General features: G+C 34.5%; 2 protein-coding genes and 2 long non-coding RNA genes across 17 annotated transcripts; 1 reads left to right on the plus strand and 3 right to left on the minus strand.

Moving 5' to 3' along the window:
* Positions 1-18,081: 18,081 nt before the first annotated feature.
* Positions 18,082-23,233, minus strand: LOC110915026. 13 transcript variants are annotated; one of them, XM_035985041.1, is made up of 11 exons: positions 23,060-23,232; positions 21,101-21,189; positions 20,841-21,021; positions 20,093-20,738; positions 19,877-20,005; positions 19,504-19,740; positions 19,199-19,422; positions 19,009-19,101; positions 18,820-18,927; positions 18,455-18,730; positions 18,084-18,365 (listed from the first exon to the last, which is right to left on the minus strand). In XM_035985041.1, the coding sequence occupies exons 7-11, from the start codon at positions 19,376-19,378 to the stop codon at positions 18,309-18,311; spliced, it is 714 nt and encodes a 237-aa protein (XP_035840934.1). In that variant the 5' UTR covers positions 19,379-19,422; positions 19,504-19,740; positions 19,877-20,005; positions 20,093-20,738; positions 20,841-21,021; positions 21,101-21,189; positions 23,060-23,232; the 3' UTR covers positions 18,084-18,308. The 13 variants fall into 13 exon arrangements, with proteins under 13 accessions (XP_035840930.1, XP_035840934.1, XP_035840939.1 ...); XM_035985046.1 differs by having other exon boundaries at positions 20,093-20,250; positions 20,782-21,021; XM_035985047.1 differs by having other exon boundaries at positions 19,877-20,001; positions 20,093-20,291; positions 20,782-21,021.
* A 3,817-nt stretch (positions 23,234-27,050) lies between these two features.
* Positions 27,051-30,354, minus strand: LOC110915027. Of its 2 annotated transcripts, XR_002578703.2 has the most exons (4): positions 28,267-30,353; positions 27,805-28,139; positions 27,612-27,717; positions 27,051-27,478 (listed from the first exon to the last, which is right to left on the minus strand). It is a non-coding gene; the product is annotated as an uncharacterized LOC110915027 (long non-coding RNA). The 2 variants fall into 2 exon arrangements; XR_002578701.2 differs by having other exon boundaries at positions 27,805-30,354.
* A 267-nt stretch (positions 30,355-30,621) lies between these two features.
* LOC118488027 lies at positions 30,622-31,139 on the minus strand. Its single transcript, XR_004883295.1, has 3 exons — positions 31,006-31,139; positions 30,740-30,849; positions 30,622-30,638 (listed from the first exon to the last, which is right to left on the minus strand). It is a non-coding gene; the product is annotated as an uncharacterized LOC118488027 (long non-coding RNA).
* A 430-nt stretch (positions 31,140-31,569) lies between these two features.
* LOC110920265 (ATP-dependent DNA helicase PIF1-like) lies at positions 31,570-32,166 on the plus strand. The gene has a single exon (XM_022164486.2). The coding sequence runs from the start codon at positions 31,570-31,572 to the stop codon at positions 32,164-32,166; it is 597 nt and encodes a 198-aa protein (XP_022020178.2).
* Positions 32,167-72,089: the final 39,923 nt, after the last annotated feature.

Genomic DNA, 72,089 nt, shown 5'->3' on the forward strand with positions numbered 1-72,089 from the left:
TCGTCGGCCACAACATTGTTATTCATAAGAAAAATATTATGCCATGAAATGTGCCTATTTTTAATGATATAAAAACTTGAGACCCAACATTGTCACTATCTCTCAGCAAATTTAAATTGGGCTACACGGTTGTCCAAATCGCTCAAACTTCGCCCGACGCTCGCTCAGAATATTTACTGCTCGATGCTCGCTTAATTTGAGGCTCAATTTTAAATGAGTCGCTCCGCTCGGTTCGGTTTGCAAACGAGCCAAGCACGAGCAAACGTCCGCTCGGTTCGACTCGACTCGTGAACAACCCTACTTTGGAGGCATTTGGAAGGAAGTCCGAGGAGTGCATTTTGTGGGAAGAGTTTGAAGGCAAAAGTGTGCCCGTTGTATCATCACTGAGTGCGGGCGTACCATACGACCGAGCGTAGGAAGTTATGCGTCTACTCCACCGTTTACAATGAACGGGCAAAGTTTGGTCTTGAAGTTGGGTGTACCATACGCCCAAAGTGGACGTTCCATACGTTGACAACTAGGAAACTCCGAATTTTGTGGATTTTGCCATACTCAAAGATTTACATTTGGGTTTCAAAAATTAAGGGGTTGTTTGGCAACTTCTGAATGGTTAAGTTCTGAACCAGTAAGAGGTCTGAACCATTAAGAGCCAGTATAATGTTTAACCCCTTAGAGGCAAATGTCTGACCAATTCAAATTAGAGGTCTTAAACATTCAGACTCTGTATAATACTTAATCATTCAGAGGCAAATGTCTGAACCGTTCAGACATCTGCTCACGAAACAAACAGTCTGAACCATTAAGTGCTGAACCAGTAAGAGGTCTAAACTATTAAGAGCTTCATTAAGAGGTAAACAAACAGCCCCTAACTCCCCTTAGGCGATTTATGGGCAAGAGAGGCGATTTTGAGGTTCTCGAATCATCTCAATTACATCAAGGCTAAATCACTCGTGGTCCTTCTCGAGTGTAGTGTTTGTGATAGCTATTGTTCAACCGATATTTACCTAATTTCCGATATGGATTGAACTTAATATTTTGGTTAGTGTGGTTTATGTGTTTACTTATTTCAAATATGGTTTGAACTTAATCTTTTGGTTAGTTTGGTTTATATGTTTACTTATTTGGCAAAAAAAAAAGTTTTGATTTTATTAGTCAGTTGATTTCCATCAGATTTTGGTTTTGTTCATTAATTAAAACTAGGTTTAAAGAAGTTCACCGCATTGCAGCGAATTTCTTTTGTTATTTAGTCTGTGTTTACGTGTGTTTTGAAATCACTACGAGTGTGTTGCGAATAGAACTGCTCACAAGAATAAAAAGAAAATGTAGAAAAAAACACTAAAAGATAACCGAAAGAAAATCGACCAAAAAAGTTGTATGGTAACGTTGTTGTTTGTATGAAACCCGTGGTCAGAGATGAGCAAATTGTTCTGGGTACCGGTACCAAATTTGCCGAACCGAAAGATCTTAAGTACCAATTCGGTACCGACTTTTGGCGATCATGGTATCGGTTCACTACCGTTTTTTACCTTCATATACCGGTACCATAATCGGTATTTTCAGTATCAGTACCGATTCTGTATCGGTTGGCACCGAGCTTATCCCTCCCCCTGAAACTAAAAAAGAAAAAATTAAAAGTTGAAGAAAATCAACAAAGAAAGTTGTATGATACCATTGTTCGTACGGTAACCGTGATCAGGGATCAGCAAATGGTACCGGGTAGCCACACTGAATTTCCCGAACCAAAAGATTTCCAATATCAATTCGGCACCAACTTTTGGCGTTTTCTGTATTAGTGCCGGTTTTACCTTCATATACTATATACTGATACCGAACAGGACCGTACCGGTATTTTCGATACCAGTACTGGTTCGATACGGGTTGACACCAAGCTTATCCCAACCCCTGATATTAAAAAAAGGATTAAAATTAAAAGGTAAAGAAAATAACTATTATTATAATATTAAAATATTAAAAGTATTAAAAAACTATATGTTATTATAATATTAAAATCACTATTCAGTTCAATTCGTTTAGTAATATATATCGTAATAATAATCTAACTTATAATAAAAGACTCCAAATAATGACACATGTCATTCTCTCCTTCAACCTTATAAATTTTATTTATATTTATTTAATAAATTTATTTTAATATTAATATTAATTAATAACCAAGATATAGATATCACTTATTTTATCCTTATCTTTATCTAAAATTAACAAATAACTTCAATTTTGCAATTTTGACCCTTTGTTTTTTTAACTTTTAACCCAAAGTTTTTCATCTTTTGCAATTTAATCCCAACTCTTTTTTATTTTCAATTTTGGTCCACCATACTTTTCATCTTTCCCAAGTTTTTCGTTTTGATTTTATGAATTAATACACTGCAACGTGCGTGTGGGGTTCAACATTTTTTCGTATATTTTTTCCCGTTTAACTGGCCCGTCGCGTCACATCTATTTTTCTGCGTTTGACAAATTCGTCCAACACACGGGTCCTGGATGAACTTAGATATTATTTTCTATGTTTTACGTTTCGGTTTAATTTCTCAGCAATGAGCGTGCGTGATTCAAAGATTTTACGTCTGTTTTTCGCTCAGAGTTATTTTTTCCTGTTTCTTTTTGTTTTGTTTTTACGAGCTTTCCGGTGTTGGTGGTCGCTGACAATGGTATAGTATTGCTATTACTTAACACATTTTATGACAAACACTGCAACGCAGGGGCTTAATACTAGTAAAAGTATTAAAAAACTATATGTTATTATAATATTAAAATTACTCTTTGTTTCAATTTGTTTATTAATATATAGTAATATACAGTAATAATAATTGGGATTATTATTCTGTGTTTAATAGATCACTGGTAATTATTTAAGTTGAACACCTAGTTGTGACATTATTCGGTGTGGATCGTTAATCATCATAATCTGGTAATCGGCTTTGAAATTAGTTGTCAAATAAAATAATTCAACAAACTATGTCTATTTGGTTTCCAACTAGTATTTAAACCCCGCGTTGCGGGGTGCGGGGTTGTAAAATCGTGCTAAATATTGAAAGCGACGACAAACTGGGAACAACGTAAAACAAAAACGTGAATTTATACTGTCACATGACGTAAAACGTAAGAAGGACAAACGTAAACTTAGACAAACTCGAATTTATATGGAGGAAGCTTATCTCAATAACCAAGAAAAAATAAAAAATTGAAGGGCCAAAAGTGAAACATACAAACTTGAGCGACTGAAAATGTAAACCATTTTAGTATATCAAGCGACTGAAAATGTAAACCACCTTAGTATAAGACAAACTCGCACGCTGCATAGGGACGTTTAAACCGAACGGAAAGTAGACGTAAAAATATTAATTGCATACATCGTGCGGCATGTTAACGTGCAAAAATAACTAAATTGATGATTTATAAAGAAAATATTATATATATATGTAAGGTGTACACTTGTCAAGCATAACGCAATTAAAAAAAACATGTATACGTGTCATTAATAAAAGACATTATTACAAAATGGTTTGATCAAGCAACAACTATTTTTGCTGATTTTCACCTTCTTTTTTTCTGTCTGTCTATTTTTCACTCCCTCTCTCTACACTCTCCGGCTCCTTCCCACATTCACCACCGTCGCACGCCTATAACCACCATCTCAACAATCTGCAAATCTGGCACCATTCCTAGCGACCTCGTTTAAAATCATCTCCCAGACTTAATCTCCCTCTCTGTTTCTCTATCTCAGGTTTCACACCATCGCACCCACCACCACACCACTGCCAAATACTATTGCCACCACTACCGATTGGAGATCTGAGACCCTATCCCCCACCACATTCTTCTCTCTATACGTTTGTTTTGCGAAGAAATGTTGCAGATGATGGTTGGTTCACAGATGCGTTTCACCATCGACGGGTACTACCACTTTAAACTCACCCACCTTCATCATCAATTTGGAAGTAACAACCTTCTTCTTTGTTGAGAACGGGCTTAAACCCACCACAACCCACGAAAAACATGAATCGGAATTCACTGATTTGATGAATCAAATGAACCAACACCTAATTTTGATTTATATATACTGTACACTTTTACCGTTCGGGCTTTGGTGGAAAATGAAAACGTCGATTAATAGGACGGTGCAACGTGAATAGGTACACCTCACGCGCCGACGTACTCACCGGATTCCTTCGTTCTTTCTTCGGCTCTCAGTTACCGAAGATGTACGATATGTGTCAGTTGTTAAGTGTCCCAAAAGGAAAGTAAGCAACTCTTGGGGTCAAAACTAAAAAGAGAAAACTAAACTGGCGCAAATGTACGTTATAAATTGATATATATAATAATTTGTAAACGAAGGTCAAACAATCAATATTGCAAACTTGAAACCCGCATGTGATCCTTTTTTCTCAATTTTACTTTAAAGCCTAGTTATATTAGACCACGTGTAGTGGTAAATCAAAATAATGCCTCCATCATGGGGCATTATTCGACACGTGTCATCCCAGTCAGCATGAGGCATTATAGCATAAAGTGGTGTAGTGGGGCATTAGTCCAATAACCCCCATGCAATCATTTCACAATTATTTTTTTTTAACTTTAAATACTTCATTAAATTAAAAAAAATACAATACTAGAAATAAAAAAAATATCCGATTAAATTAAAAAAAAAACAAAAAAACACTAGTTTTCGTCTTCGCTTTCTTCACCTTCGCCAACTTCGTCTTCATCGTCCTCTGTTTCTTCCTCTCCCTCAGGTGGTACATACCGAACCAACCATGCGTGGTGTACCAAATCAACCATTAACTGGGAATGGTACGGTTCGTAACGCAACTCTCGCGCATTATTCACTCTTTCTTCCATTGACGCCTGTGGATGCTCCTCTTCAACGGCTTCTGGCACATAATTCTGGCATATCGCCTTTCCTTCGTCTTCCAAAATCATGTTGTGCATGATTATACAAGCGTACATAGCATCTCTCATTTTTTGCTTGCTCCATGCACGACAAGGATTTCTCAAATATTGCCAACGTTGTTTAAGAACCCCAAAGCATCTCTCAATGTCTTTTCGTGAAGACTCTTGAACCTTTTTAAAGTATGCTCTTTTTTCATTAATAGGATCACTATACGTCTTCACGAAAATCGAATACCTAGGATAAATTACGTCTCTCAAATAATATCCATGAGGGTAGTAGTTTCCATTTGCGTAAAACGACGCTTTTGGAGCTTTGCCAGAAATCCACTCCTCTAACAACGGAGATTGTTCAAAAACATTGATATCATTGCATGACCCGACAACGCCAAAGTAAGCCGACCAAACCCAAAGGTCCTGTGAAGCAACCTCCTGAAGAATAATAGTGGGTCCTTTTTGGTCACCACGTGTGTGTTGGCCTCGCCATGCAGTCGGGCAGTTATCCCAACGCCAATGCATGCAATCTATGCTCCCAATCATACCAGGCAAACCATGCTCAGCATTATGTATCTCGTAGATCTTTTGAAGGTCGTCCCATGTGGGCGTTCTAAGATAACGCGCACCGTACATATCAATTATACCTTTATAAAAAAATATAGACAAACATAAGCTTCAAAAAAAAATTGTAAACATACTCGTCGTTTTTTTTTAAAAGTAAAGTATAGGAATTGTACCGCGACAAAAATGCTCCAAGCTGTCTCGTGTTGTTTTCTCCGCCATTTTTAGATACTCGTCGTTGATGTCGGAAATGTTACCATAAGCAAGGATTCGTAACGCCGACGTACACTTTTGGATACCGGTAAATCCAAGTGCCCCTCTCGCATCCGCTTTTGTTTAAAATAATCGTAGTTGGCTTCCAAGTTGTCGACTATGCGTAGAAACAACCGCTTACTCATTCGGAAACGACGCCTAAAAAATTCGTTCGAAAATGTCGGCGCCTCATCAAATAATCTTTCATCAAACGATCGTGTGGCGCGCGTCGATCTCGTTCAATATAACCTCTTTTATTTTTTTCTGCTTGGGGGCGACGACAATGCTTGACATATCTCACCGCTAGTTGACAAGCACTCGTAACCGCCTCTTGCTCAAGCTCCTCATCGGTGGAACCATCGCTATCCGCAAAATACTCGTTGTAGTAAAAATTTACCATGGATGAAGAACTAGGAGAATCCATCAAGTTTTTTATAAAATGGTTGTGTTTTTTAGAGAGTTTTTGAGAGTTTTGGTTGAAAATGAATGAGTTTTGGTTGTGTTTATATATATATATATATATATATATATATATATATATATATATATATATATATAGGTAAAAGGTTTAAAAAATAAAAAATAAAAAACAACTAGCCGTTACAACTAGCCGTTGATGAGTTATGATTGGTTGGTCGAGCGTTTTTTTTTTTTTTTGAATTTTTTTTAAAAAACGCCCCACTACGGGCGGTCTTAATGCCGAAATCAACATTCTGAACTAATTCTTTGTGGTTCGAAACTTTACTTACCCTTACTATTTAGACTATGGGGTATGGGGCGTGGGTTGGAGAGAGACGCCCAAGTCACCACTCCGGGTGGGTTTGGGTTTGGGCGTGGCCCCTTGGGCGGGAGTTTAAGGCCGGGCGTGGGGCGGGGCTAACACATGACATGGCGGAACCTCATTGGCCAAGAGCACTAGCCATTTGAAATTGGTTTTTTTTCCACGACACCCAACCCACGCCCCACCATACCTCTTTGAAATTGGCTTTTGGTCTTGGGTGTCCCATAGTCCACGTATCGCATCATGCCCCCAACCCACGCCCCACCCTACCCCACGGTCTTAAAGGTGATTGGGACATTGATTTAAATCTTAGTTTTGATTGACCATTCGACATCACTCATTTATTAAAGTAAATTATAAGAATAAGGATAAGAGATAGAATGTAAATGCTTTAAGACAAGGGATTAAAATGTAATTAGTGTTTAAGAGACTAATTTACTCTTATTTTAGAATTATATCTTATACATTAAACTAAAAAAAAGTGTTTAACTTTTGAGTATCTTAAAATGTTCTTCACTCATACATTATAATATAATTAATATAGATTGATGGTCATGATTTTACTGATGGCTTTGTTACGTTAGCTTAATATATCTTTGTTATTTTTTCAGTAGAAAATATTTTCTTTTTAATTTCTTTAATCAAATTCATCCAAGGTTATCATTAGTCAGAGATGGGAAAGTATTTAAGCAGGCTAATTTCAACCGGCGATCTCAAAAACAGGCTATAATGAATCTCCTAGGAATTGCTACTCATACTATTTTTCTACCTTTTACATGAGGTTTTAAATATAGAGTACGTCTAAGGTTTTAAGTTAAGCAACTTAGAGCATTCACATCCAATCCATTAAATTCTGTGTGTAAAATTTTTATAATATAAAGAGTATAAAAAGTGGTTGTGAGTGGAGAAGAGAGAAAATGTTACTGTTCATCTCTATATTTGGAGGGACACTGTTCACCCCCTATAATTTTTTAATATATTTTGAAAGTGGTTGTGAGTATAGGAGAGATAAAAGGTAATGATAAATGTATAAAAATATTATTTAATTGAAAAGGAAAGAGAAAATATAGTGTTTTTTAGTATAATTTAGGGTGAAAATATGGTGAAATGGATGTGAATGCTCTAAGAGCTTGAGATAGTTTTTTTCTTTCTCTTTTTAAAGGTAAATTTGGATTACTCATCATGCCACCAGCGGAATTACCTGATGATATTCATCTCCACTAGACTATGAAGTCTATACACCAATTTTAAAGTAAACCCAGAAAAAAAAACCCCTTGTGGAATCAAACCCAAGACTTCATGAGCGAGTTTATTTATTAATCAATGTAAAAAAAAAAAAAAAAAAAAAAAAAAAAAAACATAATACTTTTAAGAGTAAACTACCATTTTGGCCCCTGTGGTTTGGGCACTTTTGCCATTTTAGTTCAAATCTCAAACTTTTTACATCTGGGTCCCTGTGGTTTGCATTTTGTTGCCATTTTAGTCCAAAATTTAAAAACCCTATTTTTTTTTACTGTTGCAACCTCCTATTTTGTCTTTTAGTTCAGGGGCATTTTGGTCATTTTGCTTTTCATTTAACATTTTCTTAATTCAAAAATTAATATATATATTAATATACACACATACATAGCAGTTCATCTTCATCATCATCATCAACAACTTCAGCTCTCTCTCTCTCTCTCTCTCTCTCTCTCTCTCTTCTCTGAATTACCACCACCACCACCACCACCGCATCATCCCCACCACCACCATCCCACTGCCGCCAACACCACCATCTCTCTCTAAAACCTGCACACACACACTCACTCTTTCTCTCTCCAAACACCCATCTCTCTCTTCTCTCTCTTTGTAAAAAGATTTGTAAAAAGAAACGAGGCTCAGATCTGTAAAAAGAAACGAGGCTCCAACAACAAATCAAAACAAAAACCGATTTGTAAAAAGAAACGAGGCTCAGATCTGTTTTACAATGGGAACAAGGAGGAATAACCGCCATGGCTGCAAACAGAGGTTGCAAGCGCACTTGCCCTCCTCCGATTCTGCCACGCCAAGCTGCGGAAAATCTCAAATGTTGACCCAATTTTGACTCGGATTAGGTGAAATCATCACAGCCTCGTGGTGAATAAAAGGACTGGGTTCAAGTTTTGATCATCCTGTTTGTTACAAAATCACCCTCAACCACCTAAAACATTAACAAAATCACAGATCATCATCCATCATCTTGATCCCTTAAAACTAACAAAATCACAGATCATCATCCATCACAAAATCACAGATCATCATCCGTCTCCCCTCCACCATAGTACACCCTCCACCACCGTCTCCCCTCCACCACCGTACACCCTCCACCACCGTACACCCACCACCACCGTCTCCCCACCACCACTGTACACCCTGACAACCACCGCTTGCTCTTGCTCCAACCCATATTTAAACTGTCATTTTGTTCCGATTCCTCTTGCTCCAGCCCATATTTAACACCTCCATCAAAATCAAACCCCTAATAAATCTGCATCAAACGCGAATCGGAGATAGAAGAGAGAGAGAGTTGTATGTTTAGGTGTAAATATGGGGAATCGTAGTCGGGGTGGTGGTGGTGCACGGTGGTGGTAGTTCAGATTGGAGGCGGCGATTTTGGATTACAGAGATCTGGGTTTGATTACAGAGATAGAAGAGAGAGAGAGAGAGAGAGAGAGAGAGATGTATGTCTGTTTGTGTGTGAATATATATATATAAATTTGAGTTATAATAAATCTAAATGACCAAAATACCCCTGAGAATAAAGAAAAAATAGGGGGTTTAAGTTAAGGAATCTAGTCAAATTTGAAATTTGGACTAAAATGGAAACAAAATGCAAACCACAGGGATCCAGATGTAAAAAGTTTGAGATTTGGACTAAAATGGCAAAAGTGCCCAAACCACAGATCAAAATGGCAGTTTACTCTATTTTTAATATACAAATAACACACAACTTAAAGTTTTTTAACATATTAAAATTTGGGTTTTATTATTTTATATTATATTTATTCAATTTGCATTCAGTGTAAACGTGCCAACAGCGAATCAGCTTACCTTGGCTCAGGGTCCGCTTATTTACAAATCAAGCCAAGCCAAGTCAAGCCGGCTTGTTTACAAACGCGTTGATTTTGAGCGAGCTGATGCGAACTTTTTACACAACCCTACTTCGACATGACACATCGGTAAATTGAATATTAACTTACAAATTTGTATAAAGTCAGGCTCAAAAGCAATTACTTATTCTAAATTGCTCTGATAAGCATTAATAATTAAGTGCATGCAAAAGTCAAATACTAATGCTACAATAAAGTTAATAAAGAGCGACAAGAAACGCATAAAGTTAATAAAGAGCATTTGTCTAAGTAGATCAAGTAACGTACACGTACAGAACATAGCTTAATACATGTGTGAAATGATAATTCTGCATTTTGTCTTTATAACACTAGGGAAAGTTACAGTTCCATCAGCACTAACAAGAACCTTTGTTTACTGGTTACTGTATATATTTATCACTTTAAGCATTGTGTTCCCTCTTCTTTAATTTATGATAGCTTCATCTTCCTAACCTTTTTCCCATATTTAACGCTCTTAATTGAATTCAACTTCTGAATGAGTAAGTGCTGAACTAGTAAGAAATCTAAACCATTAAGTGTTGAACCAGTAAGAGGTCTGAACCATTAAGAGTCAGTATAATGCTTAACCATTTAAAGACAAATGTCTGACCAATTCAGATTCAGACTCAGTATAATGCTTAACCATTCAGAGGCAAATGTCTGAGTCATTCAGACATCTGCTCGCGAAACAAACAGTCTGTATCATTAACTGTTGAACCAGTAAAATGTTTGAACCATTAAGAGGTGAAACAAACAACCCCTTACCGTGAAAGATGTAGCTAGATTTACCGTTCAAAAAAAAATATGTTTTGTTTGATTGAGCAAGTGATTAAATTATATGCAAGATAATTTAATGATTATGAATTCTCGTAATGTCGTCTCATATCTATAGTATTAGTTTGTATCCCTTTAAACTAAAATTTTTGAACTTTCTTTACTACTACTACTACAATTCTAAAGAGCCTCATTTTGAGATGGGTACAAACTACAAAGTGGTATAACTTTTAAGTGGTCACTGATACAAAAACACAACTCACTAACCTTTACAACACTATTTACCACAAAAAGAATCATGCCAAGACTTTGTTGGTTTAACACCAAAATATCTGCCATGAGGAAGGTAACTAAAGGTGGTGGGTGTATTCAGAAAATATGGAAAGTCGAGTAAGTAGAGGCCAAAAGGAAAGCCACTTCTGGATATTGGTTGGTCTATCTTACATGATCATTCATGTATAAACGTAAAAATGTGCTTGCTTTCTCCTTTGAAATAGCTACTTTCTCTGTTTCTCCAGAAAAAGTTGTCCAAAGAAAGTTATATGATGCATATCCAAAGACACAAGCTTGTCGGGAGGTTTCGTGGTCTTTTTTGTTTTGATCGAAGCAAACACAACTCGAGCTAGTAATTATATTGTGCACATATTTTATTTGATTAATGCAGTCGATCACTTCCATAATTATAAACGAATTTAGGTTAATTGATAGGATAATACTTAGAGCATGTGTAGTGGAAGATACAAATAATGTCCCCACCCTTGGGCGTTTTGCGTCATCTGACAGTCCAGTCAGCAATGGGACATTATGGGACGTTTTTTTTTCTAAAATGGGTGTAGATGGGATGTGTGCATTATGGGGCATTATGTTAAAAACAGATGTAATAGAATTAAATAAAAAAAAACCATCAAAAAAATCATATTGGCCAAACAAAAACCATCAGAAAAGTCATTGGCCAAGAAGAATGAACAAAGGTGTGGAAAAAAGAACGCCAAAACAAATTTTTTTGAAAAAAAAAACGCCCAGGGGCAGTTCCAAGGAATGGAGGGGCGGTTTTTTTGGAAAAAACGCCCAACCCCCTCCCCCCCCCCCCCCCCGCCACCCAGTACGGGTGGTCTTAGTTAATGGCGAACCTACTTGAAGAGGTGTGTATGTTTGGGTGGGTGGAAGAGTTAAGTGTATTTTGTATGCAAAAATCTCAATCACCTTTCTTGAAAGTTGGGTTTAGCCCCCCCCCCCCCCCCCAAATAAAATAAAGCATGGGTCCTAAAACAGATTTGTGAACTTAGGTTTGTCCAAGATTTATTCAGAAAATATCGTAGTTATTTCCACATACCTAAGTTCATAAATCTTGGATCGGTACAACTAGATCTTTATCTCCTTTTGCAAGTTTCACTTTCTAGCAAAGGGCGCTACTAATTGTGGGTTTTGAACATTCATCATCATCAGTAAATCCCACTAATAGCAAAGCTAAGGTAGAGTCAGGGGCGGACCTAGAGTGATAGAAGGGGTAACCTCCGTTGCCCCTTGACGCTCCGGTGATTCTTCGACGGTAGTGTAATTTTGGAAAAATTTGACGTTTTTTCTATTTCGTTACCTCTTTTTTTATTGAAACGTTACCCCTATGTGGATTTTCTAGATCTGCCACTGGGTAGGGTCTGGGGAGGGTAAGATGTAGACAGTCTTACCTCTACCTCGTAGGAATAGAGAGACTTCCAGTGAGAACCCCGGCTGAATGGCAGTTTTGCATCAAACCTTGAATATAAGGCACATAACACTCGGCAATTAAGATAAAGGTCAATTAATGCTAAGCATTTCAATGTTTTCTCCTATTTTTTCTATTGGGCATCGTGGGCCGTAGGAAATGCTTTAAGATGGTCTCCTTTCTCATAAATTTAGCTTTCATGTTTTGATCATCAATAACTAATTGATCATCAGGAAAAGGAAGCAATTGCAAAATCATAAGATAAATGGAAATTGTTGATTTACAAGAATACTTATACATTAAATTAAAATTCAAAAATTTAACTAAACTAAATATTGGTTGTAATCAGTGGTGGAGCTTGACTAAAAGTTCTAGAGAGGGGGGGGGTCATGGGACCTAAACATTCGGAAATTTTATACTTCTAACCGAAACATTCGGGGGAGGGGGGTGCACCCCCAGGTTTCCACTAAGCTCCGTCCCTGGTTGTAATGACTTTTCTAGATTGTGTTTTTTTTAATTTTATTATTAAGGGGTTTTCAGTAATTACCTTTATAATATTTTTTATAAATATTTATATACTATTATTTTGTAACAAAAGTATGCATTTGTAGTTGTGCATTGTGTTTAAATTGTTGTATCTTAATCAAAATAGTTGTACATTGTACTTAAATTGTTGTTCATTATCTAATTTATTTATATATTATTATTTTGTAACATTTTTTTAAATTGTGCTTAAGTTGTTGTATCTTAATCAAATAATGGTTTCATTATCTAACCAAATTCAATCTGTTTTGTATGCATGTATGGTTGTAAATTGTGCTTAAGTGGTTGTACCCTAATCAAATAATGGTTTCATTATCTTACCAAATTCAATCGGTTTGATCCATTCAAAGTTGTGTTGTTTTATTTGTAAATTTACACTCCATAAATTAGCAACAATTTTGTGCATAAGGTGTTATAATTTATATTTGGGGGGTTTTCAAAAAAAAAGTTGATTTTTTAAACTTTAACCCAAAAGCTTTTTATGTTTTGTAATTTTAACACATATAAATTGTTTTTTTTTTCATTTTTAACTCAAAAGTTTTATTATTTTCAATTTAACCTCACAATATTTTTACCTTCAACTTTGGTCCCTCTACTTTTCATCTTTCGCAAATTTTCTTTTACTTTCGTTCTAAATTTTGCGAATTAATACGGCGCGACGTGCGTGTGTTGTTTAACGTTTTTTTGTTTCGTTCAAAATTATGCGAGTTAACACGACACAACATGCATGTGTGGTTCAATGTTTTACATTTATTTTTTTCGTTTGACAAGTTTGTCGCAACGCGCGGGTCCTGGATCGACTCAGTGTTGGTAGTCGCTGACGGTGGTGTGACATTAGTGCTATTTGGCATAGTTCTACGCCCCCGCCGCAACGCGGGGGGGGAGTATAAATCTAGTTATACTTAATTAAAATCTTGGGTTTACCAGGATGGATTATTTTTTTACTTAACCAAACCATAATATGGAATTTTTTTATATTAATTATACATTTCATAAAGAGCCTTAGATTTAACTCCAAAATTTATACCCTGTCAAGAATAATAGAAAAGATTTACTAATAATACAAGTTTTTTAAGTTATATTTACTCGAAAAGTTAAAATTTAAAAAAAAATACTAAATTACAAAATTATCCTAAGTTTTCTCATATTTTAATATATTCAGCCTTCTTCACTTTCCACGAAGGTTTTCCCCGTAGATCAATCTTTTTTAGCAGTTTTCCTCACACAATTAGGTGGTTTTGTTTTATTATTATTTTGTTTTTTAAGGGAAAATTCATTAGAAACCAGCAAGAGGTTGGGAAGAAACAAAGTCTACGAAAAAGAAAACAACAGTAGCACCAACCCAAAACATAATCCACACCAAACAGAAAAATCACAAAGAAACCTACAACCCTTCCAAATAGATTACTGAAAGCATGTACAAGGAGCACATCTCAACCTAGGCCAGGAGAGCAACCACCGGCTGGACCTGGTGCACACCTAGGAGAACAAGTTCATGGTAATGTTTTCCAGTATTACTGAAATGCTCCTCTTTAAAGTATTGTGGATTAATTCATTCCCTTCCAAATGAACTAGATGGTAGAGTAAGCAATTGCAAATCCCAAATTTTTCTTCTCTTTATATTTCGAGACAGCTTCCACAACAACCAATAATGATGCCATAGTATCAGCCCTCGAAAAATCAAAGCCACTCCACCATGAAATTTGTCTCCAAACCTCCACCGAGTAGATGCATCTAACAAAAAGAGGCTCCACTTGTTCTAAATGAAGTTTGCTTGCATAAATAACAGACTATATAAAGAAAATTAATGCTATGTATATAACATTTAAAATGTAAAGAAAATTAGTGCTATCTTACTAAATATTTATGTTAAATCTAGTGGGGTTGTAACTTAACAACAAAAATCAAAGGCATATTATTAGTTTTTTGGAAACTGTAAAGTTGAAAATATGTTAACTGCAATCACTTTCATTTACCACTAATCTTGATGAATGTTATTTTTGTTTACCTTTTTACCAGTCTAGCTTCTTTTATACTCCAATAGCAAATTTAAAAAAAATTAAAAAAAAAACACTCAATCACTTATCAAGTGTAAGAAAATCTTATATTATAAACCAAAACAAAATCCACAACAATGGCAAACAGATCATATTACCATTGGGCATATACAAATGAATTTAAATCATGTTTTAACAAATGGAGTATGGTGGGAAAAAAGGAAAGATGAATAAATCAAGGATTGAATGGAAATACTGGAAGAGAAAATGAAGGAACAAACCTGGAAGAACATGGATTTTGCAGGATATGGTAGATGATTCATCCCCATCTGATTTCAGAGATAAGGCAGACGTCTATCTCACATCATAAAAACTGAATCTAGACAACAATATATGCTACAAATTGAAGGAATTAAAGAGAAAACTCTCCAACCAAATCAACATCAAGAAGAAGGTGTATGATATTTTATCTAGTTAGAATGTATGTTTACTATGTATGTTTAATGATGCATTATAATATATTTCAGTTTTTGTATGTTTAATGATGCATTATAATGTATTTCAATTTTTTTTTTGTATCTAAAGAAAAGAAAATATATTTGAATTTATAATAATTGGTAGTTAATACATTCTATTGACAAAACATAGAAAATATTAAACATTAGTACAATGCATGTTGAGTATGTAAAATTTTAAAATGTATATGATTCTTTCAAATGATATAGAAATGTATTATAGATCAAACATAACAAAGAACGATGTTTTGCATGTAAATGGGTCAAAATAAACTCTTGGTTATTTAGGATCAAAAAGTAATATTAATGTTGTAGCAAATTTTAAAAATTAATAGGCTGCAAGACAGAAAGTTACTAACACCTTAGTTTCACAGGTAGTAACAACTAACCCCATAGTGAAAAACCATGTCTCAGTTTATTCATTATTCGGATGCAATTGAATAGCGACCTAAACAAACATGAATATTGAAATGAATTTAGCTTTATAAAAGCCACAACGTGTAATGTAATTCAGCATTACTCTAGTTAATGTACTTTTTCTTGTTATCATCAAATAAAAATAATAAACCCAGGATTCTTAACGACTCCATATGTGTTCCAAAGAGAAAAATCCATTTATACCTTGAAATTTACAATTTCTCAAAACTGTGTGTTAACTGTAGCGGAAAGGAAATCCAAAAAAATAGGTTATTAATAATAGTTAATTGTATAAAAGAGAACTAGGGAAAATACTGTTTATATCATTGGTAAACCAGTTAATAGAATATAGGAACACACGAAAACACCACACAAGCAGTATTATCATTCTATAGGGGTGTGAGTAAGGAACAATGCACCTAATGGAATACATATTTATTTACTAAGACCGTAATATCAAAGATAAAACTTAACATCAATCTTATTTTATTTATATTATCCAGATCACACCTACTTGGTGAATGAAATATGCAAGGTTTGACATTACATTACCCTTCCACGCTTGATGAAAGCAAACTCATTGATATAGGAGTTCAACTAAGAGGAGGCTCATGGATATAACATGATTCGTGTTAGCAAATGACCGACATAATAGTCAAAGATAAACCCTTGGTTATTTAGGAACAAACAATAGTATTAATGTTGTAGCAAAATTTAAAAATTAATGGGCTTGAACAAAGAAAGTGACTAACACCTTAGTTTCGCAGGTAGTAGCCCCATAGTGAAAAGTCGTGTCTTAGATTTGATTCTGCTGATGCAATCGAATAGCGACCTAAATAAACTTGAATATTGAAATGAACTTAGCTTTATGTAATTCAACAATTTTTTTCATAGAGTTACACATGTGTAATACTATTTTTTATTTTAAAAATGTAGATTTATAGCCAAAAAAATGTTTCAAAAAAAATTAGTGTGTTTTTTAAGCTTTTTTTAGAATATTTTAGTTTTCTCATTTAAATAAGTTTTCTCATGATTCATCCCATATGTATATACATATATTCTTTTTTGTTTAAATAAATATTTGACATCTTAAATTAACATGATCATCAAGCTTAGACAGTTAAGTTTTGTTCAATTCTCAAGCCATGGCATATGCTAATGCCTTTATAGAGTCTCTTGCATTTATTTATTTTGAGGCTCCTTTATTGTGTAAATTATTATTCAACACAACCATTCAGGTAAATTTCCTTTTAAAGTTTGTATAAAAATATTCTAAATAGATATTAGTAGGGGTGACCCACATAGCGTCGAAGCCTGAAAATTCGCTCAACCAGACACGAGCTTTGATTTAATAGATGGAATGATCCCCACTCATGCTAAGCATTTCAATGTTTTCTCCTTTTTTTCTATTAGGCATCGTGGACCGTATGCTAAGCATTTCAATGTTTTCTCCTTTTTTTTTCTATTGGGCATCGTGGGCCGTAGGAAATGCTTTAAGAGAGTCTCCTTTCTCATAAATTAGCTTTCATGTTTTGATCATCAAGAGAAAACAAGCAATTGCTAAATCATAAGATAAATTGAAATTGTTGATTTACAGGAATACTCATACATTAAATAAAAATTCAAAAATTTAGCTAAACTAAATATTGGTTGTAATGAGTTTTCTAGATTGTGTTTTTTAATTTTATTACTAAGTGGTTTTCAGTAATTACCTTTATAATATTTTTTATAAATATTATGTTTAATTAAAATCCTGGGTTTACCCTACTTAACTAAACCATATTATGGAATTTCTTATACGAATTATACATTTCACAAAGAGCCTTAGTTTTAACTCCATCAAAATTTATACCCTGTCAAGAACAATAGAAAAGATTTTACTAACCATACAAGTTATTAAGGTATATTTTATTCAAAAAGTTAAAAAAATTAAAAAAAAACTAAATTACAAAATTATCCTAAGTTTTCTCATATATTAATATATTCAGCCATTTCCACTTTCCATGAAGGTTTTTCCCTAGGTCAATCTTTTTTTGCATTTTTACTCACACAATCAGGTGGTTTTGTTTTATTATTATTTTGTTTTTGAAACAAAAATTCTTTAGAAACTAGCAAGAAGCTAAGATGAAACAAAGTCTATGAAAAAGAAAACAACAGCAGCACCAACCCAAAACGTAATCTACACCAAACAAAAATCACCAAGAAACCTACAACCCTTTCCAATATATTACTAAAACCCTTTCCAATATATTACTAAAAGCATGTAGAAGGAGCACATCTCAACCTAGGTCAGGAGAGCAACCACTAGCTGGACCTGGTGCACACTAGGAGAACAAGTTCATGGTAATGTTTTCCACCACTACTGAAATGCTTCTCTTTAAAGTATTCTGGATTAATTCATTCCCTTCCACAAAAATAAAATGCCATTACAAACATTTATCATATTAATTTCATTAATTTAGTTGTTATTTATTTACCATATAATATACAAATAAAAATGAAAACATGTAGAAAAATAATAATGTCATAATTTCAACTAAAAGTTGGATCCAAAACATACTGTAAATCTTAGCAAACAAATGAATGTCTACAAAAGAAGTCAAAACGTTCTTTCGATACAAATCATACTCTAAAAAAACTTAGTTCCAAGCAATTCATTAATCTTGTTATCTCTATTCCTCCAAGGCTTCACATGTTGTCAGCTCTGTCATCAATATCGTCACTTCTTGAAGATCATAATTCCTTGCTAGGTAACGAGTTGCTAGGAGCCGAAGAACCAACGCGAGGGACCTAAAAAATTTAAATGAGAATAAATGCTAATACAAAGATATATATATGTATATGTAAAAGACCACATAGTAGTACATGTATGTAAGTACCTGTATGTTCATATTGCTAAGAACTATAGGCAAGTTTGCATCGGGGATACGTTCTTGGATAATGTTCATCATAACGTTCACAACACTCTGTAGCTCATGAATAGTATGTGAATTAGTCGAAGAATCACCGTTACTTTTTATGGCTGGCATTCTTCCAACTAATCGAACATACCCTCTTTTCTCTGTGCCTTTAACTTTTGAGTATTCATCATTTGTAAAATCATGCGAATCTATGGGTTTGCTTACAGAGTCATTTGCAATAGCTTTTAGTGAAGCCTAAATACATAATAATATAAGTAAGCTTATAAAAAAAGTGAACACGCACATGATATGTAAAAATATTTTAATGCATAACAATACATTACCACAACGTTAGCTGCTTTATCATCAACAAAACTTTCGTCTTTATGAGTGCGAGTTGTTATTATACACATTTCTCCTCGGGTCAGGTATACACCATCATTCTTCGTTGCCTATAATTTATGCTTAATGATTAGTAAAAGAAATGAAAAACTAAATTTTATAATAATATGTCAAAATAACTAGAATAATACCACTTCATGAGCAAGTCTAGCAAACGACTTTGTCCCGGTTACATGAGGCTCCTTCATCTTTGAGCGGCTCAATCTTTTTGCAGCGCATGTAGTCTATAGTAAATGGTAATTTAACACATGATAGGATTTCTTTCATCAAGTTTCAGAATTATATATATTGCATGAAATCAAATTTACATATCATTGTTACCTGAAATTTCAGAGTGAACCAATGAGTAACAAGTTCTTTAAATTGAGTTGGATTCACTCTATCGTCATTATTAGTATGTTGCGTCACAATTTTGTCACTAGTAAGGCTGGGATCATATCCACGTGACTTTAATAAACCTTTCCACGTTCTCCATTTTTCCCCATGTTTTGGAATATCCATTCTTTAACCTGACCTGTTTCATCTGGATGAATAACAAATTTGGACTACAAAAAGATTGCATATATATTAGCGTATACCTCTTAACTTAATGAATGGATGCATATCATGTTTGATAAAAGACATACCTTAACAAGTGAATACATATCCTCTTTATTTTTCATGGGAACTTTTTCTCCAGTCAGAATACTTAATTGATACATGATCAGCCATCCTCACAAGTGTCCCAAGATACCGAACAAGTCCTTTGCCTTCTTCCCCCACTGGTTGTCCAAAGTCGTTAAATGTGACGGCTATTCTTTCAGTAGAATTCATTTTCCATATTTCGGCCTTTTGGGTATGACCTCTAACCTTTTTGGGAGCACCTAAACAAGTTTCGATAAAATAAGACAAATAAAAAAACATTATGTGTATTATCATTTTCATGAAGTCACAATAATAATGCACATACCATTAATTAAATGTTCAAAAAAAAAACTTATATATATTTTGAATCAGAACCTCTGTTGCTTTATCTTTTTCAGGGCCGTGCAATTGTTCTTGATCATTGTGTTCATCTTCAGAATAGTTGTGATCTACCATTTGTATCTCGTCTATTGTATCGTCTATGTCTTTATACGCGTCATCTACCTTCATATCCACTGTGTTACCTTCTTAAAGCATAGAGGACAAAAGGTACTTTTGATTGAATAAAGTTTAAGATTAACAAAATAATACCTTGAAATATTTCCTCGTCCTCGTCGTCATCCTCATCAACAAGAATCATCCTTCTATATGCTCCTGCTTTATTCGGTTTTGTTGCATTTGAAGTAGATGGAACCTTTTGAGAGACATTTGGAGCAAGCACCCAGCGTAGTTTCATGAGATTAGCAGCTCTATTCATGGACATTGGTGGAATATATTGTGAACGTTGTCGCTAAAACATATTTATTTTCGTTAGAAAACAAGTTTAGGGCGGGCGGGGTGGTTAACTAGTGATAAAATCTATCACTCACAAACACCAATCAAATTCCGCCATGTCATCAACCATTTTTTCCATCACTCACAACCTTTTTTAGGCAGGGTGGTCATCACTCACCACCACACCCAACAATTTCCCCCCAACCAACAAATACCCTCACATAAATAAATGTTTCGCCCCCTTTCTCTTTCATGAAACACACGTGTCAACATGCAGAGAGATGCCACATGCAGGTGTCAAACATACAACCCCCATGCAGAACAAATGCAGAATGTTAACAAAACTTCAACGCGTTGTACGTTTAACGCGTTTTGTTATAACGCGTGATGGATGGGTCCGGCGCCGGTGTTGCGTGATCCTTCAACGCGTTATGGAGCTCCATCACGTACCGCCCCGAGTCACCTTATATAAAGTAAAATAAACAAAGTTTGAATAATCAAATTACCTTTTTGGGTACTATAACACTTCTACCAACTTGTTGGATATCTTCCTCACAAACATCACCTGGATCTGGAATATAGTCTACATCCCCCGCATGAGTGTTCTTCACTGTTTTTTCTTCATTTTGTTACTGTCTACCAGACTTCCATAGAGTCCACAATGTTTTTAACTCCAAATTCTCGTAGTCTTTTTTGGTTCTCCTGAATCCTCACTAGTCTAGCTTCCAAATACTCATTTCCTTTTCCTGTCAAAGTCAAAAAGTAACCAATGAGAAGAAGAAAACAAACAATAAATCAAAGAATTTGGATAATTTGCATTAGTACCATGTGCATCATGAGAATTTGATTGATAATCTTGCATTTTACTAATGTCTGTAGAAGTGAACGTAGCTGTTGGCGCCTACACATACTGTCTATTCAAAAACATATAATACAATATGAATATTTACTATATAATATTAGAATAACATGCAAGAAACAAAGAAAAAAAATACAAGTATCCTAAATATAATACAACTTTGAACTGTGTGATATATGTGATCGTGATAGGGTTCTGTGTTGAATCCGATCAAAGATAGTTCTGAGTGAACAGGTTCTGTGTGAATCAATCCAGAAAGAAGAAAAAGAGGAACTAAGGAAGGCTGATCTATGTGATCGATAGAGGAAATCAAAGGCAGAAAAGGATTTTAGGTGAACAGATGATCTGAGTCACGACGAGAATGAGATTTGGAGTTAAGTCGGATCTGTGTGAAGTGATCGAGCCAGTATGAATTGAAATTTGGAGTCACGATGAGAATGAATATCAAGTAAAAAACGAAAAGGTTAAGAAAGGTAGCTGTGACAGCAACTGATGGTCCGAAAGGCTGCAATTGATGGCTTGTAAAATGGTGATCAGCAAGTGGCATACCGGTGTGATTCGAGAGTTGAACTGGGTCTGTTTCGGGGCTGCATCGATGACGAAACAGTACCAATGGCACTGGTATCGGGCTACTAAAACGGGTGAGCAAAAGAACATGAAGAGCAGGAGTTAAGTCGGATCTGTGTGAAGTGATCGCGCAAGTATGAATTTCGAGTCGGAACAAGGAACCTGTGTGGTTTTATCAAGGAGCAAGAAATGGATCAAGGTCAAGAATAAGGGGGTGGGTGTAGGTTAATCTTGACGGGTTTTCGGGTACCGGAAATTGAGCTTCGTCATTGGATACAGGTCAAACGAATCAGCAGAAAAGTTATTTATGTCACATGGATTTATGTTTTCATTTGGTCAAATAGTGGGTCTTGAGTCATGGTTAGTGTCCTGATTTGTAGGAGTGCTGGTTAGTTAGTTTCCTTCATTTACGTAGCTAAATGTGTGTATATATGTTTGGTTTGGCAATGAACAAAAGTGTGCGTTTTGAGCAGTAAAATAAATCTATTTTCATGAGTTTTTATTTGTGTGTGATTGAAGCTTGAAACCCAACATCGAGGAAGAACGCATCAGTAGCTGCTGAGAAAATAAACACCCAACAGCAACATTGGGCCGTCTGGTGGAACTGCCAGAGGAATCCAGAATCTAGTTCAGAGCTGGATGAATCTCAGCAGTGTACCAGCTTAATTTACAACTTCACTCTCTCGGATCACAGCAGCGATAGATGGAGCTGGGGCCTGGAATTGGATGGTGCCTTTTCAGTGAAATCATGCAGAGCACTTTTGTCCAGGTTCGCGGTCCCTTTCTTCCCAATCGACTGGGTCAAGGTGAGTCTTTGGTGAAAAATCCCACAAGTGATCGCCTTTCACAACCAAGGACCTATTGAAGATACCCAGCTTATGCGAAGTAAAGAAAAAAAGTGGTTCAAGGAATAATAAGGGTGACATGTTGGAAGAGTCGGAACGAACAATTTTTTTGGAAACGGGTGGCAATTGATCGAGTATTCGGGGAGATACAAGCTTCAGCATTCCTTAGAAACCACATAGACTAAACTAAAATTACTTAGACCAACCCACTGAGACTAAAATCAAGAATTACAAAACAATGGAAAACAACAAATATATAGGCTGCTTCTGATGGTTACACCTGCAAACTATACGCAACTTTAAATAAGGACTAATTCCATTACAACAATTGAATATTCATGAAGATAAGAACCTGATGTAAACCAAAAGCAAATGTATGAACTTATCTACTCTTAATGATATGAATAGATATGTACAACACTTTTCCAGATCTACATCGCCGATTTCATCAACATCCTTCCTTTGAACATATTTTAATTGAACATAATCATCTATGTTTTACGGTTTACTGACCTAAAATTGAAGGTGGTTGTGGTTGCGATTGAACCAATGGTAACCCTCCGATCACCGGCAGTTGACTCCTTCTAGCGATTGAACAAGTCGTCAAGTTCGATTTTCCCTTTAATCACCAGAATTAGGTTGGGAAACGTGGTTGGATAGCGGTTTGATAATGAGAAAGAGGGAAAATAAAAAAGTTTTAATTGTAATTACCGCTAATTGCCTTTAATAACCTGCCGCCCATTTAAATAGATAAATTTTAAAATTTTAAATTAACTTTTTTACTCCTCTTATATATCCATATATATTAATCTTATTCTAAAATTCAAGTATATCTAGGGTTGTTCATGAGTCGAGCCGAGCCGAGCTAGGGCAAGCTCGGGCTCGGGCTCGGCTTGATTATAAACCGAGCTGGCTATTTGTTGACCACGAATTAGACATGCTCCACGAAAGGGATCTCGAGTGTCCTGGCTTTCGTTGCTGGTTTACATCTTTCCCTTTATTTGGACGCTCGAACGATCGTTTCTATGCAAAGAAAGAGATCCGGAGTCCTTATGATCATCGAGCATAAGTATAGCTAAATCATTTAACGCCTTTCTCGCCCTCCTAAACTGCCACTCACTCATTGGCCATCGCATTCCTCTGTTTCGAATCAGAAGCGCCCGAAACAATCTCTAAATGCTTATTCCATACCCGGACTTTCTCAATCCCGTCACGAACAGCGTTACAGATATCAAGAGCCTTGATATTCCTATCATAAAACTCCATAAGCAGCCTATCTAAAGGCGGTTTTGAAACATTTTCATTGTTCAACAAAACAAGTTTGTAATCTTCTAAACACGCGACAAACGCGTCTGGCAGCTTACACATCCAATCAATGGAGAGAAATTCATCCGCTGAAGAAGCTGATAGCGAATTAAACCGGCTAAAAACTTGATTCTGAAACTCGTCAAGTTCACGATCCTGTAACGATTTCGGCTCATTCTTCACCTCCTCAGAATGCACCTGAGTGTGATCACCCCCAAACCCTAAAACCGTTCGACGAAACGCCTTAAACGATTTACTAGAACTACTAGTAGAAGTCATTTCACTCCTACAACACTAAACCACCACCAACGAAACGAAAGTTGGAAAACTAACTCGCACACCACGGCTGTCCGAATGGACATTCGACCGAATGGACATCCGTCCGGATAACCATCCGATCGGATGGCCATTCGACCGAACAGCCATTCGACCGAATGCCACTTACTTTCACCGCCTTACTCTCCTACTCACCCTATAAATACCCGCTGTACACGCTACTGTTCACTGATGAGACAGCTCCATTCGACCAACTCGCTCCCAGATCATTCTCAAGCACTTTTCTCTCGATTCAAGGCTATTTCGTAAGTATTTCTCCCTAAATCTTGTACTTCCATCATCACTACACACTTCTCCATCATCTTCTCCATCAAAATCAATGGTTCTCATCTTGAAATCACCTGATTTGGGCACCTTGAAGGTGACATCATCTCAGTTGCTTATGCAATCGGTTGTGTGACGTCATCTCATCAAGATTTGTCCAGATCTAAAGGATTTCCACACTATTCAACACAAACCTCAACAAGTTTCAACATTTCCAACTGTTTTCTACTTTTCTTCAACATTCTACACAAAACCGAGGGAATCTAGATTCATTCAGGCTCTCTACTCATTCTCTAGTTGAGAACCGGTTTGAAAACGGGTTTCCACCGGTGAGATGACCGATTAACGGGTTGAACATGAAACCCCATCAAGAACAGTGAGGCTGGTCGAATGGGGTGATTTCCATCCGATCGACTGAACTAGACCATGGTATGTTTCCGTTGTTTGACACGTCATCACGTCGTCTCCGTTAAAACCCGAACTTTGAACTTAGAAAACTTTTGTGAAATTTTCAGAAATAACAGATCACCCACTCGAATAGCCATCCAACCGAATAACCATTCGATCGAATGACCATTCGATCCGAATGACCATTCGATCGAATGACCATTCGACAGGTGACCTATCCCTTAAACTAATCTTTGTTCAAAACGATTTGATAAAACTTCAAACTACCAAACTCTCCATCGAATAGCCATCCGATCGAGTATAATGGACCCATTACAATTTCCATCATCCCGATATATCATGATAAATAAGATACATTATGCCTACCAAGCATGGATCACTAAGAAACTCATGACCATTATAACTAGACTATGTGTTGTGGAATTACCCCCCTGCCACACTAAACACAACGTCAGAGCACGTGTTGTGGAATTACCCCCCTGCCACACTAAACACAACGTCAGAGCACCAATTACGCCCCCACCCTTTAGCTAATCATGTCTTTTTTTTTCTTTTTTTTTTTTATATTTGTTGTGTGTAGTTATTGGGTAGTTATTCCACTACACCTAGTTATTGGATATTTAGTTATTGCTCAAATTCATATGTGGTGATGACATGGCAATAATTTAGTTATTCCAGAACAAAGTCTTATTACGAGCAATACTGTGAATTCCATAGTTGAATTATTCATAGTAAAAATGGTTGATCATAGTTAAAATTAAGCTATCAAAAAAATAAAGTTTGAAGAAAAGTTAAACATTGGTTGTAATAATATAAAAACAATGTAACTATTTTGAAAAGTAGTTTTTATTACAATAAAATTAAAATACTTGGTTATATTAATAACTAAGTACTAAGGGTGCGTTTGGGTTCCAGGTTTCCAATGGAATTTAAGGGAATTGGAATCTGAATTCTATATCTTAAGATGTTTGGTTCATACAATTTGATGGAATTTGAATCTCAATTCCAATCTTTATGTGTTTGGTTAACAATGGAATTGGAATTGGAATTGTATTTTGGCATGAATTCCTTATCCTTCTTATATGTGAATGAATTAAAGTACATTCATTGGAATCTTCGACCATTTCGATCTGCACCTTTTCGACTCGAACGATTTCGACCCGTATGGTTTCGACCCGAACCGAACCGTTTCGACTCATACATCGTTTCGACACGAATTGTTACGAAGCGAACCGTTTGATCCGAACCGTTTCAACATGTACCATGTCAACTCGAACCATTTCGACCCGTACCGTTTCTACCCGAACCTTTTCGACGCAACTCATTTCGACCTTAACTGTTTAGACGCGAACCGTTTCAACTCGAATTGTTTTGACGCGAACCATTTCGACCTATACAGTTTCTACGCGAACCGTTTTGACCCGAACCGTTTCGACCCGTACTGTTTCAACTCGAACCATTATGACTCGAACTGTTTAGATGCGAACCGTTTTGACAAGTAGGTTTCGACCTGTACTGTTTCTACCCATACGTTTTGACCCGAACCGGAGGTTGTGGTTGCCAGGGTGATGGATTTCAGTTCATTTGACAACTAAACGCATCAAAAATGGAATTGAGATTTCAATTCTAACAATTTCCAATTCCAATTGAAATATTTAAATTCCAAATCCAATTCCTTAAAATTCTAATTCCTATACAAATTCCAATTCTAAATCCAAAACATTCTGCGAACCAAACGCCCCCTAAGTATTATACATAGATTTTATATCAAACAAGTAGCGTGGTCAAGTTCTACTCTGCTCCTAAGTTTTTGAGCCTGGTGACGTGGGTTCGTTTAGCGCTCTCCTTTTCCCAATCTCTTTTATTAGAGTTAAAGCATGTTTTTTCTTTAAATTTTGTTTTTTTTATTGTCATCATCATCATACTCAGTATATCCCATCCATAACAAAGCTAAGGTAGGGTCTGAGGCGAGTAAGATTTAGACAACCGTACCTCTACCCCGTAGGAATAGAGAGGCTGCTACTAGTGACACCTCCGGCTGATTTTTTTATTGTATAGTATGTAAATATTAATATGGCAGTTTTGCTTTTTATGTTACTTTGCATGTTTATATATGAAAAAGAACATACAGGAAAGCATCTTTTTTTCATCATATGTGATGATATGAATAGCCAACTTATACTCATGAGAATAAATATGAACTAGCAGGTCTGCCCGCATGATGCAGCGGCATACTTTACATGTATGTGTGCAATATGTAGTCTTACCAGTGAAGTACAATACTAAAAACAACCTGCTATACTGCAGAATTAGCTATTAACATGTAGTCCGTAGAGCGATATGATTATGTACAAAACAAAAGATGCGGGTTGACATATTACTAAGAAATAGATTTAAATGAGACAGCTTGTACGTAGGTTAAGGGTGTAAAAAAACATTGCATCCATTTTTAAATTGTTGGCAGATACGAAGTAAATCCGATATCTTATATGACGGTCCTTTTGTTGGTTATAGTTGAAGAAAACAGTACACTTGCAGCATGTTGTTCTAGGCTTTGTTGTAGCAGCTCTATAATTGTTACTCTGCTTCTTTTAGCCTCTCCAACCATAACATTACGGCCTGTAAAACAGGTGAAAAGGAACCTTCATTTACAGCTATAGGTGTTAATTTCTTTCTTAATTTGCATCAGGTCACCTACATAATCATTTAAAAAAATATATTATTTCAGTATAGAGAGGGATATTTTATAGACCATTAACGGCGAAAGATGAATCAATGGCACATACGACACCAACTCAACTAACCACGGCCCCTGACCCGTTTCACGTTTTGTAGCAAATCGGGTTCATCCCAGCTACCTGTAACAAGAAACCAAAAATCATGTCAAACTTGTACATTTAAGAAACCAACTAACAAACATTCATACATAATCAATAATATCTCACTTATAAATACGTATTCATTAATATCTCACTCATAAAGCGTACTCTATAAAGAGTATCCCTCACGAAGCCTCCAAGGTGAATTCAGCCAACGAAACTGATCTTTTACATCAAACAAAGAAATCGTGCCCATGAACCAGCTAATTCGCGACTAATCCTTTTTTATCTAAAGCCATCTTGAGCCTTATTTCTGGAGACCACTGAATCCGCATTGCTGCGTTTACAGTTGACGCTTTCACTCAGAACTCAGGCGTGCTTGCGCGAGGGTGGCACACCACCTCAAACGGCTGGCTAGCAGGCTCGAGATTCACAGCCTCAACCACCAACTCTACACTCACCTTCACAGAATTCCCAAACCCGCCAGTCGTAACAGTTACAGAATGAAAATAACCAGACAAAAAAAAAACAACTGACTTAAAAAAATGAGTATTTATACATATAATCACCATTATTTTTAATGTTTACCTTCCAAGTTCCAATACGTATCAGACCACTTCCCTGAATTTGCCCTCTATACATTGATCCAAACCCACCCTCCCCTAAAAAACAACCAGGGCTAAAAATACGATGAATAGCTACAAGCTCACTGAATGCAAAAGTCTGAGCTCCAATTTGACCAAATGACAAAATGATGCCTTTTTTAAATTGACCCATTCTGACTTGAACCCGTTTACATTCAAACATTAACAGAGCATGATCATGATCTGACACGTAATCCGACCCGATTCACGTATTTCGTCGGCCATCTAAAATTCAGTGAATAATTCATGAACAAACAAAATGCATTTATGATCAACTAACTTGATCATTGCACATGCACACACTGATAAACAAAACAACAACGAAGTTTCAATTCAAACTGGTAAAAATCACAGAAATGCATCTCGATTGTTGCACATATACCCACAATCACACATTGTTGACCATTTGAACATATTTTTTTAATTTTTACTAATTACTGACCTAAATCACCAGAGTTATATTCTTTTTTCAATCGAAGTGTCAATTGAAGGAGTTGAAGTTGCGATCCTCTGGCCGTGCTTGGTTTCCCTTCGAGTATGGCAATTTGATAATGAGTAAGGGGGAAAACAAAATGTTTTAATCGTGATTGCCTATTCAAACGGGTCAACAAAACTTATCATGGCATATAATACGCTGCTGTTATGTTTATACACTTCAAGGTTCAATAACATAATGAAATCTGTAGCTTCAAAGTTTACTTTAAAAAGTCAAAGTCGTTTCTTTAAGACTTTAACCAACACTTAAAATGTCAAAACTGTTTCTTTTACAAAATATTTGTTATAGCTTATACACCTATTCGAACGGGTTGACAAAACATAACTAGAGATGAGCAAATGATACCGGATACCGGTATAGGTACTTGTACTTGTACCGAATTTACCAAACCATGATATTATTGGTACCGACATTTAGCGTTTTCGGTACCGGTTTTTACCTACAAATACCAGTACTGATACCCAATTTTTGGGATTTTCGGTATCAGTTGAAACCGAGCTCATCCCTAGGCTTATACACCTATTCAAACAGGTTGACAAAGAGGTGGCAAGGCCGTTTATGTTATCATTCTTTCAGCCTATACGCTGCTCTTTGTCTGATACGCAGCTGATACACAGCTGATACACAGCTGTTAGGTACTGTTAGTCTTGGCAGTTAACACCATAAATTGATTAAAAAAAGTCAACTTTTAAAGTCTCAAGTATCACCATGACCATGATAACAAAACCAAAATTAAAATACCAAAAACAGATGTTTTAAAGTGGAACATTAAGCATAATTGAAAATAGAACAATATTTTGCCTTAAACTTTAGTGACCAAAACGAAATCATCAACACCAATTGACTCAGATCTAAAAAGATCATGATGGTCGTTGAAAAGGGGAAAATAGGTCAGAAGCACGCTTCCTCATCGTCGTCAAAAATAGCCAGCTCAGTTGTGTCATGGATGCAACCGGAGTTGCCATATCAAGTAGCAACACACCATCATTTTCGGGCAGGAGACAGGCCAAAAACTCGCTAGAACAGTGTATATAGGCGATCAACTGAATGAAACAAATATACTTTTTTTAAAAGAGAGGGATATTTTATAGACCACCAACTTGGAGGCGAAAACGGCGATAGATGAATCAATGGCACATACAACACCATCAAAGCATATATTACTTAAGATCAGAAGAAACAACACACATTACTGAAAAAGGCAATCAATCTTCCATTAAAATGTAATTGGGATCTACTGGACTAAAACCCTAGGCTAGGGCTAGGGTTTCGTTCTCCTTTCCAATAAATTGATTCATTGTAAACATAAATAAGAAAGATACATAGGCAATTTCGATTGCATAAGATGCTAGTAATGAAATCAGTGTGATGAAAACCTAACCATAGCCGTGTCATCCAGCACTGAACTAATTAGCCGGATTAGCGTTGTGTTTTGCTTCATGTGTGGCTTCTCTGGTGTTGTATAAAATACCTCTAATGGAGCAATATGGTGAAATAGACACAGGGCCGGCTCAGCGTTTTTGGAGACTCAAAGCAAAATGAAATTTTGGGGCCTTTTTCCGAATCCTACTGTAATTTGGTATCAATATGAGATAAAAACTAGAACAACCAAGGAAACTAACATATTGATTTTCCTAGACCTAGTTTTTATATCAAACCCATAATTTCAATATCAGTTAACCGTTCATTTAAGATCAAATGCAAAGATAAATACTTGTAGAGACAAAAGAATATAATAAACCAACCTAAAGGTCTAATCCTGGGAAAATTAAAGCCCATGGACTCAAGCTAATGATCGGAAACGCAATCCACAGCAACACCTAATAAAACAAAATATGCAACAAAAGAAATCTCACTAATAATCTAAACTAATCATCTTCAAATAAGAAGGGGGAAAAGTGCAGTAAAATCGAAGTCGAACCTTAATAGAAATTGAGCGCACTCTCCCTTCCGTTAGCCATTGTTACTTACCAGTTCTTGTATAACAATCGATGGAAACAACTTCTCTTCCCAATCCTATCACATTAATCCCTGGATTGAATGATGGTCATGGGAGTGACTAAACCCTAAATAAATAAAAAAACTGGGCCTAAACTAAAAGAAATTGGGGGCCTCGAAAATTATGAGCCCTAAAGCAATTGCCTGGCTTCAGCCGGGCTTGAATAGACAACAAGTAGAGAAACATACCTAGGTCCTGATGAAACTTGAATAAGAACGAATGGGTGAAACTGGCAGATTGAATAAGGTAAGGGGAGAGAATTAATTGATTTTGGAGGGAGATTTTAAACAAGAATTTTAAGGAAACGTGATTTTGTGGATGGAAAATGTATTTTGGAGGGAGATGTTATTATGAGAGGGAAAAGTGGGAGGGAAAATTAAAAGAGAAGTTTCAAGCTGGAAGTATAAGTATCATTAAAAATTATTAAAAAGTTTAGTAGCATATGTAAAGTGCCATTAAAACTCTAAACTAGTGGTATAAGCACTAAATGCCATTAAAAGTGTATGCTAAGCAAATATGGCATACATAAAGTGCCATTAAAATCAAAATTAATGGCATAAAAGAAAAATGCCACTAAAAGTGAGTGCCACTAAATGGCATTTTTTTTGTAGTGTAACCCTATTGGTAATCTGATCAACTTTGTGTATCCTTCGATACTTGAATCGTTCAATGATCCAAATTATTTTCAGGAAAGAGCCATACTTGCTCCTAAGAACGACGTTGTTCACGAGATAAATGATACCTTATTAGCAATGTTTCCTGGTGATCATAAAGAGTATCTAAGTTCAGATTCCATCTGCCAATCTGAGAATGTAACTGACCATATTCGACACAATGTTTACCCCCCCGATGTTCTAAATGGTCTTAAAGTTTCAGGAATGCCGAATCATAAGTTGGTTTTAAAAGTTGGTGTTCCTATCATGCTGCTACGTAACCTTGATCAGAAAAACAGTCTGTGCAATGGTACAAGATTACAAGTCGTAAAACTTGGTGATCGGATTATTGAAGCAAAAGTGATTTCTGGTAATAATATTGGTACTAGAACTTTTATACCAAGGATCAATCTTTCCCCCTCTGACAAACGAATACCTTTCAAGCTTCAAAGAAGGCAATTCCCGATAGCTGTGTGTTTTGCAATGACGATAAATAAAAGTCAGGGACAGTCGTTATCTAAGGTTGGTTTGTTTCTAAAGCAGCCTGTTTTCACTCACGGACAACTATATGTTGCAGTTTCAAGAGTCAAAAGCATGGATGGTTTAAGGATGTTAATATTAGATGTTGAGGGGAACGTTACTAATAAGACTACAAATGTTGTATACAAAGAGATATTCTCAAATTTACAGTTTTGATTTATAGTTTCATTATTTTAATATTAATATCCAACTGTCATATTATTTATTCCTTTACTCCGAAATTTATATTTCCATTTTACTTTATATTTTTTTTTACATTTCATTTGTAATATATATCACATACAATTTATATAAATAATCTTAACCACATATAAACAAACACAAGTTAGTTTGTAAATAGATATATTTAAACATTGATAACCAACAAGTATTTATGCACGATACCAACTGTTAATTACATTCAAAATTATGGTACTTTGTTAGATGATATAATAGTAGTTGTCTTTAACCATAAACTACCTACTAACAAAATAAAACATCATAACCATAGAAACTTTGTCCAAAAAAGAGTAAACCAAATAACATGATCACAAAACAGTCATCATTTGTTCTACACAAACACCTTCATTATTAGATTACCTGTTAACATGCATTAACCCCATCCACATTTGATAAGATCAGGAGATTTGGTGAACTTACAAATGTGAAATACAGTCTATCACCCAAACAAAGTCCATTCTCCTTCATGAACATCGGCCAACCTTCGATTGCATACCTTACAGCATTTTCATTCTTTTGGCGCCTAACATTCATTTTGATTGTTTTTCCCTTCAAGTTCCTCACGTTTAACTTATGAGATTTATTTCGGAATCCGGCTGCTCTTACAACATTAGCAGGCATTCTCTGCATGCAAATCCGTATTTAAGAACTCATTCAGCCATATTCATGTTATAATATTTCAGTCTATGATTTTTATGTAAAAAATACATACCATGCGGTTTTCTCCTTTCATTGTGAAATCATATTTTCCAATTTTCTCAACAGTAGTTGTTTTTGCAACAACTTTTCCTTCAACCTCCAATATCTTCAATCCATGATCATCCCTCTTTCTTTTTTCCTTTACCTTTTTTTTGAACACATACATTATATTTAGAATAAAATCTAAGTTAATAATAAATGTTGATCACTACATATTGTTTATTTATGATAAACGTACCATCCGTTTCCGAGTTATCTCTCCATCTGTTGAGACCTTTTCCATTTCAAATTCTGTCCTGCATATCAGCTCCTTATTGACCTCCGCATGACAATATGCCTCTACATGTTTTCCTTTCTTCGTAACCTATTAAGATAACCGCTATCTTTAGATAACAATAACCATTGACGCCTAATTAAATATGTCTATATATATTAATGAAACTAATACTTTATTCTTAATTTTTAAATAATTACATCATATTTTTTGCTTTGTTTGTCTCTTCTGTCTTCGAAATCTTTGTTTCTACCTTTGAGTTTTCTTTTCCAGCAATGTTCTTAATCACTTCCTGTTTTTTACTACTTTCATGAATCTGTGTATCATAGTTAATAAAATTACAACATCTGATTGTAATGTGTTTTAATCTACATAAATATAAGGTTATTACCTCAGAAATCATCTCATCTGTGGAGTCATCATCATCATCACCGAAGCTCTGTTATACAATAAGATATTAGCAAAAGAGACGTAATTATTACTAAACTGTTATAGTTTAAGTTGATAATACTTACAAACTGGACGGTTTTGTAGTATGTGTCTTTAGGTATCTCCATCAGAGACTCATCTTCACTTTCTTCTTTTTTCTTCAAAACAACTTCAACTCCTCGACGATAAATCTTTATCTCAAATTTTTTGCTGTCCTTCTTCATCAACAACATTATATCATCATCTTCTATCCCAAGATCATCAAATAGTTTCGGACAACCTTTCGTAAAAACATAATTATCATTTATTTTGTCCGTCTCAACTTTCCAAATCTGACCTGCTGCACATATGTTATAATAATCGTTGACTGGCGTGTAAGAGTAACATTTTGTAACATAAGCTTCGGGAATCACCTGAAAAGTTTAGTAGCATTTTACTCTCAAATATATATGTATATCATTTATTTTACAACTATAAAGAAAAATAGATTAATATATAGTTGTATACTTACTATTATCTTTAAAATGCCGTGACGGTTTACTGTTACGAAAGATTCACCACATATGTTGTTGACGAAACAATCAATGTGAATATCTTTATCTTTCATTATCCTTAAGCGCAACAATGTCTGTTTTTTCAATTGAAGATCCCTTACGACATTTTTCCAACCATCAGTTATAACCGATTCCCCGCTTATACTTCTCAAATAAACTGTCCAACTTCTTTCACTTTCATGATGTATCACTACTTTAGTTCTTTGCCAATAATCACCGTATACACTCTTAACAAAGTCAATTGGCAGTACCTGTTGTTAAATTTATGTTAAAGATATTATCTAACACAAATTAGATTTACTTTATTTAACCATAATTTTTTTCACAATAACATTCACAAACTATATCAACCAAATAAGTATAGTAACCTAAATTTTATACTTTCAAAGACAAACAATAAAATGTAATCCGTTTTAGATAAACATAAGGTACACAATAAATAACATCGTTAATCAAGATTTTTAATGTTATAACCTAATCAATGATACAAAATACAATGTTAATCAAGAATTTTTAATTTTCACAATAAGATGCACAAAATATATCAACCAAATCATCTTATTAACAGAAATTATATATTTTCAAACACATGCAATAGGATCTAATTTATTTTAGACATACATAAGATACACAACATTTAATTTCATAAAACTGAAAAACCTGATTTCATGTGTAAACCGTCAACAATCGCCGGAAATACTTCGGTGAAGTCACTCAAACCGAAAATTGGTGTTCAACTCAGATGATAATAAGTGTGTGAATCAAAGAGGAGATTTCCGTTAAAATGATCGGAAAATATGTAGGTAAACTTACTTTACCAATTTCTTCTTCACCGTCGGTTTAGGTTTCTTGAGCCAAGTGAATGTTGATTGAAGATGATGGAGTGTTGCAGCAGAGTTGATATGATATGTGATGATTATAGTTTCTATTTTATTTTTAATATTTAAGTATCGATGTTATTATTTGGCATATATCCGTTATTTATGTCATAATATTAAACTAATGTTATTTATTTTACCCTTTATGTATTTGAATATTATACAAAAATATATATTCACTAATTAGTACTAATATTTCGTAAAACCTTTTAATATGTTAAATTTTTATTACTAGCAATATTTTGTAAATCTATCAAATTTTTATTACACATTTACAATAATTACATTAATTTCTATACTTTTGTACAATATTGAGTTTAATAATTATTTACATAAATAGTTATAAGAATTTTGGATTCTATAGTATCTTTAATTTTACTTTCCAATTTTCTCATATAAATACATGCTGATATTTTTTTCTTTCATTCTATGTGTTGCCATTAGTATTCGATTGTTAGTATTCTTTCTCAACTGTCGTGTTTGGGTGAAGATGTATCGTCATGGTCCGTATTTCATCATAACTATACTTGATCCACTATCCCTTCAACAGGTACGTAACTTTAATTATTGTTTTTATAAACTATTTATTAGTATTGTTTGATGTTTGATATTTTATTCTAAAGAAATTTTACATTTATTTTTTTTGGTTTTCAGGCTATACCTATATGTATGAGTAGATTTATATGGACGAATAAGTTACAATCCTCAACTGTTAGCCTTAAATTTGATGAAAAGCATTCATGGCGTGTTCGCATCAAATTAATAGAAGATGTATTCTACTTCACGGATGGATGGCCTGAGGTTTTAAATTACTTTGGCCATGGATATTTCTTTATTATTTTCAACTATCTTGGTGATCGTACTTTTAAGTTCAAGCTTTTCTGTCATGATCCAAATCAAGAGTGGGGGAAACCGTTTTGTAAAATTATTCAAAATCCTTTACAAACTCCAATGGTACGTACTTTTATTATAGATTTATATTTTTTTTTCTCGATTTATGTAAAACATAATACTCATAAATTTTATAATAATTAATTTCTTTACAGGTTATACCAGATACTTTTCTTTCAGAACATTTTGATTATCATTTACCGGATAACAAGGTTATACTTAACGTATCCGAGAATCATAAATGGGAAGTCCGTATTAGAAAGATTGGTCCAAATTATTGTTTTGCTGATGGTTGGTTTAAATTTATTGAAGATCTCAGGTTAAATCCTGGTGATATTTTGTGTTTTAAAATAAACGACGTGAAAGATTTTAATATTACCATATTCAATAAGCACGGTCGTCAAGTTTTGTTAAACAACACTCCTTTGATTGAGCAAGAATATGAACATATTACCAATGTTGAAGGTTATCGACAAGTTAGTGACGATTCTAACTATCCTTTTTTTTCAATGACAGTATCTAATGAATTGGTATTCTACTATGCTTTTTTATGTTTATTTTTTTTTATTTTTAGTTTTTTTCATTTAATAACATTAACATATTTTTGATGTGCTTACAAAATGTAGATCCTTCCCAAATTGATTACTGACATAAGTGGTTTAAATGAGTTTTCTGAAGTAAACATCAAAGTTGTTAAAGGAAATACTTGGGTTAAGAATCTTCGTACACACATTATTGATGGTCAAATAAGGTTTCTCAATCAATTTATTATCTTATTTATTATTTAACTTTCACTGTATTTGTATATGAATTACTAACATTTTTTTTTCATATTTTATCTAACATAGGTACGGTGTTGTTGGATGGCATGATATAATTGAAGCTGAACATATTTCCGTAGGTGACGATTGTTTCTTCAACTGGTCGAAAACGAATTCCAAGTTATTGGTTACGAAACTCCAGCAAGCATAAGTGCTATAGTAATAGGCTTTCACTTTTTTTTAAAATCCGAAAAAACAATTACCTTACATCAACTTTTTGATCACCCTTTTTTTATGTTTCCGGTACAATGCGTTTGTTATTTTATCTATTTTAAATTCAGATTGCCATTATAACCAAAAAATCAAATCATATCAACTTCAAATTTCAATAGTAAGTTCATGCATACAGTTTCTTTATGATCAGTATAATCGTATTTTTTTCTAAAAAAAAAACATATCATTTCTCAACACCGCGAAATTCGCGGGTATTAGCACTAGTATATACATATACAGGGTTAGGTTCATTAGTGAACAATCCCCTTGATTGTGAAAACTAGTGAACTATTTCTGACCCTTGATTATCAATACACAAGTATAAATCAATGGCCAAGATTTGATGATGAAAATACACTAGTGTATTTTACGATTTGAATATGTAAATCAATGGCCAGGATTTGTTCCCTCAGTTCCCAAATACACTACTGTTCACTCTAAAACCTCGCCCTACATATACATACACAAATATAAATTATACATATACATACACAAATATAAATTATACATATATACACACACACCTATATATATACACATACGTATATACTTAAATATAAATTAAATTTATAGTTTTATATATACCACTCTATTAGATTTTGGTCCACTATATACAAATTTATAACTATATCTAATTATCTATACGTACTAGCCTAATCACGCCAATAAAAAATTAATATCAAATCTAAAAGTTAAACCCTAAACCAATAAATGACAATCTGCTAATCGTCTCCATGTTTCATGTCGTTACCCCAAGTCGATCGTCTTCTTCTCTCGACGTCATTGTTCTTGCAATATTATCATCGCCTCGTCAACCACAACATTGTAATTCATAATAAATATAGAGTACGGCTATGTCCTTGGAATTGCTACTGATACTATTTTTCTACCTTTTACATGAGGTTGTAAATATAGAGTACGGCTAAGGATTTAAGTTAGACAAGTTAGTTCAGCCTGTTTATTTTAACAAACTAAAATATCGAGCGTGAGCTACTTTATTTATTTATTTATTTATTTATTTTTTAACGGAAAATTTAGATTATTGACGGACTACTGGAATATCATCGTGCCACTAGTGGAATCACTCGATCATATCCATCTCCACTAGGCTATAATGCATATACAGTTATACACTAGTTCTAAAGGAAACCCAATAAATTTCGAAAAAACACCCTTGTGGAATCAAACCCATGACCTTATGAGCCAGCTTATTATTCCATATATAAATAAGCAAGTTTTTTGTGCATAACCACTTGTATCTTGTGCTTTATGAGTTTTTCAAAAAAAAAAAAAACTTGATTTTTTACTTTTAACCCAAAGGTTTTTAGCTTTTGTAATTTTAACCATACATAATTTGTTTTTTTAACTTTAACCCAAAACTAAACTTGATTTTTTCACTTTTAACCCAAAGGTTTTTAGCTTTTGCAATCTTAACCCTACATAATTTGTTTTTTTTTTAACTTTAACCCAAAACTTTTCATTATTTGCAATTTAACTTCACAATTTTTGTCAATTATACTTTTCATCTTTGGCAAATTTTCGTTTTACGTATAGTTCTAAATTTTTCAACTTAATACAACGCAACGTACGAGTGTGGCTCAACTTTTTTATGTTTTGTTTCAAATTTTTGCAAGTTAACATAGCGCAACGTGCATGTGTGTTTTAATGTTTTTACCTATATTTTTTCATGTTTGACAGGTTTGTCACAACACGCAGATCCTAGGTCGAGTCAGTGTTGGTGGTTGATGATGGTTGTGTGACATTAGTACTATTTGACACTGTTTTACGTCCCGCCGCAACGCGAGGTGTGCTTTGGGGGTTTTCTAAAAAAAATAGTTATGCATATGGTTGTCGTGACCTTGGCTTTGGGGGTTTTCCAAAAAAAAATGATTTTTTTACTTTTCACCAAAAAGTATTTCATAAATTACTTTTAATCCAAAACTATTTGTTTTTTTTACTTTTAACCCAAAACTTTTTATCTTTTGCAATTTATTCTCGCAACTTTTTTTACTTTCAACTTTGGTTCTTTATAGTTTTCATTTTGCGCAAATTTTTTGTTTTATGCTTGGTTCTAAATTTTGTGACTTAGCACATCGCAACGTGCGTCTTTGGTTTAACGTTTTTACGTTTCGTTCTAAATTTTGCGAGTTAACACGACGCAACGTGCGGGTGTGGATGAACGTTTTTACATCGTCTATTTTTTTTCCCGTTTGACAGGTTTAACATAATGTGCGGGTCCTAAATCAACTTAGTTAATAACTAAAGAATCTCTGCCGCATTGCGGCGGGTCTCAATTCTCGTTTATTAATTAATGTAAAAAAGAATATAATATTTTTAATATACAAATAACACACAACTTATAGTTTTTTAGCATATTAAAATTTTGGTTTTATATTATATTTATTCAATTTGGCATTCAAACGCGAATCAACTTACCTTGGCTCAGGGTCCGCTTATTTACAAATCGAGCCAAGCCAAGCCAAGCCGGCTTGTTTACAAACGCATTTATTTTGAGCGAGCTGACGCGAACTTTTTACACAACCCTACTTCAATATGACACATGGATAAATTGTATTTTTTTTTTTTTGAACGGCAAATTTGGATCACTGACGGACCACTGGAGTAGCATTGTGCCACCAGCGGAACCACCCGATCATGTCCACTAGACATAATACCTATACACCAATTCAGGAGGAAACCGAATAAATATTGAAAAACCCCTCTTGTGGGAATCGAACCCAGTACCTATTGGTCCCAAAGCCTTATCCCAATAAATTGAATATTAACTTAGAAATATGTATAAGGTGAGGCTCAAAAGCAATAACTTATTCTAAATTGCTCTGATAAGCATTAATAATTAAGTGCATGCAAAAGTCAAATACTAATGCTACAATAAAGTTAATAAAGAGCGACAAGAAACGCATAAAGTTAATAAAGAGCATTTGTCTAAGTAGATCAAGTAACGTACACGTACAGAACAAAGCTTAATACATGTGTGAAATGATAATTGTGCATTTTGTCTTTATAACACTAGGGAAAGTTACAGTTCCATCAGCACTAACAAGAACCTTTGTTTACTGGTTACTGTATATATTTATCACTTTAAGCATTGTGTTCCCTCTTTTTAATTTATGATAGCTTCATCTTCCTAACCTTTTTCCCATATTTAACGCTCTTAATTGAATTCAACTTCTGAATGGGTAAGTGCTGAACTAGTAAGAAATCTAAACCATTAAGTGTTGAACCAGTAAGAGGTCTGAACCATTAAGAGTCAGTATAATGCTTAACCATTTAGAGACAAATGTCTGACCAATTCAGATTCAGACTCAGTATAATGCTTAACCATTCAGAGGCAAATGTCTGAGTCATTCAGACATCTGCTCGCGAAACAAACAGTCTGTATCATTAACTGTTGAACCAGTAAAATGTTTGAACCATTAAGAGGTGAAACAAACAACCCCTTACCGTGAAAGATGTAGCTAGATTTACCGTTCAAAAAAAAATATGTTTTGTTTGATTGAGCAAGTGATTAAATTATATGCAAGATAATTTAATGATTATGAATTCTCGTAATGTCGTCTCATATCTATAGTATTAGTTTGTATCCCTTTCAACTAAAATTTTTGAACTTTCTTTACTACTACTACTACAATTCTAAAGAGCCTCATTTTGAGATGGGTACAAACTACAAAGTGGTATAACTTTTAAGTGGTCACTGATACAAAAACACAATTCACTAACCTTTACAACACTATTTACCACAAAAAGAATCATGCCAAGACTTTGTTGGTTTAACACCAAAATATCTGCCATGAGGAAGGTAACTAAAGGTGGTGGGTGTATTCAGAAAATATGGAAAGTCGAGTAAGTAGAGGCCAAAAGGAAAGCCACTTCTGGATATTGGTTGGTCTATCTTACATGATCATTCATGTATAAACGTAAAAATGTGCTTGCTTTCTCCTTTGAAATAGCTACTTTCTCTGTTTCTCCAGCAAAAGTAGCCCAAAGAAAGTAATATGATGCATATCCAAAGACACAAGCTTGTCGGGAGGTTTCGTGGTCTTTTTTGTTTTGATCGAAGCAAACACAACTCGAGCTAGTAATTATATTGTGCACATATTTTATTTGATTAATGCAGTCGATCACTTCCATAATTATAAACGAATTTAGGTTAATTGATAGGATAATACTTAAAGCATGTGTAGTGGAAGATACAAATAATGCCTCCACCCTAGGACGTTTTGCGTCATGTGACAGTCCAGTCAACAATGGGGCATTATGGGGACGTTTTTTTCTAAAATGGGTGTAGTGGGGATGTGTGCACTGTGGCATTATGTTAAAAAGAGATGTAATAGAATTAAATAAAAAAAAAAACCATCAAAAAAATCATATTGGCCAAACAAAAACCATCAGAAAAGTCATTGGCCAAGAAGAATGAACAAAGGTGTGGAAAAAAGAACGCCAAAACAAAATTTTTTGAAAAAAAAAAACGCCCAGGGGCAGTTCCAAGGCATGGAGGGGCGGTTTTTTTGGAAAAAACGGCCAACCCCCCCCCCCCACCCCCCACCCAGTACGGGTGGTCTTAGTTAATGGCGAACCTACTTGAAGAGGTGTGTATGTTTGGGTGGGTGGAAGAGTTAAGTGTATTTTGTATGCAAAAATCTCAATCGCCTTTCTTGAAAGTTGGGTTTAGCCCCCCCCCCCCCCCCCAAATAAAATAAAGCATGTGTCCTAAAACAGATTTGTGAACTTAGGTTTGTCCAAGATTTATTCAGAAAATATCGTAGTTATTTCCACATACCTAAGTTCATAAATCTTGGATCGGTACAACTAGATCTTTATCTCCTTTTGCAAGTTTCACTTTCTAGCAAAGGGCGCTACTAATTGTGGGTTTTGAACATTCATCATCATCAGTAAATCCCACTAATAGCAAAGCTAAGGTAGAGTCAGGGGCGGACCTAGAGTGATAGAAGAGGCAACCTCCGTTGCCCCTTGACGCTCCGGTGATTCTTCGACGGTAGTGTAAATTTTGGAAAAATTTGACGTTTTTTCTATTTCGTTACCTCTTTTTTTATTGAAACGTTACCCCTATGTGGATTTTCTAGATCTGCCACTGGGTAGGGTCTGAGGAGGGTAAGATGTAGACAGTCTTACCTCTACCTCGTAGGAATAGAGAGACTGCTTCCAGTGAGAACCCCGGCTGAATGGCAGTTTTGCATCAAACGTTGAACATAAGGCATATAACACTCGGCAATTATGTAGGTCCCTTTTTGTCGGATGACGAACCTCAAACCTTGTTATACTAACCCACTAGCGAGTGCGGAATCCAAGCTAGCGAGCAAACCGGGATTAAGCAAGTATACACACAACACACACGGGTTCACCGATTAACACAACTTGTATTAATGCAAATGAAGGTTTCGGTTACAAGCACAATGTTTACAAACCTAACTTGTAAACTCTCAAAGTGTGTGTGTGAGTTTCGGACAGAATGCTCTCAAAGCTATCTCTCGGATGTGTGTGTTCTCTCTGTCTGTCTAACTGAAATACAACACACTGCATGGGTATATATACCCATACACAGCAGGTCTTGGTCGAAGGATCCGATAGATGATCCGAAGGATCATCTATCGATGACAACATGTTCGAAAGATGAGCATGGACCTCGAAGGATGATCCTTCGAGGTCTAATATTCGAAGCATATCTTTCGAGCACCTCGAAGGATCAACAGTATCCTTCGAGGCTATCCTTCGATACAGACAAACATCTTTCAACTTATTGGCCAAGTCAAACTAGGAGGATAGTTGACTTGGTCAACTTACAGACTACCAAGGACATCGTTTACATACAGACCGAATACAGACAAAGTACAGACACAAGTGCACCAACAAACTCCCCCTTGGCTGTAGCTTTGTCTTTATCTTCTATAGTTGTAGACTCGTCTCGAACTTCGACGGTCTTGGGTCTTCGAGTTCTCAAAACTCTGATGTCCTTTCAAGTCTTCAAAGTCGGAGGATCTTCAAAGTCTTCACGTCTTGAAAGCAGAGAGTGTATCAACAAACTACCCGTATCATGTAGGAAGTGTGTTGACAAACTCCCCCTTAACATAAGCTCCCCCTTGAGTTATGCTCGTGAAAAGACTTTATCTTTATGAAGTGAGATCCTTGTGGTGTTGATGAAGGCCAACGGCAACTCGATCATTTTCATCACTTGAGCGCCTTCTCGTCGTGTCTTCATTCCAGAGCTTGTCATCGACTATGTTCTCCCAGCCTTTAGAATCTGCACATGCAAGAAATCTAAACGCGTAATGAGAACAACTGCTTGGAATATAGTTAACATACACACATGACACACGAATGACCATGTCATAATCAAACACCGTCCGACAGTTTGAAAGTTTTTCAAATTTATCAATTTCAGATTTTAACTTTCAAAACATGCAAATTTTGACCGTTTATGAAGATTTAGTCAGTTCGGTTTTCAGTCAGGTTTCAGGTAACGAAGACTTGAGCTCCAACATCGTACGATCGAAAATAAAGTAGAAAGAAAATCTTTTTGGCTTTTATAAAGTTTATATTAAAACAAGCCTAAAATCTTTTTGGTATTTTTGAAATTAAAAGACAACAATTTAAAATCCTTTGAGTGTTATCAAACGACATCACCGCTAATGTCGTGCTGATATGCACCAAACGACGAAACTGTTTAAAAGAAAGCAATAAAAGTTAAGCAGTAAATAAATATATATACAAACATTCTTTTTGCGAGTTTCGAGGGTAAGAGAATCATATCAGTGTACGGTCATGCCAAAACACTCTTGTTGTTCAGTTAGTTAACATTAAGATAAGCATCCTATAACAATTATCGGTATTGTTGTCCACTTAAGCTCAACTTATCAGATGTAATCATGTTTAGAGGATACGTTAAGGTATGATTTATACTTACCGACCGGTGTTCATCCACATCACGACACATTCCCGTATCAAGGTATGCACGAGAGTTCATCTTACCGGTGAGTATACCGATTATCATCTGTTTGACCGTATAAAATGTGAGATACTCACTTATTTTGAATTGAAAACAAGCCCTTTGTGAGATAATCACTTATTGATGAGGAACTTGATTTTCGTATGCATGAGGGCATAGGTGCAAGTCCGTGAACAGGTCAGTACTTCCGTACAGCAGAGAGACGAACTTGACACCCGGATAAATGTGATATTTTTATCACTTATTTGTTTTGGACATGTGATTGTTTATCACTTATTGAGGTCGAATGCAGTATGTAATAAGTACACGTATGTATAGTATCATGGAAGATCTAGACTTGCGTCCCCGTTATTTTTCGGTAAAAGATACAACCATGATACCCAGATGATAAGCAGCATAAAGACCGAATATCTCAGAACCTCGGCAATCTATCAAACGAAATTTCGGTACTAAGACCATATGCCAATGAATGGTTCCCACCTGGTCTTCAGTCGATTAAGATTTATATCACCCTGCACACTTTAAAATGATTGTGAGCCTACCGATACATCTTTATATAGAGCTGCTTATCGTTTTTCATTTAAGGTTTAAAGAGGTTTGGATAGACCACTGATGTACTATCATTTTCTCTTTTGCTCGCCAGGAAACTCATTTTTGTTTTTCTATTGTTTTTGTGTTTTTGAAATTTTTCGATGTTTTTGGATTTTCCGATTTTTGGATTTACTCCCCCTAAAATCAATAAACTAAGATAAATTTAAAAACACAAAGGTATTTACAAAAATGATTTTCCGATGTTGGTTTACTCTTGTGCTTGACCTTAATGCCGTTTACCAAAATTAAGTTTTATCAGAAAAGATTTAACAAATTTTGGAAAAATGAGTTGGCATGTCGGTAAGCGGTGCGGACCATGACAACATTGATGAGTTTCATATTGAAACAATCACGTGTGAGGTGATATCCGAGATCAACGTGTCAGGTCAAAGAGTGCTGTTTGAGATAATAATAGTTCACAAAGTAGCTTAAATATCGACAAGTATAGGAGAGATTAAGAATTTAAAGGCGTATCCTGCAACTGTTCCGTGCATTGCAAGGAATCTAAGCACTCCCCCAACTTAATATTCACCCGGTGTGAACTTCAAGGTCGAATGTGCAGCTACTGAGAAATCTCTTGACAGCAACAGGCTCATAAACCTCCGGGTCCGGCTGGTCTTCCACATTGTACCAGCGAAGGTCTTTGACTTTCTCTTTCAGAAATGGTGTGCGGATGTTCAATCCACGCCAAGGCATCGACACACATTTCACTTCATTCGTTCCTGTGGACCCGATCAAAAACCATAATGACCAAATTTTGACACGTTCTTCATTTGGTCGAATTTTGCAACTTCATTCATCCAAATTTTCTTTTTCTTTTCTCTCTCTCCATCAAAGGCAACAATTTCTTCTGTCGCCTATCTTGTGCAAGGACATTCCACTATCAACAATCCTAAGACTATCAATAGTTCCTCCTGGAACTTCCTGCACACTCACTCAGAGATTAGTTGGAGAGTGGGACCCAAGCCATTGTGGTCTTGGGTCTTCCATTTTCATCAATGACAATAACTTCTTGTCTTTGATGGTTTGTAAATTGTGATGATCCCCCTGATTCAGTAACCGATTTAGGTTTCCATGTCTGTTTTGTTTTATCAGTGTCATTCTTTAAAATTTTAACTTCATTACAGTTTGAAGTTTTTGAATTTGTTGATTTTACAGAAACAGATTGTTTTTGAACCACATCGGTTTTAATTGCTTTTTCAATCCTTTTGACCTGTTGGCGTTTCTGCTTCTTCTCCCTTTCTTTTGCAAGTCGGGGATCTTGTTTTGTGGAAACAGATGGCTTACGGTCAGTCTTGCCACGGGGATCATCAACCTTTCCTTTTTGCTTATGAAGATAAGGGCAATTTCGAATTATATGCCCAATGGTTCCACACTCAAAACATGATCTTCGTTCAACATACCTCGAAGAATCATGTGTTCTCTTAGCCGATGATGTTGAACTTTGTGAACCCGAGGTACTAGGCTGTGAACTGTTTTGTTCATTTCTTTTCAAAACAGTAGCTTTCTTGACAAAATCTAAGTTAGATTTATTTTCAAACGTTTCAATTTTGTCCGTTCCCGTCGATTTCACAAAGTTAACACTTTTCTTCTTCTTTTGATTCGGCTTCTTCTGGACTTGAGCCGGTGCCTTTCCTTTGGGCTTGGTGTGATTTTGCTGTTTTGGCATTGCTGGTAATTTCTTGTTGCCAAATTGTTTTCGAACTTCAGCCCTTGGGATTGGAGGACACTGTGTAACTGTAACATGTGGTCCTTTCTTCCCCAGAAACTTACTTGTCGAATTTTCAAAGACTTTATCGATTAAGGATTGATTAACGTTCTTAATAGGAAAATCTTTGTCTGAGTAAATTTTATCATCACCAACCAAAGTGTACAGCAAGGCCACACTCTCCGACTCCTTCTCAGACGAGGACTCAGTTGCAACAGTCTTAGCGGGTTTGACAGGGGGGTCACATAGAATGTGATTCTCAAGAGGTATGTCCTCATTTTTTACTACCGCATCAGACTTTGCTGGAGCAGCATCATCAGATTCATCATCTGAAGAATCAGCATCCTCAACCTCAACTGGAGGATCCTGTTTCTGTTCAGCAGTTACAGATGTATCTGCTGACACATTCGAATCTGAGGATACTTCTTTCTGGTATCCGAGTCCTGCTGCAAACTCCTTCACATCAAGAGGAACAGATGGTTCGAAGAACACTCTATCCTCCTCATCAGGCATGGCATCATAATTGTGTCTGACTGGTGGTGGACATTTTTTGTATCCTATGCATGTGACATCCCGTTTTTCTTTCTGAACGTCAATGATGTGATCCAACACATAGCTAGAGCTCAAATAACTGTCTAGCTTAAGCTGGATCGCATCACTTTCAGTTTTGACACAAACCATTTCCTTTTGCATCATCTCAAGGCGAGATATATACAAATTAATGTCCGTTTGTTTTCTGGAAACCATTTTAGTCAATTCAGTTTTATCTTTCTTTAATGTCTCAATCATTGACTTAAATTCTTTTTCATGGTTTTCATAAAACATATTGGCTTCTGTGCATTTTGAAAGATCCACAGTCAACTTCTGATTGTGGATGAATGTCACATCATATTTTTCTTGCAAAGCCTCGTGTTTGCTTTGCAATGCACACCACTAATCATTCAAGGAACCATGTTTGTCTTGCAAGTCAAACAAACTAGCTTGTAAAGCATCATGTTTGGCTTGCAACTCAGACATGTTTGCCTCTAACTTAACACATTTAGCCTGCAAGCTATCACAGTTATCACAGTTTACAGCAATGGGTTCATCGACACATACCTGACTTGAAGAACTGTCGACATTAGCCATAAAGGCTGAATGGAGAGAAGACGAAGTACAAGCAGCTTGGTCCACCAGAATAGATCTTCCAACACTTAGTGTTGCAGCTTCATCCAAACGTTCATCAATATCAGCATCAGCCGAGACCCCAGATGTCTCACTCACATTCTCATCGCCTGACCCAGATGAATCTTCATCAACACTCCTGCTGTACCCAGAAGAGTCTTCATCCTCAGAAGATTCACCACCACTGGCGGAAGATTCTCCACCACTAGTGTTAACTACATCCTTCACAACTTGAGCAAAGCAAGCTGTACCATTAGGAGCATCACCACCAAACTGGATTGACCAGTCGTAACCTTCATCCATCTGAACTACAAGTGCCCGGTTGGCTTGATTGTTGACAGGCACTAATGTACGTTCATTATTTCTGTTCTGGTTCTGCTGGTTGCCCTGGTTTCTGAAGGGGTTCTGGTTTCCATGCTGTGCTGGCTTTGCACATTCCCTCTTGAAGTGACCCCGTTCACCACAGTTGAAGCACTTTACTGCTTGTTTATCAAACCCATACTTGGTGTCTCTCTTACTTTCCAAGCTGGTTCTGCCAGTACTTTCCATCCAATCCTTTGCTCTTCTCACAGCACTAGCAAAGGCCCACTTGATATCCATCAAGTCCATCTCTTCTTTATCTATCTGCCGATAGTCTTCCTGTGTCAGATTAATGTTACCAATCTGACCTTCTATCAACCCACAGTACGCACTCACTATAGTGTTAAGTAGCTCCATGTGTTCCTTGGCTACTTCTACACTGACTTTAGAAAAGCTTGAAGTGTCGAGCTGTACTGTATTTGGCTTTGATTGTTGACCAGCAGATGATGTTCCTCCATAACATGCACGTTGTTGTTGAGCAGGAGGAGGTGGAGGTGGTTGGATTGGATTTCCAAATATGTCTGTGGTGGGAGGCGGCTTAACAGGAACTTGTATTGGATTGCCAAAACAATCTGTGCTTGTGACAAACGCCGTTTGAATTGGAGCATGTGAACCAGTTCTTGCAGACGAAGAGCTGGAAGTTCCATAATACATTTCTGGATTCTGTGGCAATGGAACTCTCTTCGCCTTCAATGTTTCCTCCTGATCCTTGTTTTCCAAAAGCTGCACGAAGTCGTTAAAACTTGTAGTTCTCAACGCTCCGTTATACTTAAGGATTTCCAAGAAACTACTCCATTGAGGAGGTAAGGCATCAGCAAACTTCTTTACCACCTCTGCTTGAGTTGTTGTAACTCCAAAATTGTTCAACTCAGTAAGCAGGTGATAGAAACGACTTGTCATGTCTCCCAGAGACTCCTTATCCATGCAAGCGAAGCTGTCAAATTCTTTCTTGAGTAGATCATGACGCAGCTGACGTGTTGCTTCATTCCCTACTCCTCTTGTTTTCAACCCGTCCCACAACTTCTTAGTTGTCTTGAAGCTGACAAACTGGTGATAAATATCCTTGCTCAAAGCCTGGGTGAGAATGGCGTATGCTTTCTTTTCCAGATCATACGTTTTCTTTTTATCTTCGGGAAGATCAGCAAATGACGCAGTCTCTGAAGCAGCAACCTCTATGGCTTGATCGAAATCTGTGGTGAAACGTATCCACAGTTCCGTATTTTGACCAAGAACATATGTTTTAAACCTCTCAGCCCATCCTGGATATTCATTCAAACTCATCAGTTTTGGGGGTCGATTCAAACTTCCTGTTTCGCTTTCGCTTAATAAGATACTTTGTACACTCGGAGTTTGACCCGTTACTAATGCCCATTGATTTGATGGTAAAGCATTTACTTATGAAGATGTAGATACTGGAGATTCGGCCCATGATGGTGATAGACTTGTACACGTGTATTTTCCACTATCAGGAGCCGGTGTACCCCACCATGAAGGAGTAACTCCTGAACTTGTATATTTACCACTATCTGGAGCAGGATTCCACCAACTCGGATTCATGATTAATGAGCAAAATAAATGCTAACTGAATACTCTGAAAGATCACACAGCCGAAGAATCCTGATCGAAAGATCTGAGATCACAGAAACTTGTTAACAATAAACTGACCACAATCGAACGACCAACTATTGTTCGAAGGATCAACAGTACTCAAAAGATTACTGTTGAATCTCGAACAATGATGTCGAAAGATTCAAGAACTCGAAGGATTCTCCTTTGAAAGATCCTTATCTTTCGAGTTAAATATCCTTATCTTTCGTATAGCTGACTTTCGAAAGATCACACTTGTTCGAATGATCAACAGTGTTCGAAAGATCACTGTTGACTTTCGAGCAATGGCTTCGAAGGATTCAAAATCTCGAAAGATTCACACTTGAAAGATCCTTATCTTTCGAGATAAATCCTTATCTTTCGAACAACTATCTTTCGAACAACTATCTTTCGAAAAGATTCCCTTATCGAAAGATATGTTTCGGACTCAGGAGGACTACTCGAAAGATGTTTATCTATCGAGCTGTCTCTGAACGAAGGATGGTCTTTCGATGTTGAAAGATATCTTTCGAAGTCGAAGGATATCTTTCGAATGCTCACTGACACACTGACACAGATGTGACGGGTTGGTGAAAAGGTGATGGGTAGGTAAGGTCAACTTTCGGCAAAGAGTATGGCAGGCTGACAACTTTCCCACCAACCAAGATTTTGAAAGATAATTTGCCCAAAAAGGAAACCTTATCCTAAAACCAGTCACCGGAGCTTTAACCGGAATAATCGCCGGAAAACACAAAGTCACCTAAAACAAGTTTTAAGTTACCCAACCCACTTATGAACACTCCCGGTAGGTTTAAAAACACGTTTTCCAGTTTAAAAGTGTAGAAAAACCAACAAAAACGGGTGTTAAACCAAGTGTTCAAACACACACCAAGAACTTGAATAACCCGGTTTTAAACAAGGTAAAGAGCCAAGCTCTGATACCACTTGTAGGTCCCTTTTTGTCGGATGACGAACCTCAAACCTTGTTATACTAACCCACTAGCGAGTGCGGAATCCAAGCTAGCGAGCAAACCGGGATTAAGCAAGTATACACACAACACACACGGGTTCACCGATTAACACAACTTGTATTAATGCAAATGAAGGTTTCGGTTACAAGCACAATGTTTACAAACCTAACTTGTAAACTCTCAAAGTGTGTGTGTGAGTTTCGGACAGAATGCTCTCAAAGCTATCTCTCGGATGTGTGTGTTCTCTCTGTCTGTCTAACTGAAATACAACACACTGCATGGGTATATATACCCATACACAGCAGGTCTTGGTCGAAGGATCCGATAGATGATCCGAAGGATCATCTATCGATGACAACATGTTCGAAAGATGAGCATGGACCTCGAAGGATGATCCTTCGAGGTCTAATATTCGAAGCATATCTTTCGAGCACCTCGAAGGATCAACAGTATCCTTCGAGGCTATCCTTCGATACAGACAAACATCTTTCAACTTATTGGCCAAGTCAAACTAGGAGGATAGTTGACTTGGTCAACTTACAGACTACCAAGGACATCGTTTACATACAGACCGAATACAGACAAAGTACAGACACAAGTGCACCAACAAATTAAGATAAAGGCCAATTAATGCTAAGTATTTCAATGATTTCTCCTATTTTTTTCTATTGGGCATCGTGGGCCGTAGGAAATGCTTAAGATGGTCTCCTTTCTCATAAATTTAGCTTTCATGTTTTGATCATCAATAACTAATTGATCATCAGGAAAAGGAAGCAATTGCAAAATCATAAGATAAATGGAAATTGTTGATTTACAAGAATACTCATACATTAAATTAAAATTCAAAAATTTAACTAAACTAAATATTGGTTGTAATCAGTGGTGGAGCTTGACTAAAAGTTCTAGCGCGGGGGAGGGGGGGGGGAGTCATGGGACCTAAACATTCGGAAATTTTACACTTCTAACCGAAACATTCGGAGGAGGGGGGTGCACCCCCCAGGTTTCCACTAAGCTCCGTCCCTGGTTGTAATGACTTTTCTAGATTGTGTTTTTTTAATTTTATTATTAAGGGGTTTTCAGTAATTACCTTTATAATATTTTTTATAAATATTATACTTAATTAAAATCTTGGGTTTACCAGGATGGCTTATTTTTTTACTTAACCAAACCATAATATGGAATTTTTTATATTAATTATACATTTCATAAAGAGCCTTAGATTTAACTCCAAAATTTATACCCTGTCAAGAACAATAGAAAAGATTTACTAATAATACAAGTTTTTTAAGTTATATTTACTCGAAAAGTTAAAATTTAAAAAAAAAATACTAAATTACAAAATTATCCTAAGTTTTCTCATATTTTAATATATTCAGCCTTCTTCACTTTCCACGAAGGTTTTCCCCGTAGATCAATCTTTTTTTAGCATTTTTCCTCACACAATTAGGTGGTTTTGTTTTATTATTATTTTGTTTTTTAAGGGAAAATTCATTAGAAATCAGCAAGAGGTTGGGAAGAAACAAAGTCTATGAAAAAGAAAACAACAGTAGCACCAACCCAAAACATAATCCACACCAAACAAAAAACCACAAAGAAACCTACAACCCTTCCAAATAGATTACTGAAAGCATGTAGAAGGAGCACATCTCAACCTAGGCTAGGAGAGCAACCACTGGCTGGACCTGGTGCACACTTACGAGAACAAGTTCATGGTAATGTTTTCCACTACTACTGAAATGCTCCTCTTTAAAGTATTGTGGATTAATTCATTCCCTTCCAAATGAACTAGATGGTAGACTAAACAATTGCAAATCCTAAATTTTTCTTCTCTTTATATTTCGAGACAGCTTCCACAACAACCAATAATGATGCCATAGTATCAGCCCTCGAAAAATCAAAGCCACTCCACCATGAAATTTGTCTCCAAACCTCCACCGAGTAGATGCATCTAACAAAAAAAGGCTCCACTTGTTCTAAATGAAGTTTGCTTGCATAAATAACAGACTATATAAAGAAAATTAATGCTATGTATATAACATTTAAAATGTAAAGAAAAAATTAGTGCTGTCTTACTAAATATTTATGTTAAATCTAGTGCGGTTGTAACTTAACAACAAAAATCAAAGGCATATTATTAGTTTTTTTGGAAACTGTAAAGTTGAAAATATGTTAACTGCAATCACTTTCATTTACCACTAATCTTGATGAATGTTATTTTTGTTTACCTTTTTACCATTCTAGCTTCTTTTATACTCCAATAGCAAATTAAAAAAAAAAAAAAAAACCTCAATCACTTATCAAGTGTAAGAAAATCTTATATTATAAACCAAAACAAAATCCACAACAATGGCGAACAGATCATATTACCATTGGGCATATACAAATGAATTTAAATCATGTTTTAACAAATGGGGTATGGTGGGAAAAAAGGAAAGATGAAGAAATCAAGGATTGAATGGAAATACTGGAAGAGAAAATGAAGGAACAAACCTGGAAGAACATGGATTTTGCAGGATATGGTAGATGATTCATCCCCATCTGATTTCAGAGATAAGGCAGACGTCTATCTCACATCATAAAAACTGAATCTAGACAACAATATATGCTACAAATTGAAGGAATTAAAGAGAAAACTCTCCAACCAAATCAACATCAAGAAGAAGGTGTATGATATTTTATCTAGTTAGAATGTATGTTTACTATGTATGTTTAATGATGCATTATAATATATTTCAGTTTTTGTATGTTTAATGATGCATTATAATGTATTTCAATTTTTTTTTGTATCTAAAGAAAAGAAAATATATTTGAATTTATAATAATTGGTAGTTAATACATTCTATTGATAAAACATAGAAAATATTAAACATTAGTACAATGCATGTTGAGTATGTAAAATTATAAAATGTATATGATTCTTTCAAATGATATAGAAATGTATTATAGATCAAACATAACAAAGAACGATGTTTTGCATGTAAATGGGTCAAAATAAACTCTTGGTTAATTAGGATCAAAAAGTAATATTAATGTTGTAGCAAATTTTAAAAATTAATAGGCTGGAAGACAGAAAGTTACTAACACCTTAGTTTCACAGGTAGTAACAACTAACCCCATAGTGAAAAACCATGTCTCAGTTTATTCATCATTCGGATGCAATTGAATAGCGACCTAAACAAACATGAATATTGAAATGAATTTAGCTTTATAAAAGCCACAACGTGTAATGTAATTCAGCATTACTCTAGTTAATGTACTTTTTCTTGTTATCATCAAATAAAAATAATAAACCCAGGATTCTTCACGACTCCATATGTGTTCCAAAGAGAAAAATCCATTTATACCTTGAAATTTACAATTTCTCAAAATTGTCTGTTAACTGCAGCGGAAAGGAAATCCAAAAAAAAATAGGTTATTAATAATAGTTAATTGTATAAAAGAGAACTAGGGAAAATACTGTTTATATCATTGGTAAACCAGTTAATAGAATATAGGAACATACGAAAACACCACACAAGCAGTATTATCATTCTATAAGGGTGTGAGTAAGGAACAATGCACCTAATGGAATACATATTTACTTACTAAGACCGTAATATCAAAGATAAAACTTAACATCAATCTTATTTTATTTATATTATCCAGATCACACCTACTTGGTGAATGAAATATGCAGGGTTTGACATTACATTACCCTTCCACGCTTGATGAAAGCAAACTCATTGATATAGGAGATCAACTGAGAGGAGACTCATGGATATAACATGATTCGTGTTAGCAAATGACCGACATAATAGTCAAAGATAAACCCTTGGTTATTTAGGAACAAACAATAGTATTAATGTTGTAGCAAAATTTAAAAATTAATGGGCTTGAACAAAGAAAGTGACTAACACCTTAGTTTCACAGGTAGTAGCCCCATAGTGAAAAGTCGTGTCTTAGATTTGATTTTGCTGATGCAATCGAATAGCGACCTAAATAAACTTGAATATTGAAACGAAGTCAGCTTTATGTAATTCAACAATTTTTTTCGTAGAGTTACACATGTGTAATACTATTTTTTATTTTAAAAATGTAGATTTATAGCCAAAAAATGTTTCAAAAAAAAATTAGTGTGTTTTTAAGCTTTTTTTAGAATATTTTAGTTTTCTCATTTAAATAAGTTTTCTCATGATTCATCCCATATGTATATACATATATTCTTTTTTGTTTAAATAAATATTTGACATCTTAAATTAACATGATCATCAGGCTTGGACAGTTAAGTTTTGTTCAATTCTCAAGCCATGGCATATGCTAATGCCTTTATAGAGTCTCTTGCATTTATTTATTTTGAGGCTCCTTTATTGTGTAAATTATTATTCAACACAACCATTCAGGTAAATTTCCTTTTAAAGTTTGTATAAAAATATTCTAAATAGATATTAGTAGGGGTGACCCACATAGCGTCGAAGCCTGAAAATTCGCTCGACCAGACACGAGCTTTGATTTAATAGATGGAATGATCCCCACTCATGCTAAGCATTTCAATGTTTTCTCCTTTTTTTCTATTAGGCATCGTGGACCGTATGCTAAGCATTTCAATGTTTTCTCCTTTTTTTTCTATTGGGGATCGTGGGCCGTAGGAAATGCTTTAAGATTGTCTCCTTTCTCATAAATTAGCTTTCATGTTTTGATCATCAATAACAAATTGATCATCAGGAGAAAACAAGCAATTGCTAAATCATAAGATAAATTGAAATTGTTGATTTACAGGAATACTCATGCATTAAATAAAAATTCAAAAATTTAGCTAAACTAAATATTGGTTGTAATGAGTTTTCTACATTGTGTTTTTTAATTTTATTACTAAGTGGTTTTCACTAATTACCTTTATAATATTTTTTATAAATATTATGTTTAATTAAAATCCTGAGTTTACCCTACTTAACTAAACCATATTATGGAATTTCTTATACGAATTATACATTTCACAAAGAGCCTTAGTTTTAACTCCATCAAAATTTATACCCTGTCAAGAACAATAGAAAAGATTTTACTAATCATACAAGTTTTTAAGGTATATTTTATTCAAAAAGTTAAAAAAATTAAAAAAAAAACTAAATTACAAAATTATCCTAAGTTTTCTCATATATTAATATATTCAGCCATTTCCGCTTTCCATGAAGGTTTTTCCCTAGGTCAATCTTTTTTTGCATTTTTACTCACACAATCAGGTGGATTTGTTTTATTATTATTTTGTTTTTGAAACAAAAATTCTTTTGAAACTAGCAACAAGCTGAGATGAAACAAAGTCTATGAAAAAGAAAACAGCAGTAGCACCAACCCAAAACGTAATCTACACCAAACAAAAATCACCAAGAAACCTACAACCCTTTCGAATATATTACTAAAGGGTGTGCCTATTGGCACACCAAACCCTAGCAAAATTAGGGTTTATCTACGCAGCGTATAGGGTTAACCCTCTACGCTGCGTATTGACCAATACGTTGCGTAGATAAACCATGGATCTCAGTGCCTGATAACCAATCATTGCACAGAAAACAAGGGTCATATACGCTGCGTAGGTCTATACGCAGCGTATATAAACCACTAGATTTTTTTTGGTCAATTTGGTAGGTTTGAGGGATCATTTTTTCACAAAGTTTAAATATGCTGCGTATAGACCTCTAAGCAGTGTATATAAAGGTCTGAAAATGTCTTTTATACCCTTGTGTTGAGGCTATACGAAGCCAAATACAAGGGTAGTTGTGTCATTTTTATCTCATACGCTGCGTAGGGACCTCTAAGGAGCGTATATAAAGCTCCATTTTTGTATTTTTTATTGTGTATTCCTTTGTTTATTTATAAAAAAAAGAAAATTATTTATAAAAAACAATATTATTGGTAAATAATACAAATATAAATTATAAAAATAAAATATAATATAATATAAATATTATGAATTATAAAACTTGAAAAAGAAAATTATTTATAAAAAACAATATTATTGGTAAATAATACAAATATATTGTTTTGTTATCGTTTAAATTAAATTATCGTATTCCTTTGTTTATTTATAAAAAAAAAGAGAATTATTTATAAAAAAACAATATTATTCGTAAATAATACAAATATATTATATTGTTATCGTTTAAATTAAATTATCTTATCGTATTGCATCGTATCGTATCGTATTGCATCATATCGTATCGTATAGTGTATAGTATATAAGTCTCGTATAGAGCCCTATACGGGTGTTATTGTATAGTATAGTATTGTATCGTATAGTGTAGTATAAGTCTTGTTAGGTTTTCTATAGGTCTTGTATATGCATATAGGATTAGACGGGACCTAAACCATACCTATACGATACGATATCACACTTATAGGCTTATACGAGGTTAATACGTGACCTAAACCACACCTATACGATACGATATCACACTTATAGGCTTATACGAGGTCAATACGTGACCTATACGACGCTATACGATACGATATCACACTTATAGGCTTATACGGGGTCAATACTTGACCTATACTACGTTATACGATACGATATCACACTTATAGGCTTATACGAGGTCAATACGTGACCTATACTACACCTATACGATACGATATCACACTTATAGGCTTATACGAGGTCAATACGTGACCTATACGACGCTATACGATACGATATCACACTTATAGGCTTATACGAGGTCAATACGTGACCTATACTACGCTATACGATACGATATCACATTTATAGGCTTATACGAGGTCAATACGTGACCTATACTACGTTATACGATACGATATCACACTTATAGGCTTATACGAGGTCAATACGTGACCTATACTACACCTATACGATACGATATCACACTTATAGGCTTATACAAGGTCAATACGTGACATATACTACGTTATACGATAAAATATCACACTTATAGGCTTATACGACGTCAATACGTGACCTATACTACACCTATACGACACGATATCTCACTTATAGGCTTATACGAGGTCAATACGGGACCTAAACCACACCTATACGATACGATATCACACTTATAGGCTTATACGAGGTCAATACGGGACCTAATATTTGTATTATTTTTAATTCTTATAATTCATAATATTTGTATTATTTCTAATAATATTGTTTTTTTATAAATAAACATGGAAATACCCCAAAATACACATAATTAATTTACTTTTTTTTATAAATAAACAAAGGAATACACAATAAAAAAAAATACAAAAATGGAGCTTTATATACGCTCCTTAGAGGTCCCTAAGCAGCGTATGAGATAAAAATGACACAACTACCCTTGTATTTGGCTTCGTATAGCTCAACACAAGGGTATAAAAGACATTTTCAGACCTTTATATACGCTCCTTAGAGGTCTATACGCAGCGTATATATACAATAAGGGTTAAAAAGATAATTTAACCACATGTTTGGGGTTAAAAATAAAAACTACCCTTTGTATACGCTGCGTATAGACCTATACGCAGCGTATATAAAGGTCTGAAAATGTCTTTTATACCCTTGTGTTGAGGCTATACGAAGCCAAATACAAGGGTAGTTGTGTCATTTTTATCTCATACGTTGCGTAGGGACCTCTAAGCACCGTATATAAAGCTCCATTTTTTTATTTTTTTATTGTGTATTCCTTTGTTTATTTATAAAAAAAAAGAAAATTATTTATAAAAAACAATATTATTGGTAAATAATACAAATATAAATTATAAAAATAAAAAATAATATAAATATTATGAATTATAAAAATTAAAAAAGAAAATTATTTATGAAAAAAATATTATTGGTAAATAATACAAATATATTGTTTTGTTGTCGTTTAAATTAAATTATCGTATTCCTTTGTTTATGTATAAAAAAAAAGAAAATTATTTATAAAAAAAACAATATTATTCGTAAATAATACAAATATATTATATTGTTAACGTTTAAATTAAAGTATCTTATCGTGTTGCATCGTATCGTATCGTATTGCATCATATCGTATCGTATAGTGTATAGTATATAAGTCTCGTATAGAGGCCTATACGGGTGTTATTGTATAGTATAGTATCGTATCGTATCGTATAGTGTAGTATAAGTCTCGTATAGGTTTTCTATAGGTCTTGTATATGCATATAGGATTAGACGGGACCTAAACGACACCTATACGATACGATATCACACTTATTGGCTTATACGAGGTTAATACGTGACCTAAACCACACCTATACGATACGATATCACACTTATAGGCTTATACGAGGTCAATAGGTGACCTATACTACACCTATACGATACGATATCACACTTATTGGCTTATACGTGGTCAATACGTGACCTATACGACGCTATACGATACGATATCACACTTATAGGCTTATACGAGGTCAATACGTGACCTATACTACGTTATACGATACGATATCACACTTATAGGCTTATACGAGGTCAATACGTGACCTATACTACACCTATACGATACGATATCACACTTATAGGCTTATACGAGGTCAATACGTGACCGATACGACGCTATACGATACGATATCACACTTATAAGCTTATACGAAGTCAATACGTGGCATATACTACGTTATACGATAAAATATCACACTTATAGGCTTATACGACGTCAATACGTGACCTATACTACACCTATACGACACGATATCTCACTTATAGGCTTATACGAGGTCAATACGGGACCTAATATTTGTATTATTTTTAATTCTTATAATTCATAATATTTGTATTATTTTTAATAATATTGTTTTTTTATAAATAAACATGGAAATACCATAAAATACACACAATTAATTTACTTTTTTATAAATAACCAAAGGAATACACAATAAAAAAAATACAAAAATGGAGCTTTATATACGCTCCTTAGAGGTCCCAACGCAGCGTATGAGACAAAATGACACAACTACCCATGTATTTGGCTTCGTATAGCCTCAACACAAGGGTATAAAAGACATTTTCAGACCTTTATATACGCTCCTTAGAGGTCTATACGCAGCGTATATATACAATAAGGGTTAAAAAGATAATTTAACCACATGTTTGGGGTTAAAAATAAAAACTACCCTTAATATACGCTGCGTATAGACCTATACGCAGCGTATATAAAGGTCTGAAAATGTCTTTTATACCCTTGTGTTGAGGCTATACAAAGCCAAATACATGGGTAGTTGTGTCATTTTTGTCTCATACGCTGCGTAGGGACCTCTAAGGAGCGTATATAAAGCTCCATTTTTGTATTTTTTATTGTGTATTCCTTTGTTTATTTATAAAAAATGAAAATTATTTATAAAAAAACAATATTATTGGTAAATAATACAAATAAAAATTATAAAAATAAAAAATAATATAAATATTATGAATTATAAAAATTAAAAAAGAAAATTATTTAAAAAAAACAATATTATTGGTAAATAATACAAATATATTGTTTTGTTATCGTTTAAATTTAATTATCGTATTCCTTTGTTTATTAATAAAAAAAGAAAATAATTTATAAAAAAGCAATATTATTCGTAAATAATACAAATATATTATATTGTTATCGTTTAAATTAAATTATCTTATCGTATTGCATCGTATCGTATCGTATTGTATTGCATCATATCGTATCGTATAGTGTATAGTACATAAGTCTCGTATAGGTTTTCTATAGGTCTTATATATGTAGTATAAGTCTCGTATAGGTTTTCTATAGGTCTTATATATGCATATAGGATTAGACGGGACCTAAACCACGCCTATACGATACCATATCACACTTATAGGCTTATACGAGGTTAATACGTGACCTAAACACACCTATACGATACGATATCACACTTATAGGCTTATACGAGGTCAATACGTGACCTATACGACGCTATACGATACGATATCACACTTATAGACTTATACGAGGTCAATACTTGACCTATACTACGTTATACGATACTATATCACACTTATAGGCTTATACGAGGTCAATACGATACGATATCACACTTATAGGCTTATACGAGGTCAATACGTGACCTATACGACACTATACGATACGATATCACACTTATAGGCATATACGAGGTTAATACGTGACCTATACTACGTTATACGATACGATATCACACTTATAGACTTATACGAGGTCAATATGTGACCTATACTACACCTATACGATACGATATCCCACTTATAGGCTTATACGAGGTCAATACGTGACCTATACGACGCTATACGATATGATGTCACACTTATAGGCTTATACGAAGTCAATACGTGACATATACTACGTTATACGATACAATATCACACTTATGGGCTTATACGACGTCAATACGTGACCTATACTACACCTATACGACACGATATCTCACTTATAGGCTTATACAAGGTTAATACGGGACCTAAACCACACCTATGCGATACAATATCACACTTATAGGCTTATACGAGGTCAATACGTGACCTATACTACGTTATACGATACGATATCACACTTATAGGCTTATACGAGGTCGATACGTTACCTATACTACACCTATACGATACGATATCACACTTATAGGCTTATACGAGGTCAATACGTGACCTATACGCCGCTATACGATACGATATCACACTTATAGGCTTATACGAGGTCAATACGGGACCTAAACCACACCTATACGATACGATGTCACACTTATAGGCTTATACGAGGTTAATACGGGACCTAATATTTGTATTATTTTTAATTCTTATAATTCATAATATTTGTATTATTTTTAATAATATTGTTTTTTTATAAATAAACATGGAAATACCCCAAAATACACACAATTAATTTACTTTTTTTTTATAAATAAACAAAGGAATACACAATAAAAAAAATGGAGCTTTATATACGCTCCTTAGAGGTTCCTACGCAGCGTATGAGACAAAAATGACACAACTACCCTTGTATTTGGCTTCGTATAGCCTCAACACAAGGGTATAAAAGACATTTTCAGACCTTTATATACGCTCCTTAGAGGTCTATACGTAGCGTATTTAAACTTTGTGAAATAATGATCCCTCAAACCTACCAAAATGACTAAAAAAATCTAATGGTTTATATACGCTGCGTATAGACCTATACGCAGCGTATATAACCCTTGTTTTCTGTGCAATGGTTGCTGATAAGGCTCTGAAATCCATGGTTTATATACGCTGAGTATAGCTCTATACGCAGCGTATAGAGGTAACCCTATACGCTGCGTATAGGTCAATACGCAGCGTAGGTAAACCCTAAGTGTGTAGATAGGCAAACTGGGTGTGCAGATAGTTAGGGCCATTACTAAAAGCATGTAGAAGGAGCACATCTCAACCTAGGTCAGGAGAGCAACCACTAGCTGGACTTATACGAGGTCAATACTTGACCTATACTACGTTATACGATACGATATCACACTTATAGGCTTATACGAGGTCAATACGATACGATATCACACTTATAGGCTTATACGAGGTCAATACGTGACCTATACGATGCTATACGATACGATATCACACTTATAGGCATATACGAGGTTAATACGTGACCTATACTACGTTATACGATACGATATCACACTTATAGGCTTATACGAGGTCAATACGTGACCTATACTACACCTATACGATACGATATCCCACTTATAGGCTTATACGAGGTCAATACGTGACCTATACGACGCGATACGATACGATGTCACACTTATAGGCTTATACGAAGTCAACACGTGACATATACTACGTTATACGATACAATATCACACTTATAGGCTTATACGACGTCAATACGTGACCTATACCACACCTATACGATACGATATCACACTTATAGGCTTATACGAGGTCAATACGTGACCTATACTACGTTATACGATATGATATCACACTTATAGGCTTATACGAGGTCGATACGTTACCTATACTACACCTATACGATACGATATCACACTTATAGGCTTATACGAGGTCAATACGTGACCTATACGCCGCTATACGATACGATATCACACTTATAGGCTTATACGAAGTCAATACGTGACATATACTACGTTATACGATACAATATCACACTTATAGGCTTATACGACGTCAATACGTGACCTATACTACACCTATACGACACGATATCTCACTTATAGGCTTATACGAGGTCAATACGGGACCTAAACCACACCTATACGATACGATATCACACTTATAGGCTTATACGAGGTTAATACGGGACCTAATATTTGTATTATTTTTAATTTTTATAATTTATAATATTTGTATTATTTTTAATAATATTGTTTTTTTATAAATAAACATGGAAATACCCCAAAATACACACAATTAATTTACTTTTTTTTATAAATAAACAAAGGAATACACAATAAAAAATGGAGCTTTATATACGCTCCTTAGAGGTCCCTACGCAGCGTATGAGACAAAAATGACACAACTACCCTTGTATTTGGCTTCGTATAGCCTCAACACAAGGGTATAAAAGACATTTTCAGACCTTTATATACGCTCCTTAGAGGTCTATACGCAGCGTATTTAAACTTTGTGAAAAAAATGATCTCTCAAACCTACCAAAATGACTAAAAAAATCTAATGGTTTATATACGCTGCGTATGGACCTATACGCAGCGTATATAACCCTTGTTTTCTGTGCAATGTTTGTTGATAAGGCTCTGAAATCAATGGTTTATATACGCTGAGTATAGCTCTATACGCAGTGTATAGAGGTAACCCTATACGCTGCGTATAGGTCAATACGCAGCGTAGGTAAACCCTAAGTGTGTAGATAGGCAAACTGGGTGTGCAGATAGTTAGGGTCATTACTAAAAGCATGTAGAAGGAGCACATCTCAACCTAGGTCAGGTGAGCAACCACTAGCTGGACCTGGTGCACACCTAGGAGAACAAGTTCATGGTAATGTTTTCCACCACTACTGAAATGCTTCTCTTTAAAGTATTCTGGATTAATTCATTCCCTTCCAAATGAACTAGATGGTAGACTAAGCAATTGCAAATCCCAAATTTTTCTCCTCTTTAGATTTTGAGACAGCTTCCACAACAACCAGTATTATCACTCTATAAGGGTGTGAGTAAGGAACAATGCACATAATGGAATACATATTTACTTACTAAGACCGTAATATCAAAGATAAAACTTAACATTTTATTTTTATAATCACATCACACTTAGTTGGTGAATGAAATATGTAGGGTTTGACATAACATTACCCTTCAACGCTTGATGAAAGCAAACTCATTGATATGGGAGGTCAACTCAGAGGAGGCTCATGGATATAACATGATTCGTGTTAGCAAATGTCCGACTTAATAGTTAAAGATAAACTCTTGGTTATTTAAGAACAAATGATGTAGCAAAATTTAAAAATTAATGGGCTTGAACAAAGAAAGTGACTAACACCTTAGTTTCGCAGGCAGTAGCACCATAGTGAAAAGTCGTGTCTTAGATTTGATTTTCTTGATGCAATCGAATAACGACCTAAATAAACTTGAATATTGAAATGAAGTTAGCTTTATGCAATTCAATAATTTTTTTCGTAGTGTTACACATGTGTAATACTGTTTTTTATTTTAAAAATGTAGATTTATAGCCAAAAAATGTTTCAAAAAAAATAGTGTGTTTTTAAGCTTTTTTTAGAGTATTTTAGTTTTCTCATTTAAATGAGTTTTCTCATGATTCATCCGATATGTATATACATATATTCTTTTTTGTTTGAATAAATATTTGTCATCTTAAATTAACATGATCATCAGGCTTGGACAGTTAAGTTTTTTTTCAATTCTCAAGCCATGGCATATGCTAATAATGCCTTTGTAGAGTTTCTTGCATTTATTTATTTTGAGGCTCCTTTATGGTGTAAATTATTATTCTAGACAATGATGGAATTATGCATGTTATCAAATATTCTTCCATTCTTATAGCATAACCCCATCAAACCGAATCTTTAATTATGATTTGTTGTATCATTAGAAATTACGAGGTTATAGCTATTGTGGGGTTAGCCCACTTAGTAGATGTATATGTCTTTTAGAGGAGAGGTCACGGGTTCAAACACAACATATGCTTTTTAGAGAAGAGGTCTCAGGTTCAAACCTGAGCAATGACGATTAATTTAGGATTATTGGTCATAGAGTAGGAGCAAGCATTGCCATTAAAAGAAAAAGAGAGATTATAATATAATTACTTGAAACAGCCAAATCGTATCTCTTATGAGTTGTTGTGTCGCGTATATTAGACACTAATTGTGAACCAAAATCTACACATGATGTAAAACCAAATATTAAAAACACTAAAATGTTGAGGCCAAATATTAAATTTCTTACAAGCCCGTTAAAAACACTTAACTGTTGAAAAACAAATAAAAAAAATTCGAAGGCAAGTACGTCATGGTCACTAATATCGCACCGTCATTAATAACACACATTTATATATTATCAAACTAGGTTATAGACCCATGTATTACATGGGTTAAATAAATAAAATATCTTACATAAGTTAAAGATGATAAATCTCATATAAAAATTACTTAAACTAAATCACCCATAATCAAGAAAATGTTAGTTTTTTTCTTTGAAATTTAAAGAAAAATATGATAATTTTTAAATAAATTTACACATATTAAAAAGGCAATATATAACGGATAATTATTGCTAATTATCGATAAAAACATAAGTTAAACCATACAATTTAAATACCTTGAATTATAAATAATTTGAAATGGAACGCTAAAATGAATAATATGCTAGTACTTCTAAGAGCATACGTAGTGGGGCGCTTTCCCCCTCCATAGCGCCACCAAAACGCCGGCAACACCAAAACTCCGGGCGCTATCAAACGAAAAATGGGGTGTGGCGCGATGATTTTCGCGGCGTGATGTGTGTGTTTTTTTGATTTTTTTTATTTTCTGGTTGTTCCCTCATATATATAATGCTTTGTTTTTATTTTGTGTTGTGTTGTGTTGCAGGTAGACATCGAAGAAGAAGGAAGACAAGGAAGAAGAGGAATATAGGGTTTTTAATTTATGGGCTTTGGGCTGGTTTTGGGCTGGTTTTGTGCTTTGTTTTTATGGGCTCTGGTTTTCCACCAAAATTTGAGTTAATTATTTTAATTTAGTGTAAGGTTTTTTTATTTATTTTATTTTAACGCTTTTTTTTATTTTATTGTAATCTTTTTTTTATTTAATGAAATGGTTTTTAATTTTATAAAGTTAGAAATTAATTTAAAAAACGAAAATTAATTAATTGAGTAATAATGAGGTAGGGGCTTTATGACTACGGGCTCTAGTGACATAACGCCCCATAAAGCCCCTGTGTGACGTGGCACAACACGTGTCGCATAACGCCCACAAAAGGGCTTTATGACTACACATGGCCTAAATGTTAAACATTAGCTTGAGTATAGATCCCATTAACGGTTTTCATTTTAATATAATGTTTTCTTTTCTTTTGTGTTTTTGTGACAAGAATATTAAAGTTTAAACATTTTTTTAAATGACTACAAAATTTTTATACTCTTAAGTTTAACGACTTTATTTCTTTAGTTTTTTTCTTTTCGTAGTTATACAGAGTGTCATTACCGTAATGAACCAAACCCATATTGATCGAAATTGAATTCCCACCGAATCGCACGGGGGATTTTCGTAATTATTCTTCAAATTATATATTTGTTATTGTTAATAACTAAAGCAAGTCAAATATGTCCAGTTACTTTATCAAATGTAAACTGAAAATGCTATATAAATATCATCTACAATAATTAGAAATAACTTAAATATTATTCATCATCAATTAAAATATAAGTTAAGGATTATATAAATTTAATTACTCATTTAATTAATTATCAGTTTATAATTTAAATATTTTAAAGAAAAAAAGAAAACAAAGACAAAATCCATGTAATCTTTAAAAAATAAAGTTTAAGAAATTAACACAAAGATAAATTGAATAATGTATAGCAATTATTTATATTTATATATTATTAGATATATCAATTATCAATAATATTAGAGATTAATCTACTATATTAATATAGTATTAATTTCATATATAAATAAATTAATTAAATGAGATAATGCCACATGGCATTATATAAATAAATTACATTAGAAAATGTCATATGGCATTACATGTATTTCTTTATTAGTATTAGAAGATTAGAAGATTAGATTGTAATATGTTGGTGCTATTGTTTGTTGTATCTTATGCATTATTGGTTTAATGTGTATCATATGTTTGTACATTTGACTTTTTAACTTGTATAGTTATTTAACAAAGATCACATTTTATAACCATCTTTTAAAGAAATTCAAATAATTACCATTACCATACTATAAATTTGTAACATGTAGGTGCTTTAGTGAGTTGTACTATGAGGTTAGGGAGTTTCTCAAAAAAAAAAAAAAAAATTTAAGTTTTCACTTTGAATCCGAATGTTTTCATTTTTATCATTTTAACATCTTTGGTTTTATTTTTTTTTTTTACTTTTAACACAAATTTTTCTATCTTTTGTAATTTAATACCAACATATTTTTATTTTCAACTTTGATCCTCGTGTTTTTCATCTTTTACAAATTTTTCGTTTTACGTTTCGTTCTAATTTTACGAGTGAACACGCCGCAACGTGCGTATGGGTTTCAACACTTTTTTCGTCTATTTTCCCCTGTTTGACAGGTTTGCCGCAATGCGCGTGGTCTTAGATCGACTTAGTTATTCTTTTCTATTTTTACGTTTCAGTCTAATTTCTTCGCATTATTAAGCCGCAACGGGCATGCGTGATTCAACTATTTACATATGCTTTTCGTTCGGTGTTAATTTTTTTCCTTTTATTTATTTTGTTTTTACGAGCTTTTTCGGTGTTGTTGGTCGCTGGTAGTTGTGTAGCATTAGTGTTACTTGGCACGGTTTACGCCCCCGCCACAACACGAGGCACTTAATACTAGTTGCATTTATTGTAGTTATAGTTGACCTCTCATGTTTGACTTTCCAACTACATCTATTAAAGTAGATAGGTTTTATAGACGATAAAAATTAAAAGAAATTTATTGTTAAAATAATTTCACATGCTCATCAATTTTATTTGAGCACCCAATCGTTATCTATACGCGTCGTACTGCTCTATACAAAGGCATATAGCTTTTTCAGTTACAATAAAGATTGCTGCTGTCAAATTATATCTAGCGGTTGGACTATACGTCTCATATCTATAACAATGCGTATAAGCCTATATGATATTTGTGAAGTTTTTTATTCTGAAAATTAAACTTAATAAATAAAAAAATAAATAAATAAACAACTTTAGTAATGTGTACTATTACTATATATTATGATAAAAAAGAATCATTTATACCATACTAGAAAACAATCATTGAAGTTCTTGAGCACTACTATACTCAAGAATATGTGCATGGTGATCTCATTTTCATGGTGTTCCATCTAATGACAAATTAAGGAAGTTAAAGATCTTAAAATTAGCTTGCTTGGTTCTTAATAGTGCATTATTTACCGAAGGCGTACGCACTCTAAGTTGACTTTGAGATTCTACCTAATTGAAAAGACTTTTTACGTGACAGGGAAATTATGATTTTTTTAAATTTAATTTTACGTGATACCCGGACCGATTACACAAAACGCACATATATGTTTTCTTGAACCATACCCGTAAACATTTTCTTTTTATCTTTATTTTATATTTATTATTGGGTAGTAGAATAATCTACCAATTCACTAATTTTAAGTTTTATATTTCTTAACATGTAACTTGTCACAAACCAATGTATAGCCTATACCGACACATACCCAGCATGTGTCACGGCTTTACTACCCGATATGGAAGTTGGATTATCAATACCCGTCTCATTGTTATCCCTGTTCCCATAAAAATTGTTCAGTGTTCACCACTAGTTTTTAAAATTCAAGAAAAAAAAATCAATGTAAGGACATTTCTATGTTAAACTACCTCTAAATAATCTTATATAGTATCTTGTAAGATATGAACCCTTTATCTCTAAAATCGAGGGGATGCACACCTTACAAGATTTGAACCCTTAAACTCCGGGAGTTATCTGACTTTTATTTTTGCTTTTATCTTGGTTTATCAGAATTATAAACTAGAATTATTGGGATTTGACAATATATAATTCAACTCTTAGAGGAGATTATGTATCAAGGTTTGAGAATATATAGTTAGGTAAAGGATTCTGTAAAAAGTCCATCTTTTGTAAGAAGTGTAAGAAATAATCTTGGAATGACAAGTGTCCCTCCTCTTAATTAATTCAAAATGGTAGATTAGTAATTGTACATTTTTGTCATTTAATTGATTTACAATATAAATGAAAAAAAACTGGCGATGAGATTTTTTAGGGATTGATCGTTTCATCTCCATCTCTGATTCAGATCATCTTCTTCGACCATCTTGAATCATAGTCAATTTATCCAGATATTTTAAAACACCATGCCATGAATCTGATTATACAATGTCTCCATATAAAACACCATGACTTGAATCATAGATGTTTAAAACACCACACCATGAACAATGTCTACAGATAAAACACCACGACTTGAATCATAGTCATGATGTTTTAAAATCTGGGAATGTTTTTGTATTGATAAAACACCACGCCATGAACAATGTCTCCTGATAAAACACCATGACTTGAATCATAGATGTTTTAAAACACCATGCCATGCCATGAACAATGTCTCCAGATAAAACACCATGACTTGAATCATAGTCATGGTGTTTTAAAATCTGGGAATGTTTTCTATTGATAAAACACTACGCCATGAACAATGTCTCCAGATAAAACACCATGACTTGAATCATAAGCGTTTAAAACACCACGACATGAACAATGTCTCCAGATAAAACACCATGACCTGAATCATAGTGAATTTATCCAGTTGTTTTAAAACACCACGCCATGAATCTGATTATAGATCTATTTATGATAAAGTATGAAGAAATTCGTTGATTTTTTTGGAGATTGATGACGGTTACCATATAATTCGCTGATCTTTAGGAAGTTGATGGGGGTTTTGAAACGGTTACCATATTTGAAACGTTGGAAAAGTCACTATTGCCCTTCAATTTTTACATAAGGTACTTCTAATTAAAACACAATTTACATTTTATACCCTATTGATCTCAACCATTAGATCAAATATTCAATGGTTTAAAACACTTCTTACCCTTCTTACATTTTAGACACTTTTCACCATATCCCTACCCTATATAGTTATACATAATACTTTAGGACATTACCATAAATTCAAAGGGGGATTAAAACAAACAAACAAAAAAGCATCTTGACCATCCACAACGAGGGTCCTTCACCTCAAAAACGGTCACATGACACAAAAGTGCGAGAGGGAAACACACGGTGTGGCTCATCTATGTGCAAGTTTGTGAGAAATAAGAGGGAGGAGCATGTCCCGTTTTCTCTAAATTTCTCTACGTGTCATATCAGGGTCACCTTAATATTCTTTTTATTTTTCTCATTTTTCTTGCTTTGGAGGGGTAGTCCAAGAATTTCGCATTCTTCCCCATCTCTTTCTCCATACGTGTGTGTAGCATTGGTAAATAATCATATGTTGATGATTAAAATTTAGTTCCCCGGAGTAGCGGGCTGATTTTACCCGACTCCCACTTTATATGCTCTAACTCCATGGCCAAATACGGCTAAAAATGAAGGTAATGTGGTGGGGTGGATTAGGTTTGAATATATTTTTTCGTTTACCTATTCTTATTTTCATTAGCAATTACTTAAGAAAAGAAATTCTTTCTGTATGTCCCTCATATTTGAATCAAATCAACCTATTCCTTGTTGGTAAACACATAAACAAGTGCGGAATCCAAGTTTGTATGCAAATCAAAGCAAAGAAAACAATCAATACTAGAAAGATTTCACTTCAAAGCATTCACTATATTGATTTCAGCAGAGTAACATTACAGATTTCAACAGAATGCTCTCAAACTCTCTGGGTGTGCTCTCTACTGAAACAGGGGCTATCTCTGGTATTTATAGCACTTACCAGAGACATTACATCGAAACACAAGTACTACATCGAAATAGATCGAAACAGCTAAGGAAACATCGAAACAACATTATCATAGATCGAAATAGACATCATGTTTATTTCGATATTTCCAACAGACAGAACAAGGTCTAAAATTATCAAAATTACCATAATTACAAAAGGTTTACCATTATTGAAATGATTAAAGTATGTTCTCTTTGTATTATAGAACCGCTTTCTTCAAGGATCGATACTTAACGTGTACTACGTTACATTGTATATTTGAAATGATTAAAGTATGTTCTCTTTGAATTATAGAACCGCTTTCTTCAAGGATCGATACTTAATGCGTACTATGTTACATTGTATATAGAAAATTGTACAAAAAGAAATGAACAAAGAATCATTTAGAAAACATGCATACAGATGTATGAAGTTGGAACGTCAACTTAAACTCTAATATTTGTTGAAAGGACAATGTTATAGCCTATGATAGTGACACAAGAACCCCAGGATGCCTTATGCGAGGCCACTTGAGTCAGGCGAGCACTCATAAAAGTTGCATCTTAGTGTTGTTTCTGTAATGGGACATATATTAGTTGTCAACTATTTGACGTCTTTGACTAATTACGCATTGTGCATCGATTAAAAGACAATAATCGGACAACACATCATGGTATAGGCCTAATCAAACGTTACATGTACTTTGAACATGCCGGTTTAATATGATTAGGAAAAAAAATACATGGTGTAACTTAATCTTACGATGTAGTTAGGGATGTTTTGAATATTTATAAAATAAAATTGGACTTTTTGAAATAAGAACTTAATATATGAGATAGAGTGTTTGTCTTTGTTTATGTCCTAACGAAAAGCAATAATTAGACAAACAATAGCTTCAATGTCGCAAATTATACTTATGATCAATACTTTGAATAAGCAAACCTCAAACTATTATCTCTTGAAGTTGAATATATTTGAATAGTGTCCATATGCTAATGTCGGTATTAGAGCATGTGTAGTGGTAGTGTGAAGTGGTGTGATCTTTGCCGCTTCACGCCGGAAAATGCCTAAACACTGCCCCCGGGGCTTGATCTTTGTTTTTTTGGTCTTTGCGTGATTATAAAAATGTTGATGAGGGGTTTGATCTTGAAGGGATGAGCTTGATGACACACAGTGGCGAAGCTTGACCATGAAAACGGGAGGGGGGGGGGGGTCGAAAATGTATATACCCAAAAATTTCTATAGAATCGAGGGGTCGAAAACGTATATACCAAAAAATTTCTATAGAACCGAGGGGTCGAAAACGTATATACCCAAAAATTTCTATACGAAAACTACATATATAACACTACTGAGCAAAAAGTTCGGGGGTCGGGCGCCTCTCCCGGCCCCTCTTAAGCTACGCCCTTGATGACACATGTCATGTAACCCTCATGGGAGGGGCTTGATCTTCAAGCTCCACTACACATGGTCTTAAAGTTTTGCTAATGTGAGCCATTTTTTTCTTTGAGTTTAGTGCTTTGCTAACTTGTGCCTATTTTTTGTTTTTTTTTTTTGCTTTTTTGAGATTAATTTTTTAACGAACAAAACCAATCGATATCGGTACGGAAATACCATTTTTTAACTTTTGAAATCTTATTAATGAACTGAACACGCACAAATAACCTGTTGGACATATTTTTT

Source organism: Helianthus annuus, chromosome 16, assembly GCF_002127325.2.
Source record: "Helianthus annuus cultivar XRQ/B chromosome 16, HanXRQr2.0-SUNRISE, whole genome shotgun sequence".
In the NCBI taxonomy this organism is placed as follows: Eukaryota; Viridiplantae; Streptophyta; class Magnoliopsida; order Asterales; family Asteraceae; genus Helianthus; species Helianthus annuus.

Bases quoted from the DNA above. Each gene is read 5' to 3' on its own strand.
- LOC110915026 (XM_035985037.1), bottom strand. From the start codon at position 19,378: ATGGATATTCCAAAACATGGGGAAAAATGGAGAACGTGGAAAGGTTTA. The intron at 18,928-19,008 runs GTATTATTCTAG...CATAAATTATAG, and splicing joins CTAGACTTGCTCATGAAGTG to GCAACGAAGAATGATGGTGT. The intron at 18,366-18,454 runs GTACTTACATAC...TAAATTTTTTAG, and splicing joins TTAGCAATATGAACATACAG to GTCCCTCGCGTTGGTTCTTC.
- LOC110920265 (XM_022164486.2), top strand. From the start codon at position 31,570: ATGTTTCCTGGTGATCATAAAGAGTATCTAAGTTCAGATTCCATCTGC.